Source organism: Neovison vison, chromosome 14 (genome assembly GCF_020171115.1).
Source record: "Neovison vison isolate M4711 chromosome 14, ASM_NN_V1, whole genome shotgun sequence".
In the NCBI taxonomy this organism is placed as follows: Eukaryota; Metazoa; Chordata; class Mammalia; order Carnivora; family Mustelidae; genus Neogale; species Neogale vison.
Window position 1 is genome coordinate 13,340,060 of NC_058104.1, and position 72,089 is coordinate 13,412,148.

Sequence of the window (72,089 nt, forward strand, 5' to 3'; positions counted from 1 at the left end):
TGAGGAGTGTAATCTGAGGACAGCTTCCAGCTTCAATGTTTGGCTGAGGCCACAGTCTTCCCGGAGGGTCCCCAGTCAAGAACTGAGCTTGGAGGGGGCACCAGGGCCTGGTTAGTTGAGTCCCAATGCAGGACTTCTCCCTGGGCAACCCGCACCGGAGCTCCCCATTCAACTGGCCGAGGCCTTCCAGGAGCTGCACCACTGTCTCAAGCTCTTCCCACCTTGATTTCCTCCTCCCCCCTCTTGTGGCACGTGCGTCAAGCCTGCGTCGTCGTCTGACATCTTCCCTTGCCCTGCATACTGGTCCGAAAGCTTCCCTGGCTGCCCCGATCGATCTCTCATGAGTAAAGCTCTCATACTTCCAACGACCTCTTGGCATCTGTCTCCTGGAAAGCCTGAACTGGTGCACCATCAGGATAATGATCAGGACACGGAGATGCCCGGAGTCTCAATGACCTGCCTTAGGTTGCAACACAAGGTGGTCTAGAAGAGACAGAATTTATGCCTTGACAGAGAGGCATCAATCTGAAGCCCAACACGGTCGTGTCTGTTCGTGGATGAGTTATCGGAGATTCCAGACAAGTATGGTGGACGCAGGACCTGCCGTGGTCTGGGTTGGCTGGACGTGAGGACTGGAAACGTTCGGACCAGTGCCAGACATCAGCGAGCAAGCAGAAGGGCTAGTCTGTCACCCTGGGAACAGAGAGTCAACAAGGTGGCAGGAAATAGCTAGGACTTACAGACAACCGTAAAAGGAAGGTCTTGAAAATCCAAATCCTGAATGACAACCTGGGAAGGAGGGACTGGAAAGAGAAAACGCAGAACGGGGACCGGCCACGGGCATGTTCCTAAGGAGGTCTACTGACCGAGGGCTTCTTGTTCCGTCCCTGCCTCTGACTTCGCAGAGCAAACCAGACAGATGGGATCTGAGAAAAGCCAATTTCCTTCTGTGCCTCTGTCCCCTCCAGTTGGAGCAGCAGGGTTCAAAAACACAGCGCAGCTATAGCGGAGCAGACATTTCTTGGTCATTTTCCAAGCCGATGGGGCTTTCAGAGCAGTGGAATCATTTATAGGCTCGTGTCCCATGCGGAGCAGAAAACGGGTGAGCATTGAAAGGAACACCTCCCATTGCATCTGAAAAGTTGCCCAACATTCTGGAGTGTGGGGTAGGAGGCCCCTTTCACCATCAAGAAGAAAAAAATCCAAAGAGCCCTCTCTTCCAAAATAGTAGCATTGACACTTTTTTGCCATTATTTGAGGAAGTAGACAAGAACTGCTCGGATGCTATAAGTGAGACAATTTTTTTTAAGATTTTATTTATTTATTTGAGAGGCACAGAGAGAGAAAGACAGCATGAATGGGAAGGATGGGTGAGGGAGAGAATTCTCAAGCAGACTCCCTGCTGAGCACGGAGCCTGACGTGGGGCTTGATCCCAGGACCCTGAGATCATGACCTGAGCCAAAGGTGGATGTTTAACCGACTGAGCCGCTCAGGTACCCCTCAAAGAGGCTATTTAAAGCACAGAGGAGCCTGTACTTCGCTCAGGCAGAAATCAGGATACCGAGGGGACAGAATCCAGACCATAGATCTGTCGGTCAGTGAGTCAATCAGCGACTATCAGACGATGAGAACCCGATCCCTCCGTGGTCAAAAAACCCAATGGGCGTCACTCTGAATTTAACAGCAACACCCATGAAAAAGCAATGACTGGCAGACCCACTGCAATGCTGGACTATGCCCACCAAATGCCAAATAGTAAGTTACCAAAAAACTTGGACAAATGGGTATTGAGCACCGCGGAGAAAAAAATAATTGTATCCAGCCAGAGCCATCTGTGGATGGGGACACAGTAAATCCCAACCATCCTGTGCTTTAATTCTGAGCGCAGGGTACTGATTAACTGCCAATTTCTCAAACTCCTTAAAGTCTGTTTTTAAACTCAAAAGGTCTGACATTTCAAAACATAAATACCGCGGGTTTGCTGACTGTGGTCTGGTAAGCCCGCCGGGCAACAATTCCTGACACATCAGCAAATCCCCACAAAAGGAACCAAAGGGATGTCTTTCTGGCTAAATGACTCCACTTCCACACGCTCGCCCATAAACCCCCCTCTCCAGGGGGACACCATCTCCTGTGTCAGAACTCACAGCAGTGGGGGCATCCTGCCTGGGTCATTCTGTTTTCATCTGCCCCTTGTGTCCTGGGATCTGAGTATGGGGCAGAGATCCTGGACCCAGCAGGAAAGGAGTCAAGCTTCTCTTATAGCAAGTTGTCATGAAGGGAAGTGCTCTCTCTTACCTGGGCCACACGGAGAGGTCTTCTGGGATTACAATGAAAAGGGTTTTTATGTTTGTTTGTTTGAAGATTGATATATTTATTATAGAGGGGTGGGGGGAAGGGGCAGAAGGAGAGGGAGAGAGAGACTCAGGCAAAGTCCACGCAGAGTGCGGAGTCCGACGTGGGGTCTCAAACTCACGATGCGGAGATCATGACCTGAGTTGAATTCGGGAGTCAGACACTCAACCAACTGCCCTACCTAGGTGGCTGCCCCTCCTTTTTTTAAGATCTATTTACAATGAAAAGGTTTAATCCAGGGTGGAAATACTTCCCTTTGGCTGTAAGGCTTCCAGACGTACCCTCAAAGAGACACACAAATTCAAGCGACCATAACTTTATAGAAATATGGTGGCCGGTGATAGGGATCAGGAAAGCATCGGACATTTACTGAGCACTTACTAACTCTCAAATTCCTTGCATGCTCTCTCAGCTGTAGGCAGCCCAGAAAACAGAGCCCAGACCGAGAGCACAAGAGCAGGACTTGGGTGGGGGGCTCGATACCGAGGGGGTGGGGCATCCCAGACATGAGGCAGGAAGGGGGCCACACCTCTGCTGTTTGCGTCTAACCTCCAACCACACTTGGAGTAAGTCAAACTCACTGTGATCTTTCCAACCACGACCTCTGAGCTGTGCGTTGTTCACTAACCCAATAGTTCTGCCCCCCGTCACACTGCCCCTTCTCAGTCTAGGGACGTTTCCATCCTTTAGGGACTCTGTCCTCTGCTTCCCTGGCCTGCCTCCATTCATTCTTTCTCTGCGCTTCCAAAACCTCGGGGAGAGAAAACATGAATTATCATCCGTGGCATGGTCACTCCACTAGAAAGGGGCTCCTTGAAGGTAAGGACCATGAATAAGTCATCTTACTAATCCTGGACGTGACAGCCATGAAAACGTGGCTTAGTTAAGAGGAGCTGAATGACTAGAGGATCGTCACGATTCCAGACGAAGGAAAAAGTCTCCTCTGACATTCTGCGTTTTTTAAAAGACGGATGTATTTATTTTAGGAAGTGAGGGAGTGGCAGAAGCCTAGGTAGAATTTCAAGCAGACTCTGTGCTAATCATGAAGCCCAACGACGGGCTCGATCCCACAACCCTGAGATCATGACCTGAGTGGAAACCAAGGGTCCAATATTCAACTGACTGAGCCAGCTAGGTGCCTCTCCTCCAACATTCTTCAGACTCTGAAGCACTACATAATTATATGCTAATCAAAGCCTAAATTAACGAACAAGGCCATATTAAGGAGTTCATAGTATTTATACCCAGCCTCTCCAGGGCATGAAACGAGGCAGCTCGACAGCTATCTAATTCGCCAATATTACTGCACCTTGATATTCTTTTTTCTTACCTTTGCTGCCATCCTAGTCTCAGCAACTCATCCCCATAAACTCCTTTGAAAACTCTAGAATTCACTGACATTGAACAACCAGGGAGTGGCTATATTTAAGACCCATTAAACAGAAATAGCCCATCGTTGAATTGTTGAATGGGTTTTAGTTCAAGTCTTATTGGGGGGTCTACCTTGTCTGGGGCAGTCTGTACACAGTCAGGCCTCTGGCACGACTGCTGGATGCAGGGATATCCCCCCCCACCCCAGCCGAGCAGCTGAACCGTTAAGTTCATGGAACTTCAAGGCCAAACACTGGTTTCCATTCTGGTGACGTAGGTTCCAAAATTTTAACACAGGTGGGATTCGAGATGAGCTTTCCTTACATTTGCCTAAGTTTTCCACTTAGAGCAAGGACTGTGCTATTCTGATTATAAATTGCACTACAGACACAGTGGAAGTTAGGACACTGTTGATCTCCTACAGTCACAGAGAGAATCGGTCACTAATTTTACCACATATGATACTATTTTACAAAGAGAAAAACAGTTATTAGTAAAATGAAGGAAAATGGAATTTCAAAGCATCCTTTTTCTTTTTACGCCAGAAGCAAGAGCCAACGTTTTTTAGGTCTAAGTGAGAAAGCAAACCAGAGCAGGAATATAAAGTAAATCGGACCTGAATCAGACAAATGTGCATGCCTCCGCGATCGCACACGTGTTCGGTGTGGGCCACGCGTGTGGCTCGAGGGTTTTCAGCAGCCACTGAGGAAAGGGAGTCCCTAAGCAACTCCATGGTCCTGACCTCAGACAGGAACAGACCAGTTACTCTGAGAGGGACGACGTTTCCTGACTCTGGCCCACAAACTTCTCCTCGAGCTCGAACAGGAGGGCTGCTTTCTGCTTGGTGGTAAGTCCGGTCTTCGGGCGGCTGAGGCTGACTGTCCGAGGTCTTAGCACCACGCTTCGGTTTGTGGACCCTGGGACATGTCCACCCCAGGGCAGAGCTGCCCCAGGTCCGCCTTCTCCATCATTGCTACCCCTCCCTGTGCCCTGGTGGTCCTTCTGCGGACGACTGGTCCTGCCTTACTGCCTCTCCTGCCCAGTCCTCCCAATATAAGCCCACATTTGGCTACTCTCCCAGCTCCACAGCATGGACTTGGCTCCCCCCACACCACTGAGCACTTTCCCTTTGTGGTGGCTCACCTGCAAGCTGGTCAGCCAGGCTTCAAAGCCCCTGTGCACCTGGCCCCACTCGCACTGTCTCCTATCTTTCTCAATGGTCACCTTTTGGTGAAATCAGAGAGATCCCACAGCAGCTGCCCAGGGTAAATGGGGAGCCACCTAGAGCAGGGTCCCTCAAAGCTGATGTCTTAGTCGGTGCCATCCCTCAAGCTGCTTGTTATTGGCCCATATATAGAAGAGGACGGCAAGCTTGTCAAAGCTGATGAGGGAGGAGGCTGGCTGAGGAGGGAGCAGGAGCTGGCGCCTTGCACCCCCTCTCCACCCACTCCCCTTAGTAATATGTATGACATTCCTCAGGCACCCCGACTGCCCTAAAAGAAGAACAAATGGTTATACTGCAGATCACAGTCCTATAACGCAGGAGTCTCCCTTTGTTTGCAGATGTCCTTGAGATTTACAAACAAAGAAGTTACCTTATCAATAGCCCAATTTCCAAGGACACATAACTCAGTTCCTCAAGCCCTAATGCCACCCTCCCCTCCCTGAGAAACCAAAGGAGGCGGAGGTAAAAAGAAAAGTAAATAAAGTTGAATTTCTTCTAAACCCAAATCTCACTAACTAGGACACTTGAGAGGAAAAATGTGAAGCTTTATCTCTAGATCTCCAAGATAGTGTCGAGAATCATTCCCAAGCATATGGCCCATTGATACACATCTAAAAGGTCTCACAAGAAGATTTTTATTACTAGTAATAAATAACCTTTCTCCCAGCAATAGCTGGCCCCTCAAGGTCCTGCAGACCTTGCTTCCAAAATTCCTTAGAGACTAACATCACCCCCCTTTGTCCTCACTTACCCAACTCCTGTGTATATAACCAGACACTCCTCACAGGCTCGGGGCAGCCGCATCTCTGCCTGCCCACGGGTCCTGTCCCCGTGCCCTAATAAACCACCTTTTTGCACCAGAGACGTCTTAAGAATTCTTTCTTTAGCCGTCAGCTCCGAACCTCACCCCACTGAACCTCACCTAGGTTCTAGAACTTCATCAAAGCTTTGACAGTTTTGTCAGGGGAGCATAGGAGCACTGGCCTCGCTCATCGTGCAAGGCAGAGACTAGTTCAGGTGCGGCTGACTCAAGGTGAGCTGCCCACCAGTATCACGCAGGAGGACCACTTATCCCCGCCTGATGGTTTGCAAATCTTTATAAGGCTGCTCCTCCACATTGGTTTGGAGGAACTATCTAGAGCCCTGGAAACCACAGCCTCTTGTCTAAGTGTAGCGGCACCAGGAGGGGCTGCGTTCTTACTACTCACCAGGCTCTGTGCTAAACAAATTGGGCATGTTGTCTCATGTAATCACAGCCACTCCGGGAGGTAAGTGCTATTGTCATCCTCCTTTCATGATTAACACAAAGGAGTCCCTGAGTCGTCCTGCGGCTCACTGTGGGTCTCACAGGTGGCAGGGGCAACCCAGGGATTCAGACCCAAATCTGTCCAAATCTGAAAACCGTGTATTTACTACGGCCGCCAGAGTAGCAGAACAATGTCTGCAGGACTTCTGGAATCAGCAGGAAACCTCAGGCTGTTTTCCCTAATGAGGACCAGGGACTGGGTAGCTTTCTCCCCTACCTTAGCTCCTTCAGCTCAGAGCTTGTTACTCCTGATTTTAAAACAATTGTTCCCATGGAAACACCCCGGCTTCTCTTAGCAACCAGGGCTATCTTTCCCAATTGTAACCAAGTTGGTTCAAATACAAAATTGCTTTCTGAAAGAGTTTTCAGAGGCAAAACCAAATTGACCGACTGACCAGAGCTTAACTTTTTACACAGCTGAAGGAAATCATAGCCCCATCTGGAAACCGCTGGAAAGCAGTTCCGCCAGCCTGAACAATGGGTGAGAAAAGGAAACACCCACGTTTGCGGCCCAGGGTACCATTTCAAACCTAAAAACCAATAATAGGTGAACTTGAAAAAGTGGATTTTTCCTCTGATTGACAAAAGGCTCACAAATGGAGAGTATTTAAGGCTTTATAGACCGTATTAGTTCTCTACTGCTGCTGTGACAAATTATCACCAATTCAGGGGCTTAAAAAGGAGACAAATGTAATATCTCACAATTCTGTCCATCAGAAGCCTGACATGGGGGCTCACCGGGCTAAGCTCAAGATGTTGGCAAGGCACGCTGCTTTCTGTAAGCTCCCGGTGGGGCGGGGGAGGTTCCTTTTCTTGTCTTTTCAAGCTTCTACGAGCTGCCTGCGTCCCTTGCCTGAAGGTCCCCTTCTTCCTCAAAGCCAGCAACATGGAGCAGAGTCCTTCTCTTGACAGCTCTTCCAATTCTCTCTTCTACTTTTAAGGACACCGTTCACGAGGGGCCCTCCGCTCATCCAGGATAATCTCCTTATTAACAACCTTAATTCCATCTGTACCCTTAATTCCTCTCTGACATGTTAACTAACAAACCCACAGGTCCCAGAGATTAGGATGGGGGCATCTCTAGGGAGCCATGGTGCTCTCTAGCAGGGCAGACAGAGCAGCCTAGGCAGGCAGGTGTTCCTGAGGAGGAAGAGAAGTGGGGGTGGGGGGAGCACTTCGGCTCTGACTCCTCCTCCTTGTGTCCAGAAGCACATACAGCCTCTCCTGGCCCTCAGCCTCATGGACCCCTCTGGCCTTCTTGGATATCCTGGCAGTTGGCTGAAGTACGTCCTCATGTAGGGGGAAAATGTGACCCGCAGTCTTTTCCCTCATCTCTGCCCCAAGTAGCAATCAGTAGCCCCTGGAACAGGGCGAGCCCACAAGAAGGTGGGGTCCGGCCTTAAGGAGACGGGCCCAGACAACTAGCCCCGTGTTGGGGCAAGGGCAAGGTGGGCTGCCAGGGGAGGAGGGTCCGGGAGGGGAGCAGCTGGGGCTCCGAGCGGCTGACAGGTTAACGAGAGACAGCTGGGAAGGATCCTGAGCGGGCCGACGGGGTACGCACCGGCCCCGCCACACGGCCGGGGTTACCCCACGAAGACAATTCTGGAGCAGGACGGCAAACACGCCCCCAGCGCGATCAGTAAGAACAAATGGAAGGACTGAACTTACCGGGAAGAAATGGCCTCCAGGCTGGCCGAAATGGCCGAGGAACGCGCCCGGTCCTAGGGTGACGGCTTGGAGGAACAGCAGGAGGGAAGCCTCGCGCCCCAGCCGGAGAGGGAAGAAGTGCCCGCCGGAAAGCGAACCCAGAACTGCAGACACACTCGTCCGGGAGCCGAAGAGCTATGAGGCGCTCTCAGAGTCAGGGCTTTGGAAGAGGGGGCAGGTCTTGGGGTCTGGGGCTGGACGGGCAAGGCTCGGCAAGGAGAGGCGGGGAGGCAACGAGGGGTGGGGAGTTACCCTCTGTGCCCCTGCGGCAGTGACTTCACCTCCCGGACCTCGGCTTCCCTGTCTGAGAGCACAGAGCTCTCGGTTATACGTGTGCATATAGCCACCCTCCCCCCGCCACTGATCAACTCACCGCTTGCTTGCTTTTCTGTCACCGCTCGGCCCCACCCCTCCCCTGGTGAAGCCTCCCCCCCCCCCCCCCCCAGGAAAGCGGCTGCCTGCGGAAGAGCGGCGGTGCCAGCACGGCCCAACAGGCGCTAACTGGTAAGGGTCGCTTCCGCATACCAAGGTCGGAGACGTGCAGCTCAGCACGTACACTCTGCTGTACGCCACCTGAACGGCGACTGGCCAAAATGTGTGCTGACCTTACTGTAACGCTCTAAAATTACTGGCTAGAAAAGCGCGGGCTCGGCTGTGACGGACTGTAAGATTCTAGAATAAGGCACACCCGGAACAGATCGGGGCTCTCTTAGACACTGACCCAAACCTCGCGGATCGCGCGGTCCAGTGTCCCTGGGAGCCCGGGCATGCTCGAATAAAACCCTCTTGCTTCTGCATCCCGTGGAAGTCTGGTGTCTGATTCTTGGGTGGTGAGGACCGGAGGTCTTTCAGAGGCAAGCCCGGCGTGGGGGTCCCCGTGCGCAGGCTCTGTGCTCCTGTTTGTCTCTGTCTGTTTTTGTTCTTTCGTGGTAAGAATTTAACAGAAGATCTGCCCTCGTCACGGATCGGTAAGTGTCCGATCCAGTGCTGTTGCTGTACGCACAGCGGTGCAGCCCAGAACTCCAGAATGTTCTCTTAGAACGCACTCATCAGGCGGAACGGGTGACCTAGGGGCTGGGTGATTGCCGATGGCCGAGTTTTTGTTGGTCAGTGCGCTGCTTCTAGCTCTTTCCTGCACCACAGCTGTGGTTCTCAGTATACCTGTTTTCCCGGAATGAGTGGGAAGGAGGCAGGTGTGGCAGGGAGACTCATTCGGGAACAGGAAGAGCCCAGGTAAGGGGTCTGACCAGGCTTATGTGGGGGCAGCTGTAGCCTCTGGTGATCACAGCTCAAGGTCAAGCTGCAAAGTGGTCCTAAAGGCCGTCCAAAATCCCCTAGATGGTCCCCAGATGCGTGAGATCAAAAGAGCCTCACCAGACCATTTGCAGCTCGCCTAGAGATATTCTGGAATGTGTGGTTTTCTACAGAGAGTCAGAGGCCCGGACTGGGTGCCACTCGGAGCACATGTTCTCACTTGTAAGGTGAGGATGACAGTCCCCTTCCTCAAAAGGGCAGGACTGAGGATTCACTCTCTGGGACAGACATAGTAAGTGCTCCCAAAGTATTAACTAATTATTCCCAAGCACGCGTGGTTGTCTTTTTAAGTCGTTTGATTTCAAAATGCGTTTCTGTTGCTTTTAACAGTGGAACTTTTTTTCCCCCCAAAAGAACACCTTATAGGGTAAAAACGGGCAGGCCTGGTTGATCTGGGGCTTCAAGGCTCAAGCTCTCCTCCCTCCCCGCAGGGCACATGCCATTGATTCTGCAATTGAACTCCATCCACCTGCAGCTCAGAAAGAACAGTCTTTAAAATCTCATTCCGGGGGCGCCTGGGTGGTTCAGTGGGTTAAAGCTTCTGCCTTCAGCTCAGGTCATGATCTTAGGGTCCTGGGATCGAGCCCTGGGTCAGGCTCTCTGCTCGGCAGAGATTCTACTTCTCCCTCTCCCACTCCCCCTGCTTGTTCGATCTCTCTCTCTCTCTCTCTCTCTCTCAAGCAAAATCTTAAGAAAAACAAAATCTTGTTTTGGAGGCAAAATGAAAACCTATCTCCTAAAACTTTACTGAAATCTTCTAAACATTTTTTTAAATCATCCAACAGCTTAAAATAAATACATTCTGAGTAAATTCTTTGAAATTGTCCTTTGACAAGTTGACTATAGGGTGAATTAGACCAATTTTCTGTCTGTTGGCAGATTGGTTTTTTGAAAACTGGAACTCAAAACTGAAACCCAGGCGCCAGATTTCTGGTCCAATCTACTTTCTTCTACATAATATTTCTCAGTACTTGGTGAAAAACATACTCAGTATGTCCTTATTAGTATGGTTAACTTTGGCTTCTTTTCTCTATTTTTGGCAACTTTGTTTTTGCAAAACGCCTTCTCTCAATTTTTTCCCCACTTGCTTTCTTTAAAAAAAAAAAATGCCGTGTATTTAAGATGTTAATGGACTCATTTTAATTTGCACATATTCTTGTTAATAATGAAATCTACTTAATATGAGTTAAAACTAAAAGCCTGTCAGGGTAATTCACAAATATTGAGAAACTCTGTAGCAATTCTAGGAGGATTCCCTGTTAATATTCTTAAGGACTTCCAGTGGGTATACTAAGTAGGGCTTGGTATTAGCAGAAATAGCAAACAAATTAAAATTGGACTCTCGGTAACAATTGGGAAAAATGAATATGCAGACCCTTCTGCGTGCGACTGAATCTGGTTGCACGGGTGCCTCCTACACATTTCAGAAGAACATATTTACAGAATAACCATCATGCTAAGTATCACTTAAGTCTGGCAGGGAGTCACCTGACCTCACTGTATTTCTTTCAGGAATGCACAAGAGAATGGCATCAATCAAATTTAAAATAATTCAATCCTCACGTGGCATCCGGGTTAGCAACAATCTCTATATGTGGCATCTAGCAAATTTTCATGCGAGCAGTGTCATTTACAAGGAACGCACATTTTATTAAAATTCCAGCCTTGGAGACACCTTCAAACCCATTCTCTAGCCTTGGAGACGATCCTGAGGATCCATGAGAAATGTCAAAATGATCCCCGACTTCCACAGTGGATTACAACTTCAAGAACAGTGCCTATCACCGCAAGGATAAATCTCTCTTCAGGCCTAATCTCTTCGCGAATTCCATTTATATTAGAAGAAAAACACTTTGCTATGTATTCATACATTAAAAAAACAAGGATTTCAAGTGGAGCTTTCATACATTATCCCGCTTAATCTTCACAACAATCTTCTGCAGTCGGTATATAATCGTCACTCAGAAGAGGAACTGCCTGAAGTTCAGAGAGGCTAAATGACATTCCCAACCTCACATGGCTCATGAGAAGTAGCTAGGCATTAAATTTAAGTCTCCGGGCTCTGAGTCAATCAATAATCAATAAGAAAGCAACGAACATGCGTCACCAGTTATATACAGAGACCCTTCTCTTTTTTCTCTTTTTTCTCTTTTTTTTTTTTCCCCAGCTCTACATCAATGTAATTGACAGGTAACATTGTGTAGGTTTAGGCAATACAACATAATGGCTTTATATATGTGTATATTGCAAAAAGATTACCATAAGCTTAATGAATATATCTATCACCTCAATGTTGTTATTTTTATTTTTTAAGATATTTATTTAGTTATTTAAGATTTTATCTATTTATTTGATGGGGGTGGGGGAAGCAAGCTCCCTGTTGAGCAGAGAGCCTGATGCGGGGCTTGATACCATGACCCTGAGACCATGACCTGAGCCAAAGGCAGGGGCTTAAACCACTGAGCCACCCATGCACCCCTATTTATTTATTTATTTATTTATTTATTTATTTATGGTAGAGAGAGCAACAGAGAGAGAGAGAGAGCACAAGCAGGGGTCAGAGGAAGAAGGAGAAGGAGAAGCAGACTCCCTACTGAGCAGGGAGTCCGATGCAAGGCTCCATCCCAGGACCCTGAGATCATGACCTGAGCTGAAGGCAGACCTTAATGGGCTGAGCCTCCCAGGCCCTTGTCTCCGGAGTTTTAGTTAACAATTGTTTTGTGTGTGCAGTGAGAACTCTTACAAGTACTCTCTTAGCAACTTGCAGTGATACACTGTATCATTAACAATAATCACTGAGCTCCCAGTTACCTCCCCGGAACTAACTCATCTGTAACTGGAATTTTGAACCCTTGGACCACATTCATCCATTTCCCCTCACCCTGGGCAACCAACAGTCTGTTCTCTGTTTCTATGAGTTTGGCTTTTTTGTATTTCACAGGTACGCGAGATCATACGGTATTTGTCCTTCTTGGATTTATTTCTTTCAGCCTAATGCCCTCACGCTTCATCCACACTGACACAAATAGCAGGAATTCCTTCTTTCTTGTGGTTTTCATAGTCTGTTATACACATATACCACCCTTTCTTCACCCACTTGTCCATGGACACTTAGTTTCCGTATCTGGGTTGTTGTGAACAGCCCGTCATGCACACTGGACTGCTGATATCTCCTGGAGATGGTGATTCCATTTCCTTCAGATGTACACCCAGCAGGAGAATGGCTCGATCATACAGGAGATCTATTTGTAATTTCTGAGGCACCTAGTATTGTTTTCCACAGTGGTTGCACCAACTACACTCCTACCAATGGTGCACAAGGGTTCCCTTTCTCCACATCCTCACCAACACTCGTTTCCCTTGTTTTGTTTTCGTTCTTGATAATAGCCATCCCAGCAGGTGTGAGCGGATAGTTCATTCTGGCTTTGATTTGCATTTCCCTGAGGACTAGTGGGGTTGAGTATCTTTTCATGTACCCGATGGCCATTTAAATACCTTCTCTGGAAAAAAGTACATTCTGGTACATGGACCCTTCTTGCCTGGCATGTATGTGGGGAAGTGGCCACCGTGCAGACAGCCATGAACACTGACCCATCATCTCTCGCCTGGATGGTTTCAATAACTTCCTCATGTATCTCCCTGCCCCAAACCTCAATGCTCCATTCACCCCAAGGTGCCGTAGCAATCCATGAAATGCCTCATTTTCATGCTGCACCCTTACACAGCTCCCAATTGTCCGTAAGAAGAAAGTTCAGTCTTCTCACCGGGTCTCACAGAAATTTCACCATCTGTCCCCAGCAACTGATGAACCCCTCATTTCCTCCAACTGAGATGTTCTTCCTCTTCTGGGTTTAGTAAAATGATCCCAGACTGACTCAAAGTTCTCTTTATGAAGCCTTTCTAAGATACCCCATCCATGACTTCAGGCAGAATTTGTCCTGCCCTGACATCTGTTATCAGCTGTCCCACTGTTTCATGACTAGGTCTGCTGCCCATCCCTCCAACACCCTGAGCTTTCAAATAAATTGATAATTAATCCATTCTTCGTGTGCGTGTGTGTGTGTGTGTGTGTGTGTGATCTCTCGCTACTAACCCATACCCCACTTCTTGCTTGCTTACTGCGCTACAGCAGGGTCAACAAGCTACCACCCACACCAACTCTAACGCCTATATTTAGAGCATTTTGCTGGAACGCAGGGGTGTTTAACCATGTACATATTGTCTGTGGATGCTTTGCACTATAAGGACAGAGACTGACAAGCCTGTAAAACTGAAAAATCTTTATGATTTAATCCTACAGAGCAAAGTTTCACTGATCCCCATGCTGGAAATTAGGTCAAAAGTTAAAGTCAACCTGTACATCTCAACTGAGTGGGGACACAAACTCTGGGGGATGTTGGGGACAGGAGCCCCAGCACAAGTTCTGGGATGGGCTTTCTCTTGTAGATGGGACAAATCCATTCCCCTATATGGACCTCAGTTTCCCTATCTGTAAGATAATAAAGGTAGATTAGATCAATGATTTTTAAATGAGAAGCCTTCTCCTAGAAGTTGTCTACAGTACGCCCTGTGTGTGAAGCTGATAAAGACAAAGTTATTCAGATAAGGGCTGGGGTTAAAAGCCAGAGTCCTAACCCAGCCTCCTCTTGCCACACCGGGGTTCCTGAAGGGGTCTCATAGTCCCCTGACAACCCCAAGTATAAAGGCCACTCTCTGAGTCCCTTCTACAGTTGCTGTCTGTGATTCTGAGTCTAAGGCACCACAAAAGTCTCCAAGATTCAAAACCCAACTCCGCCTTTCAGAACTTTCTCCCTCACCAAACCGTGGCTGAGGAAGATTGGAAAGGAAATAAATAAATGAACAAACAAGCAAACATCATCAGACATTTCCTAAAGGGTACTCTCCTGCCTTCTGGAATGCACTGGCACTTTCTGTGATCTGTCTCGGGCATTTGAAAACACAAAAGCAGAGTGTCAGCTTTGGGGAGATGTACAACATGAGGGACTGTCACTCTAGTGACGGAGGACTCTTGGGAACAGTGCTGCTTCAAAAGGCATCTGGCGGGGAATGACACGGTGAGTTATCTGTTGCCTGAATGGGGATGATTTTGAGTGGCTGTCAAGTGCATCGGAACTACATCCCAGGGTATTTTGGTCCCTAGGTAGGGAGCTTCCAAGAAAGAGAGCTGGTCAAAGGTCCTTACAGCCCAGAGCTCTGGAGATGGTCAGGATATCTGCACGGTCTTCCCTCAGACGCTCCATGTGCCTGAGACAAGTTCTCTGGGGCTTGGGCTTCCTTCTCTGTGGAATGAGGAGGTTGCACCAGACGGTAACAGTGTGTCAGGCTTTGCATACAATAACTCAATTAATGCTCAGAAACCCTCTCTCTCTGTAAGATAATCCATTTTATGAAAAATGTAGGGAATTGAGTCTTAGAGAAGTGGAGTGCCACCCAACATCACCCAGCTGGCCAGCAGGACACCTAGACTTCAGACTCACTGTGAGAAACATTTCATCAAGACGGGCAAGGTATGGCTCTGCAGTCAAACAGCTTCTGTGTGGATCCTGCCTTTGCCCCTGACGGGGTATGACTCTAGTCCATTGAAATACTTTCATTTCAAGTTCTTCCGCAGTAAAGTGACTCTGACAGCCCTGTCAGCCTCACAGAGTTGTTCAGAGGATGAGATGAGGTAATTTTCATAAAACACCTGGGACATACCAAGTCATAATGGATGGTAGCTATTACCGTCTTCTGGCTAATTCCAAAAATCTGTATTATGAAGCAATCTGCAGGATCTGAGCTTGTCTCCCTATCTCAGAGCAATGACAGGATCCTTCGCAACGTCACCGATGACCTACATCAGGTCAGGGCCCAAGGGAAGGGTCAGTTCTCTCTCCTCAGCCCCTCCCTCAGCTCTCAGCAGCATCTGACAGTGCTGAACACCCCTCCTTGTTATATCTTCCTCTCTAGGCTTTGGGACGTCACCTTTTCCTGGTTCCCCTACTACCTGGGAGGTCACTCCTTCTCGGCTTCCTTTGGCAGGCCCTCCTCCTTTCTCAGACTCCTACAGGTAGCACATCCCCGAGGCCCTATTCTCACACCCTTCTCTTCCTACCAACACCTTTTCCTTAGGGTGTAACAGTTCTTCCTGCAGCTTCGAATGGAAGGCCAGCCCGCATTTCTCTCTCTGTCTGCACCGAGCCTCCGGGCTCCGGCTGTCCTCACGCTTCCACACGGACGTCTCAACAGCATCTCGAATGGACAATCCTAAACAGAGATGTGTTTCCCGTCTGCTCCCACCAGCCCGTGTCACGAAAGGGCACTGCCGTTGTGTGTCACCCACAATGGTGTGTCGGGCCACACACCTGACATCATCTGGATTCCTCTCCTTCTCTCAAATCCTGCATCAGGTTCATCAACAACGTCCTTCAGCTGCACCTCCAAAACATGTATGATCGAACCTGACATTTTTCACCACGCTCCGCAGCTGTAAGCCTGGTCCAAACCACGACGCCCTGCCTCCTGGGTACCCGTAACGGCCTCCTCCTAAACCAAGGCAGGCTTCTTGTTGAGCATTTGAATGCAATTTAATTTGCTCCTCTGAAGTGACCAGACTTTAACCTGAAGTTTCTCTAAAAACCGTGCCCTCGAGAGCGCTCAACCTCATAGTTAAGTGGTGCCACTTTATTGTCCTATATTGAGAACAGGACAGGTAGGACTGAAGTCGATTTGATCACTTTTGCAAACCGGAGGAGAACCTGAGCCCAGCTGTCCTCACTCTGCCTCCAGTATGCGATCCTAATCAAGGGATAACATGCTCAGCTCTTCCTGCATCTGCAGGCGCCTGTGCCTTCCCACATGATGCATTCAGAACAACGGGCGGCGCTGGAAGGTCTGGCCCGGGGAAAAGGAGTGAATCGGAATCAGTCAAAGATGATGAGAGGCCAGAGAAGTGGGCCCCGTGTGTCAAGCAAGGCTAACAAGAGAACGTGTCCAGGAGCGTATGGCCAACTCGGTTCTGCAAGAGATGAACAGAAAAGCCACGGGGTCCAATTCCAGAGTCTGGGAGAACAGGAACTCCCGACTTCTAGAGGGCACTCAGCCTGTGGAACACTTACTCAACAGGGATTTTTAGGATTTGCTATGAATCCTTTCAAATCTCAGTGTCGGACCATGGTTTGGATATCTCGTCCAGCCAAAAGAACCCTAAGCTTCAAGCCCCATCTAGGATTAGTGGTATCTCATTTTGAGACCTCTAGATGGTTGGTGAAGGTAGCCTATGAATGGTTTATTTTATTTTATTTTTAAAATTATTATTATCATCATCATCATCATTATTATTATTAAGGTAGGTGCCACCCCCAGTGTAGGGCCTAACACAGGGCTTGATCTCATGAACCCTGAGATCAAGACCTGAGCTGAGATCAAGAGTTGGGCGCTTAACCAACTGAGCCACCCAAGTGCCCCTGAATGATTTTTTTTTAAGATTTTATTTATTTGAGAGAGAGAGAGAGAGGACAGAAGTGGAAGGAGGGACAGAGGGAGAGGGAGAGAGAAAACCTCAAGCAGGCTCCCTGCTGAGCAGGGAAGCCAACTTGGGACTCGATCCCAGGACCCTGAGATCATGACCCAACCCAAAGTCAGACACTTAACCGACTGAGCCACCAAGACCCCCCTGAATGATTTTTTAAAATACATATTACCAAAAGGCTTAGCCAAACCCATACAATGACTGTGGCAAAACCTACTGGCTTTAAATTTCTGCACTTTTGCCTGAAAGTACGTCAATTTAATTACACTCACACTGGGATCCGTTCCTCTGTTTCTGAGATTACAACGAAGGAAAAGACGGATCTGTATTTATGTTAAAGTATAATTTTCAGAATTTTAAAATCATAACTCATGCAAATATAAAATGAACACTTGTCAAAGATTTTATTCTACTCATTAATTACTGAGGGAACAAGTGAGATGTTGAGACTGGTTCAAATAGCATCGAAGGCACCACGTCTTTATGGGCAATTAATTAAACGGTTATTAGGATAAAATTTCTGGACTAGACACAAACCCTTGAACATCCATCCATGAAGGCGACAAGCTATAAACTTTGGAGTTATCTGTTCCATTGGACAGGAATCATTTGTATCTCTACTGGACAAAAATCTATAAAAGTTAACATGTAACTTCAGTAAATCTAAACTTTAATCAATATTGAGGAACAGATCGAACAAGATAAACCCCTCTAAATGTGTGTGGGTCTGTGCTCCTGTAGGACATTGAAAGGACACATCACCCTCTTTTTGATGTTATTTCCAAGTTTTGGATAACTCAGCAGTCTCTCTACCATTGTCCCAGTATCAAAAATAATTCCCCGAAAGGCTGCTCTCGGTATGTTTGGCCCGACTGCTCACAGATGTGCAGAAAAGGCGTTTATTACTGATGCCTGACTCCTTAAATTTGCTTGGCAAATCTAGACTCCTTCAGTAGGGAGCAACTTCTGTGTGGAGATTTCCAATAAAAAAACACTTGACTGGGTTTTTGAAAACCTCTGTTAATTTGCTCGTTTATCCTAAGCCTAAGGAAAAAAAGTACAAGGCACTGTCTCAACCAGACTTTACCCAGTGGGGCATGCACCTGTATTTTGGGGTGAATTGCTCTCTTCTTGAGACCTCCAGAATCTGTGACGATCCCCTGCCCCCAGGAGGTGGCCTTCCTTCCCTACTGTGACATGGAGACTCTAAGCCCGATACCCCACTGGTTTCCTTGGGAGGGACTTGTACACATTCGCATTCGCTTCACTTAGCAGGTCAGTAATTGTATTAGCAGGGTTCTGTAGATACAGAACCAATAGATTAGATAGATAGATAGATAGATGATAGACAGATTGATTGATTGACTGATTCTAGGAATTGGTTCATGTAATCATGGAGATAAGGAAGTTCCGTGATCACGCGATCTGAATCCAGAAGTTCAAAAAAGCTGGTGGTGTCATTTAAGTCTGAATGTGAGGGGGAGTCTATGGTTAAATCCCAGAGCCGGGCTGAAAGCGGGTGTCCCAGCTCCCGTGGGCAGACTGGGAACAAAAGGAGGATGAATTCTTCCTTCCTCTGCCTTTTCTTTGACTCGGGCTCTCAGCAGAACGGGGGTGTGGCTCACACCAGGGAAGGAGATCTAGTTGACTGTGTCTACCCAGAAACACCCTCACAGACACACCCAGATATAGTGCTTAGCCTAAGTACCCCATGGGACAACCCTAAAATAAGCATGGCAGTAATTTTCCTTAATCGTGGGTTTGTCACACGTAATTAAAAGAGAATCCTTCTCAGGGCGTCTGGGTGGGTCAGAAGGTTAAGAGTCTGCCTTTGGCTCAGGTCATGATCTCGGGGTCCTGGGATCGAGTCCTGTGTCGGGCTCCCTGCTCGGTGGGGAGCCCGCTTCTCCCTCTCCCTCTGCTGCTCCCCCTGCTTGGGCTCTGTCTCACTTGTGCTCTCTCTCTGTCAAATAAATCAAATCTTAAAAAAAATTAAAAAATGAAAGAGAATCTTCCTCAAATCTGACATCTAGTTACGGCCTCGATTGTACACTTGATCTGTCCAATTACAGTCTGGTAAACAAGAGGACAGATTCTTATGAATTCGTGCAAAAACTATGTGGTCGTAAAAAAAAAATAAGACTCAGTAAAAGCATTTATTTCTGAACTCTGAGGAATCAGGCACGAGTAAGAGACCATTAAAAGTTTCCCTTGGGTTTAAAAATAGTCTACCAAATCGAGGGTTAGTGAAGAAAATAGGAGAAAAGGTTTTCTCACGTTTTCATCTATGCCCACAAAATATGCAAGATATAGAACATTAAAGCAACGTCAACAGTATTACAAACACACTACCCCAATTAAATTTCCCTCATCAGTCCGTGTGGCCCCATATGATTCATTCTCATTCTGCTGGCCGTGCGTGAGCAACCGGGTCTCACCCAGCAGACTTCTTTAAAGAGTCCTTGAAATTCCGACTTGCTCTACTGATACAATCTGAAAGCTGTTTTGGTGACATCCACTCAGAGACCGGTACCCAAAGCTATTCTTAGACCTATTGATAGTTGTGCATTTGGTACAATCCCTTTCCTGGAGGCTCTGTGGCTGACCTTTGCTGTTGAAGACACAAAAGCTAGGCTGTACGACCTTCGGGCAAGCATCAGAAGAAGAAGGCAGGAGGTTCTCTGATTATGAAACTGAATGACCATGGTTAATTCATTACAGTAATCAATAATATCAGAATGGAGAAGAAAATTCTCTGCTAGGGTAGAGTGCATAACTATCTCATCAGACTTTGACTGCTGTTTCCCCCGAGGGTAAGAACATGGTACGGAGAGCAAGGGTATCGACCAGGCTCCAGGGTATTCCTGTAAAGTGTACAGCCTCTGAAATATTTGAATTGATAAGACTTTCAGCTATGGACTCTTAACCTAGGGAAGGCTGGACATCTTTTGATCTGACAATTTTTCCCAGGCAGCTCTTAGGATCATCTTGAACAGATCAAAAGCTATAGGGTAAAGCAAGACAAAAAACACCCTAATTATTTCTAGCATCTGTTTTTAGAAGGTGAACTCACACACTTTTATGATTTCCAGGGGACCTCTTGAAAATCTAAAATATTATTTCTTGTTTAAAGAAATATCCTGGGAATGTCATTTTATTTATCTCAATTAAGGGTTCAAACGTGGGCCAGACTCAGGCCAAATCAAAGATGCAGTGACTTGATTAAGGTAGGTTCATGGGAGCCCCAGGGAAACAATTTGGCTACCTATTTAATCAAGGTGACAATATGATATTTGTATATATTTAAAGGCACGGTGATTGTAGGTAACCCAAGCTTATGTATGGTGAAGACATTCTGTTCTTTTTTGTTGTTAGTTTTTATAAATAATCAAAGATAAGGTAACGTCATCAACACAAAGGCCAGCAAATTATTCCAGTGGGACCCAGCATCTTGACTATCTAGACAGATAAGGGCTGTAAAACCGATTTATTATTTTCACAGAGAGAATGCCAAATAGAAGTCTGAGTTAGTATAGCAGTAGCAGAAGAACCTTCATGAGGTTTTTTTTGTTTTCTTTTACATAATCTTCTGAATAAGCCCATCAAAATTGAGCATACTTTGCCAAAATTTCAACACATTTTTGTATCCTCTTTTCAGACTCTGGTATGATAAAACCCAGACAAATAAAATCCATTGCGTTCCTATCCTCTACATCTTGCTGCACACACTCGCTAAGCTCTTGTATTCTGGAACAAACTGCCATTTCAGGACAGACCAACAACGGTCTGTTTTTCTCAAGAAAACAAAGCCTAATCCCATCACGTCGCACACAGAGGTCAACTTCCCCATTGCTAATGCTCCCTGTACGGTTTCGAGCCCCGGTTCTGTTTTCTGAGGTGTAACTTGCGTAGTCAGAGTCACCGTTTCTTCGTGGACAGCCCTGTAGTTCCAACACAGGATATGCACTTGGTGGGGTAACCACCACCACGGTCAAGACATACAACAGTTCTTTACACAGACCCCCAAGTCCCCTCACACCCTGTTCCAATTAGCCCTTCATCATGGCACTCGCAGCCCCCGGCAGCCCCTGATGTGTTTTCTGCCCCTCTGGTTCTGCTTATTCTAGAATGTTCTATAAATGGAAATCTTACAAGCCGGCCTGCAGCCTTGGAGCTTCACCTCCCTCATTCAGTGCAATGCCCTTCCCTACGCGCATGGGGTTGGGTGTCTCCATAGTTCGTTCCTCTCCACCGCCAAGCCGTATTCTACTGTAGAGATGTGCAACTGTATATCCCTTCATGGACTGAAAGACACTTGGATTTTTCCCTCGTTGAGCAATTACGAGTAAAGGCTCAAGAAACATCCACGTACAAATGTTCATGTAAACCTAAGTTTTGCAGTTACACAGGTATGTCTGGGAATGAGGCTGCTGGGTCTTACGGTCAGTCGATGTTTAATTGCAAAATACTTCTGGTGTGACTGTACTATTTTTCATTCTTACCACAACATAGAAGGGTTCCAGTTGCTTCACACCTGCACCAGCACGTGATATTATCAGGTTTCCGTTGTTTTTCCTCAGTTGGTTCCCATTACGGTTGTTGGTGGTATTTCAGCTGTGCTAATAATTACACAGTGGTATCTTGGACGGATTCAATTTGCATATCCCTAGAGACTAATGATGACGAGCATCTTTTCATATGCATATCTGCTTTCCATACATCTTCATTAGTAAAATGTCCGTTCGATGCTTTTGACCATTTTCTATTTGGGCTGTTTCTTTCCCATTTTGTTGAGTTTAGAGAGTTCTTATATATTCTAGATGCAAGTCTTTTACCAGATATGTGTTTGGCAGACGTTTTCTGCTAATACGTGCCTGGCATTTTCGTTCTTTTTATAGTGCCTTCCGAAAGCAAACGTGTTTACTTCCGACCAAGTGTGCCTTACCCTTTTTGTTCTTGTGGGATTCATAGTTGACAGGCGTCACATCTAAGAATTATTGCCTCGCTCAAGATCACAAAGATTTCCTCCCACGTTTTCTTCTAGAAGTTTTATAGTTTGCGCTTCAGACAAGGTATAGACTGGGAGTCATTCTTCTACATGCAGATGTCCAGTCATTACAACGTTTGTTGCAAAGATGATAATTTCTTTAGTATTGCCTTTCCACTTTCATCAGCCTCAATTAACCACAAAAGTAAAGGTCTGCCAATTCTCTATTCTATTTCATTGATCTATGTGTCTATACTTTTGCCAAACTGCCCTGTTTTGATTAACATAGATTTTTAAATTTTTAAAAAAGATTTTATTATTTATTTGCGAGAACGAGAGACTGAGCACTGAGGGAGAAGCAGACTCCCCGCTGAGCAGGGAGCCCAATGCTCGACTCGATCCCAGGACCCTGGGATCATGAGCTGAGCTGAAGGCACATGTTTAACCCACTGAGCCACCCAGACGCCCCTGATTAGTGTACTGTGAGTCCTCCAACTTTGTTACTTTTAAAATATAATTTGGCTTTTCTATATTCTTTGCCTTTCTCTGTTAATTTTAGAATCAGCTCGACAACTTCTACACTAATCCTTCTGGGTTTGATTCAGTTGGGAAGAAGTGACATCTCGACAATACTGAGTCTTCTCATCCATTAGCATCTATCTATTTCTTCTTTTATTCTATTCGATCGTTGTACTACAATTCCAGCAAACAGATGTTTAACTTCACTTGTTAGATTTATACCCATGTATTTCCTAGTTTCAGGAGCCAATGTAAATGGTAGTGCTTTTTCAATTTAATTTCAAATGTTCCTTACTAATACCTATGAAAGTGCAGCAGACTGTTATATATTGACCTTGTGACCTCCATCCTTGCTAAACTCATTTATTAGTCTTAGGAGCATCTTTGGATCCTCCATGTAGGCAACCTTGCCATTTGAGAGTGAAGACATTTATTTCTAATCGATAGGTCTTTTATTTCTTCTTGTTGATTTTTTCTTGCGCTAACACCCTCAGGAAGATGTTGAGGGGGAAGGGTTAGAACCGCCACCGTCAATATGAATCATAGCTCTTAATCAAAATACCTCACTTTCACCAAAATAATTTCACAGACAAAACTGGAAGGAAGATAATCAAAAAGTCACTGTTTAATCAAACTACCTCATTTTCACCAAAATAATCTCACAGACAAAACTGGAAGAAAAGTAATCAAAAAGTCACTATTGTGCATAATCATTATGGTAAACTATCACAGTTCACAAAAAGATATAACAGAACTATCTATACCTACATGCGTCTTTGCTCCTTCTTCCTGTGATAAAAATGAGCAAGTTTCCCATGCCATTCTTTAGCATGTAAAAATAATAAGCCAAGTATATAACTTTAAAATTATGCTTAGAAATTCATGTTTCAATTATTCATCCTTCCTTACAAATTATGTAGGTAAACGACAATTATCAATGAACTCAGTGTAATATAATTCAGGGTTTCCAGTTACCTGATGACATTATAAAGTTATGTCCAAGCTGACATACTACAAAGCGGAAATACTGTGATGGAAACATTTGTGAAAATTATTGTTTCGAGTTCGTGAAACAAAATTTACATTTTTCAGAATCTTAAATGTCATGTAGGCGTAGGGTTAGATTATTTGATCCGTAAACCAGTATTAAAGGGCTAGGAAGTTCATGAGAATGTTTAGCAAAATCTTCATACTAACAAAATTGAGGAAAGGACGTTTACTTATTTCTTATTTTTAAACCAAAATTACTAAGCCAGTCTAATTTTTTTGAAGATTTATCTTAACTATGTAAAGTTAGATTCCTATATTAAAGCATTTATGAAGGGCGCCTGGGTGGCTCAGTAGGTTGAGCCTCTGCTTTCAGCTCAGCTCATGATCTCAGAGTCCTGGGATCGAGCCCCACATCGGGCTCTCTGCTCAGCGGGGAGCCTGCTTCCTCCTCTCTCTGCCTGCCTCTCTGCCTGCTTGTGATCTCTCTGTCAAATAAATAAATAAAATCTTTAAGAAAAATAAAATAAAGCATTTATGAGCTAACATTGCCATTTATTTATATATTGGGGGGCAGCGAGTACAGAGGGAGAGTGACAGGGAGAGGCCCTCACCATTTGGAACATTTTTAAAAATCTAGTACTTGAAAGTGAGGTTTCTTTATTTTCTGTAAATTTGGAAAATGGGAAATTTACATAAGATTTATCAATTTCGGAAAACGAGTTGGATCGCAACTCCTTGATTTTAAGATGTAACAATTAATCTAGAAGTAAGAAAACCTTTCATACTTGAACAATGAGATACTGAAGCCTGTTCTGAACCACAGACATGTAGACCTCCAGACGCAGAGAGAGCACGTGTGGCCTCATCCAACCTCATCCAATGTCATCTAACCTCCGGCGAAAAATAATCCCAGAAATACAAAAGTCAACTAGTTCGGAGGTGCCTGGTTCTTTCCATCAGTTAAGCGACAAACTCTTAATCTCAGCTCAGGTCACCATCTCGGGCTGGTGAGATCCAGCCCCACGTCAGGCTTCACCCTCAGCAGGGCGTCTGCCTGAGTTTTTCTCCCTCTCTCTCTCCCTCTCCCCCTGCCCACCCCCACTCATGCTCTCCCTCTCAAATAGATAAATTAGTTTTTTAAAATGCATTGGCCCAGATTTCAACTCTTCCTTCTAAGAAGCTTGGAATTCTTAATTTACTTGTGCTCACAAATGACCAAATGTTTTTTTTTTTTTAAAGGCTATCAAATGAGGATGTCTGTCTCACCTCCAGAGACTAGATACCCCTCGTCTCCTTGCAAGAGATCGCTAAATGGACCACACAACCAAATTCCCAGCCATGGCGCGCACCAAACGAGAATCTAAACAGAAAGACAGCATCTGTAGGTAGGAAAAAAAGAAGAAATCTAGAGAAACCGAAAGCAAGCCAAGTGAGAGTTCTCTCGTCAGTTGGGATTCATTCTGGAAGCGAGCCTCGACGAGCCTGGGCTCCCGCGGCCCTTGAGAAGCACGTCTCGGGCAACCCAATGTAATCGCCTCTGTCAGGCCAGCCCTCGCAGGCATCTCCGTACGGCAACTCACAGGAAGCATGATTTTCTAGAAGAGAAAACTTTGACTCTTGTGTAAATATAAAATGAACACGTGTCAAAGGTTTGACTCCATTCATTAATTAATGAAGAAACCAGTAACACATGAAGATTCGCTCGGAGAACACGGCGAGGGCTGGATATTTAACCAAAGAAATGTTAGGGTATGATTTCTGGGTTAGACACAAAACCATTTAAAGTTCAACAAGGTAATAAACTGTTAACATTTGGGGTCATCGGTTCAATCAGATAGAAATTATTTGTATCTCTGCAGGACAGAAGCCTCCAGGTTAACATGTCTGGATCTTGAACCGGTCGTAGGCAGAGTGCTGAACAAAATACCGTGTCCGTCTCTGGTGGGTCTGGGGCCCTGCGTGACATCTGAAGGACATGCCACTCGCCTATTGGCCTTGTTTCCAGGTTCTGAGTTATTTTTCTCAACACTAAATAAAAACTGTGCTACTTGGGAGATAAAAGCCCATGCCATTGTGTCCTTGGAGAACGAAAATAGGAAAATTGATTGCTTCTGACTGATGAAGCAGTCCAAGACCACAAAGCGACTGCAGATCAGGACCCAGGCTAGAACCCAAGCCTTCAGCTCCCAGCATGCTACAGACATGGTATCCTAAGGTCGACTGGTTCTTTAAGACCATTTCAAAACAGGTCAATAAAATGAGGGAAATAAATACACAGGGCTACCTCATAGGCACCCACTAGAGGAAACGGATTGGCACAGAAAGATCAAAGAGAGGGTATTTCTTTCTGAATGGGAGAAAACACAAAGTTTGAAGTCGATGGCAGTAAAATGCCCTCTCTTTGTCTCTCAGTCTCTCTCTCTCTCTTCTGTGTATGGACGCCCCCTTCCAAAGAAACCATAGGCCCCAACCTAAGTGCCTGACCTGACCAATGACTCAGGAAAGCCACCAGTTGGGGACACACTTGGGTCAGAAAGTGAGACTCATGGGGGCACCTGGGTGGCTCCGTGGGTTGAGCCTCTGCCTTCGGCTCAGGTCATGATCTCAGGGTCCTGGGATCGAGTCCCGCATCGGGCTCTCTGCTCAGCAGGGAGCCTGCTTCCCTCTCTCCCTCTGTGATCTCTCTCACTTTCACTCTCTCAAATCAATAAATCTTAAAAAAAAGAAAGAAAGAAAGAAAAGAAAAGAATAAAGAACAAAACAGCGATTGGCAGGGAGCTGTGATACTATTCATTCAGGTTTCCGCACTCCTAGTACAGTGTCTTTCAAGCTGCTGGAATATACATTATTAACCTTTACATAGCAAAATCAGACATAAGGACAGGTAACTGTATGCAATGACCGTACCCCTAGTGACTTATTATTACAAAGTGAACGTCCCTCTAACTGCCGTCCAGGTTAAGAAGTAGAACTCAGCCAGTCACCCCAGCCCAGGGACCTCCCTCCTTCCTCCAGAAGGGACCATGCTGGACTGCATTTTAAGTTGCGTAGAGTTGAAAACACTAGTGGACATGCAATAGAGTTGAAGTACGGTAATCAAGGACTTCTGTTCTAGGGGTGCCTGGGTGGCTCAGTTGGTCAAGCAACTGTCTTTGGTTCAGGTCATGATCCTGGGATCGAGTCCCGCATCGGGTTCCCAGCTCCATGGGGAGTCTGCTTCTCCCTCGAAACTTCTCCACTTTCACACTCTCTCTCTCAATAAATAAAATCTTTAAAAATATATATATTTTAAAAGAAAGAGCTTCTGTTCTCTATAACTTTTGTGTGAATGTGTCTGTGTAGGTATTTGTAGTGGACCACAGTTTCTCATTGAGGGTCACATTCCCAGAAGGCTGATGGCCATGTCATCGGTAATGCTTACTGGATTACCGGAGGGGAAGAGAAAACTCCGGGATTTTGTTAGTGTGCCCCAAGCAGGGGTGGGCACAGACTCAAAATCAGGTGCTTCACATTTTATAAAAGCTACAGAACTTACTTTTTCACCTATCAGAGTATTTTAGAAAACACCAAATATTTTTTAAAGAAGATAAAATATCTGTCCATATTTAGCCAAAAAAAAAAAAAAAAAAAGGAATACGGAAGATGATAAAGAAAGCAATTAATCCACACTTAAAACTAATTGCCTCACCCAGTGGGTCTTTAAATTATTCATCAATGCTATTTAAAAATAATTTCAGTTTATGAAGAAAAGCCTTTATGGATTTCGTTTTAAAACTAAAAAGAAAGGGTTCCCCCCCCCTTTATTTTTATTTGCCAACGGCTTGCAGCTCTGGAAACCAACCCATTTTTAAACCGGTTTCATCTCCTCATTATCCCCTCCCCAGTCAAACCGACTTTAACATTTATCATAGCATCCCTTCCCGAGGTTCCCTGAAATAGATTCCGAACTCAGCAGACAGGACAGGGGCAGTGTTCTAGAAGAGTACAGAAGCTGTACGCAATAAAGGAAAAATAGGGAGAGCACCTGGATGATTCAGTGGGTTAAGCAACTGACGCTTGATTTCAGCTCAGGTCATGATCTCAGGGTCGTGAGATCGAGCTCTGCCTTGGGCTCCGAGCTGTGCCTGCCGCCTGCTGGGGGTTCGCTCCCTCTCCCTCTACCCCTCCCCACACTTAAAAAAAAAAAAAAAAAAAGGAAAGGAAAAGGTAAAAAGAAAAAGGTTTTCAGAGAGCAAGGCAGGAAACTGCCACCGTGATAAGTTTCTGGCCATAAAGTTCATGGTGGGCCCTCCACCTCCTTCCAAACGGCTTGGGTTTCCCATCACGTTTGCTGGCAGGGGCTCCCACATGCTCTCTCTTCTCTCTTCATTCACTGTCCGCCTCCTGTTCCTTCATTTCCCTGCTTCTCTGGTTCCTTCCAAGAACACTCAGGACTGCGACCGGGAAACGGCAGAACCAGAAAGGACTTTGTCCAGCGAGGTGGCTTATAAACCATATCCACTGTCACCCCCAGGAGTCCCTCGGGCGTCCGAGAGCTCCCGGGTGTGAAAGGGCTGCTGAGCTGGTAAGGCAAAACAGAACTTGAAAGGGATGCTCGTGGTGTACACTGGAACACAAGGCCCGGACAGGGAAAGCCCCCTGCCCGAGGCAGGACGGCGAGGTGCACATCTGGGAGCAGACCCGGCCTCCCGACTCTGGGTCTAGTATCTGTGGGGCCAGGGGCAGCAAAAGGAGCTGAGACTCGGGGCCAGAATGACCTGGATCCCAGTCTGAGCTCAGCCACTTTCTACTTACTGGTCCTTGGTGTCACATCTTCCTGCAACACATCAAAGCCTGTATCTTTTTTTTATTTTTATTTTTCGGTTCGGAAGTAAAAACACCAGCCTTGCGTAAGGAGCCAAGCTATTGCACCTGAAAACACCTTGTATATATGATCACACACACACACACACACACACACACACACCCCTACTGCTCTCAGGACGACACACAGACCCAGAGACGGTGTGGTGGGCAGCCATATCCGTGCTCCCCTACACACGCTCTAACAGTGTAGAGACATCCAGAGCTCCCCTCCTCACTGGTCACCTCTTCCTTCCTGACCTCGTTAAAACCAAACATACACACTGGGGGTATGAAAGCAAAATAATCAGAACATGGGCGGGGCGCCTGGGTGGCTCAGTGGGTTAAGGACCCTGAGATCTCAGGGTCCTGGGATCGAGTCCCGCATCCGGCTCTCTGCTCAGCAGGGAGCCTGCTTCTCTCTCTCTCTCTCTCTCTCTGCCTGCCTCTCTGTCTACCTGTGATCTCTGTCTGTCAAATGAACAAATAAAATCTTAAAAAAAAAAAAAAAGAACATGGGCTTTTCTGACAGTCATGGTAAGTATCCACTTATAGTAGTTGAGGTAAATAACAGATTATTGGAGAGACCAGAGAAAAGATGGAATCAGTTAATTAAATGAATGGCTTGAGTGACACCTGAGACCCATGGTCCCTTCCTAGAGCGACAATATCCTGATTTTTCTTGGTCCTTCTTTCTGTGGCCAATTCTCCCAGTCACAGCCAACTGGGGACAATGGGACTGACCCTACCCCCAGCTTCATAGCTGGGTTCTCAGTAACTGAAGCCAGTGGGAATATTCCATTCCTCTGGCCACACCACTCGGTTCTCAGATGAAGCAGAACGTGGTGAGGGCCCAGAAAAAAAAGAGAGATGTTAGCAGGACCTACTGGGAACCCCATGTTGGGGGCAGAGACCACTTAAAATAAAATAAAACTTTAAAAATCTTTGACATGTTGTTCATCATTGACTTTTGCATTAACTATTACTTACTTACCTAGAACATTACAATATTTTGTTTCTCGACTACTGAGTGTTTTGGTGTCCATTTAAGTCTTGCATCTGAGGGGAGAGCCTCAATGCCTTCGGCCTAGTCCGAGCCCCGGGGAGATGTGGGGCTCACGGCTGCCACAGTCATTTTATTTTACTTGATAAGAGACTTGTGAGCAGCCAAAGCTGCCCTTCCTGGCTGAGGTCAACTTTCCGAACAGCAGCTTTCATGGTAGAGGAATATTTTAGTGCATAATGTATTGGGCCCTTTTATATGTTAGGTGCTGTCCTAAATAACCCATATGGTATTTTTTTTAATTCTTGTCCCCCCCTCAAAATGGTGTTGGGTCCTTTGTTATCCATATTTTACAGGAAAGGAAGCCAAACACGGACGAGGAAAAGCAGCATGTACAGGGACACAGGACAAATGGCTGAGGGCGGTTCCTGGCCAGATCCGTGAGTACCGAAGCCTGGGTTCTTCACGACCACACCAGGATGGCCTCAAGATTTTAGCTATTATAGCTGGAAAGAAACACCCACTTACATATTAGGTCCTCGATACTTATTTCAGGAGGGGCGCCTGGGTAGCTCAGTCAGTTAAGTGTCTGCCTTCAGCTCCAGTCATGATCCCGGGGTTCTGGGATCGAGTCCCGCATTGGGCGCCCTGCTCTGCGGGGAGCCTGCTTCTCCCTCTGCCTGCTGCTCCCTCTGCTTGTGCTCTGTCTCTCTTTCTGGCAAATAAGTAAAATCTTAAAAAAAAAAATACACACTTGAGGAATGAATGAATCAAGAAGTTGAAAAGTGAAATGCTAGCCATTTTGATATCCACTCATTTAATTTAATTGACCTCCATCTGTAAATAGAGCATGAAATATAGCCTCTCCTGGTTCAGTTTGGGTTAATAAAGTCTCTTCTGTGAAGGGACACGATTCTCAGGAGTCGCACATCCACAACAAATTTGGATACGAATGGGTGGGAAAGCACACACGGACGGAATCGTGGCTACGGAACCTTAAAAAAAAAAATTTCATGGCAAATTTGGTCTCTTACTTCGAGGGTTTGGGAGGGAATCAAACCAGGCCAGGGATATTTAAAATGTTTTGTAAACTATAAAGCACATAAACAACTGATTATTAATAGGATTTCTTGGTGGATTTTCTTCACGGAAGGACTTAACCATTCCCAAAGCTTAAATTGAACGCTAAATTTATCTGACTCTGAGACTGAGAGCAATCACTTGATGAGTGGGCTTGTGAGACAAAATCAATAGAATCTTAGGAAATACATTTATCTGACAAAGGTGAATATCACCGTAGAGAGTTCCAGGTTTTTAGCATTCTTAACCAAAGCAATACATAAACAAACTCCTCCCAAAGTAAAGATGGAAATATAATTATTCAGTCTGTCCATGTTAGATTTGCCCAGAAATTGAAATATTGTTAGCAAACATGGATTTAAATTTTGTGCTCCAATGAATTGGGAGATCTCTTAGTTTATTGTTTTCATTTCTCGGCATCCTACCACGGGGAAATTATGCAAACTCGCACCGTACACAAAAAGAATACTGATAATTATGGAATTTGCCGCTTAGCTTGAGGATAATTTTATGAATCGCTTTCAATCCACTGGCACAAGAGCCCGGGTCTGTGTGCCCGGCTGCTGTCCTTAAGACCCACGGTCCAGCGCGTGTGCGAAGTGTGCATGAAATGGTACAAACGCCAAGCCAACTGTTCAGTTCAGCAACTAAAAATCAATTCAGGCGGTTTTCTCCAAAGCGCTGGTTGTTTCACAGACGTCAGTCATCCTGAAGTCCAAGACTGGAAACCCAGAGTTTAGTTCCAAGCCCACATGCCCATCAGAAACCCTTGGAGAGCTTCATGGATGGAAAACCCGAGTCCCACCCCAGAGCCATTGGATGAATATCAGAGCCCAGGGAATCTGTCTTTACTTTTTTAATTTTTTTTAAATTTTTATTAACATATAATGTATTATTAGCCCCAGGGGTACAGGTCTGTGAATCTCCAGGTTTACATACTTCACAGCAGTCACCAAGGCACATACTGTCCCCAATGTCCATAACCCCGCCACCCAGCAATCGGTCTTTAAATGCGCCCAGTGGGAGATTCCTTGGCGCACTGTCAGTTGGAGACCACGTCCACGTCCGTGACCCACGGAGGCCAGAAGGGACAAAAATACTCCACCCTCTGTTGAAGCTGCATGAACCACTTTCATTTTGTCAGATGTGTTTACTTACTCGTTTGTGTATGTGTTTTTACCGAGCCTGTCAGATCTCGCACCTGCTGTCATCTCAGGGAGCTCTAAGCCCACAGGCTTTGCTTCGGTCTCGAAAAGTCTGCGCTGCTTAGACCCTGAAAGGACGGCGTTGGTCACGGAGTCTTAGAGGGCATCTGTTTCAGAAGTCCCACCTGCCTTCTCCGTCGTAGTTCTTTCCCATGAGGCTCAAAGTCTTCTCCCGGTTGTGAAGAAGGACCGACCCTTCCACTCCATGAAGGCCGAGAAGTCACTCTACTCAATGCCTCTTTTTACTCGATCATCCCAAACATCGAAAGGGGATGGCGTGTCGCAGAAAATTATCTTTCAATCTTGTGCTTGCCACATGGCAGACCAGCGAATCCTACTGACCCCAGTTTCCTTGTCTGCAAAATGGGGTTTAATAGCAGGCTTATCCTCTATTACACGTCATCTGTTGGGATTATGAGGATTAGAGGAGCTAATTCACGTAAAAAGCACGTACGTAATAAGCGGTCTCTACGACTGTTGTTATGACATTATGATGTTTCCCAGACCTCTGGGCACTAGAGTTTTCTCTTACAAACAGCCGAATCTACCAATTTCTTGCCGAAAGCGTGAGGATAACCCCAGCTCTCCTTCACCCCCGGAAGTGTCAAATAAAATGATTATTTTATTTAAGATTGGCAAGGTCATACTCCCAAAATGCTTCTCCCTATTCAGACAACATGTGGAATATCACAATTATTTCTGGACGTCCACTTTAAAGACACTGACGAACCAAAGTGGCTTGGAAATGTGCCTGGGCAGGTGTTGGAAAGCAGGACCACGTCATACAGGAAATCGCTTCTAGAAACCCACATTCTCAGCTAGGAAAAGAAAAGCCACCGGGATAGTAGGACAGTTGTCTGCAAGTGTCTACACAACAGCTCCAGAGAAGTAGAATGGGATCCACGGAGGGGTCCTCAAGTAGTGGAATTAGCTGAGAGCACAGAACTGAGCCAGGAGGGCTCCCCAGCCCTGACAATCTAAGGCAACTGGGATCCAGGATTCTCCTTGAACAGAGCCCTCGGCTTCTGTTCGGTCTAACAAGAAATGAGTGTTCTGTTGAAACAGTCAGAGTAATGCCCTTTCTGAATGCTCTAATAGACCTGGGGTCCTTGCTGGGAATAGATCGCCTGCGAATGACAAAAGAACCCTTGTAATTCACATGAGAAAAGCAACCCCAAAGACAATGATAGACAAGTAGCAAAGGCCAGCCACCCTGTGGAAGGATCAAAGGGGACCCAGAGCTCTTAACCTTGACTCTCAAGATTACCGGTAAAGCAGGGAGAAAATCTGCATACAAAGAGCCTTGCCACTCCACAAACCCTTGGCCCATGGGCCTGAAAACCAGTCCAGGGCAAAGCAGGGGCTTTCCTTAGTGTGGAAAGCAGACCGTTGTTCCACAGGACCAAAATCCCCTAAATCTGGAAGGGAACAGGGAAGCTACTTTTTATTAAAGTTAATTTTTGTGATTATAAAGTATGACGCAGTCAATTGAGAACTCTGATATCTCTTCAGGGTAGTCCATAAAAATATTGCAATTTCGGTTTTGTGTGATGACGATCATGGCACCGCATTAAAACACATCTTTTCTGGGAAAGTCAGAGTCTCACGGATTTTCTTACGCATACTACAAAAATAAAGGCATTAGCCAGTCTATATCATATACACGAACCCTTACTGCAAACAAACACCATGCCTCTGGGACTCGTATTCTATTCCCCAAGCATCCGTAAGAGTACTGCAGCCTGCATATTGTCCCTGCAGAATTCACACACTGAAACCTAACCAGCCGGGTGGGTGGTATTTGCACGTGGGACCTTTGGGTGGTACTTGGGTCACAAGGGTGCAGCCCTCATGAACGGTTTGGTGTCCTCATAAAAGATGCCCCAGAGATCTTCCTCCCCTTTCCACCATCTGAGCGTGCGACAGGACGTCTGAGTAAGACCAGGAGGAGAGCCCTCACGGAACCAGGCCTTGATCTTGGACTTCTGACCTCCAGAGCTGTGAGAAGTAGGTCTCTATTGCTTATCAGCTACTCAGTTGGGGGTCTTTGTCCGAGCAGCCCAGAGACAGACTAAATCAACGGGAGAACCATTTAAAGAGGGAGACAGCCAGGCTCGGAGGACTTGCCCCCTTTGTTCTCGGTCATGCAATGAAAATGGTGGAGTTGGCACCAAAACTCAAACCACCTTCTCCTCCTGGTACACTGCAGACCGAAATAGCCTAAGGCCATGACGGGGGCTAACTCAAGGCCACGGAATAAACTGGAGCGGGGGCAAGGAGGGGGGATGCCCTGTTAAGAGCCAAGATTAGAAAGAGTGGACCCAACGCCAGAAATGCCAAAATTAATGTGTTCCATGATGTTCCAGATATTCCAAAGGGCCCTCTCATGCCAAGCGGAGGCTTGGCCTTGGCAAAGTTAACTTGAGCTTCCAAATCTTATTTCAAAAATCTCACGGGTCACCAGGAAGGCCCACAGCACGGTACAAATTAGATCTCCACATGGCAAGATGGCGCCACCACTCTTCCCAACCCCAAGAAGACGTGACTGACACCATGGAAGACATCCTCTGAGTTGTGCAACATGGTAGCCCGATGGTGCCCTTGGAGTGTCCACGGAAATCTAAGCTCGTGAACAAACCCAACTCACCAGCAAGCACCCGTATCCTGACGTGACCCTGATGCTCTCTCTGTGCAACATCAGATATGCCTTGGCACCTATGATGGGTAAAATATTCTGTGTCTTCATGGGGAAAACAAGACTCTCCATATAAGCCGAAGGCAGATATGAAAAATAGGAATAAGGAGAAAGTGAAACGCTGTGTGGGATCCATTCCAGGGTAAAATGAAGTTGCCTGAACCCGCCAAGTACTCTATCAAGAATCAAGAGAAAATTTCTGAAACTGCTCAGCGAGTGTTCCAGCAAGAATTTATTTTAATTGCTTTATAAATTGCTTTAATCCTATATTTGGGGAATCATTAGGGGCCTAAACGGGTCACTTAAAATTTTCACTTATGCTTAACTAAATTTTATGGAGAAAATTACACGTTTTAATAGTATTCCTAGAATTGGGGACTTGCAAAGGTCTCACGACGTGTCCTAAAATAGCAAAGGTCCGTGACTCAATATCACTTAATTCCCACAATAGTCATGTGAGGTAAGGGTAATTATTCTCTTTTTACAGATGAAGCAACTGACCTCGGAGAATCTGAATTATCTGCCAACCAAGCGATTCAAAGGAAGGATCCTGCCTCCTCTATCTCTTCATCTCGAGGGGCTAGCACATGGCAGACACCTGGCCTGTTATTTCGAGGATTCCCAAAGCGTGGCCCCCAGACCTGCAGCAGCTTCACCTGGGGACTGGTGAGAAATGCAAGTTGCCAGGCCCTGGCCCCCAGACCTCCAGATTCTGACACACAGAGCACAGGGCCCAGCAACCTATGCTTTCACTTTCCTTCCAGAAGATTCTGATGCACACAGAATGGTGTGAGAAGCCTTGTCTCAATGGTGGACAGAGCTGCGTGCAGCTGGGAAGGGCTGATCCAGGTTCCTCAGAGCACTGAGACCAAAGTCAAAGGGAAGAGCCATAGTGAGACACTCAGGTCCAAAGTTTCAAAGAACTTGGAAAGTAGCGTCCCAGCTATGGACAGACCTTTGATGGAATCTCCCCCCTTGTCCTGTTTCTTAAAGGAACCCCGTGCCCTCAGACCCCAGTTGGGCAGGATCGGCCCATGGCTGCAGTACCACGCCTCACAGCTCTGCCCGCAACGGGCATAGGATCCAGGGCCCTCCCCTGCCGCGAATACAATTAGTCAAATTTCCATTGCCCCCTCTCCCTCCCAAATCCCTTACCATGAGAGCCACATGAGGAAAGAAGATTTCATCTTGCACAAAACAAGATTTATCTGCGTTCTTTTGACAACAATACACTGAAAGGCCAAATGATTTTTCCACATTTGGTAGCACTTAGAAGGCTTTTCATCAGCGCGAGAATAAAGAGGAGAACTATTTTCCTCATTTCTCTTTACGGCAGCGATACGGAGGAAAGAAAACAGTGTAAATCTATAAATTACAAAGACGCATTTGACTTGAGACCAGCACCAAAGTTTCAGTCGTTTATCTAGAATCACAGCTTGTCGGCGAGGAAAAAGGCCCGAGAGATCATCTGGTCGGTGCAAGGTGATTTGCGGTGCCTCTCAGATAGAGCTTTTTAAAGAGCTGTACTTGGATTTTAATAGACATCGGGAAAATATACACAGCCTTCTTACCTAACCCATCATTTCATGGCTATCACTGCTTGCGGAGAAGTGAACATTATTATTAGGTGAGATCTGAAGTAGGATGATTTAAAAAGAAAAAAAAAAGGTCAGGACATAAGCAATAGCCCCAGTGTTGTTCAGGTCTGGCAAAAATTGTGAAAGTGATGTCCAGAGTTTGGCGATTTGCTGATCATGCCTAATGGGGTCCTAGCAGGAAAGAGAATTTACCCCACCCCGGATGGGTCAGTGCAGAGCCTTCGACGAAATAGTGTCTTGGGAAATTGTGGTCAGGGTTAAGAGGACCAAAGCCATAGTGAGGCAAGGGACAAGGGAAGGACACTGGTGTGGCTGCAGAAGAAATGGCTTGACAAGAGCCAAGACAGACCCCTGGAAGCAGCAGCGAGACGAGAGCTCAAGCCTTCCTCCCACTCCAATCTCCCTCCGCTACTTCCCATGGGCCAAACCCAACCGCAAAGCTGGAGGCCAAAGCACTCAGGTGGTCTCAAGGATCGAGGCCGGCCTCCAAGGCACAGGTGATGCAAAGGATGGGCCCTGTGGCTGGAAAGGCAAAGGCTTAGAACAGGGACACATGAGCAGTCCACCTGCCCTCTTCACTCCTGCAGAGCTAGCCAACCAGCAGGCACTTCCGGATTCAGGACCAGCGCCGGGGTCAGTGGTTTAGGGGCTGGGGGAATTGGGGCCGGGGTGGGGGCTGCACAGAGATTCACTTGCGTGGTAGAAGGACAACCAGAAATATCTGTAGGTCTCAGAAAAGTTACTTCAGTGCTTTGCACCTCAGTGTCTTTATCTGACAAGTGGGAAGATGATCTCCACTTGGTGGGTTTGTTGGGAAGACAATAGAAGACCCACGGCATTGCGGCAACACAAAAGATGGATGATAAAACGTAGCAACTGTCATGCCGAATGGGAGAAGCCAGACACAAATGGTCACACGTTGTCTGATGCCATATATATGAAATATCCAGAATAAAGAGCCATATAAAATTAAGCCATTAATATGGGTTGAACTGGGCCCCTACTCCATTCATTTACATTCAAAATTATATTAATGGCTCCTTTTGTATGGTTACAATGAGTAATGGTTATGATCATTATTATGAAAATGTGGTCAGTGGTTCCTTATCTCAGAATCAGGTATAGCAATAAAAACACCTGTTAAAAATTCATTTCTTCCTGGGCCCCGAAAAACCACTCCTTTGATTGTCATAGAGAAGGCATACTCATCCCAAGCATCTTCAAAAGTTCCTAGAGCTACAGATTATGAAGGCTTCATGGGGTCAACAAGAAGGTAATTAAAATGCTTGCTGAGTATACGGACTGTTACCCTGAAAGGAGAACTCGATACACTATAGCATGTTCTAGAAAGCATATGCAGATGCAGGTCACCTTCTGTGCTGACCTGACACAGTTACCAATGCAGTGAATTTAATGTCTGTCAACTCCTAACTGAAAGCATCTTGATAACCCTTTAATTAAATAATTAAATAAATAATAATTAAAGCTGGGAGTTTCCTGCTCTGCCCTATGCTGGCCTCATCTCCGCCCTGTGCCGGCCAAATTCTGCTGAGCTCTTGGTTCACGGTCCCGCATGTTCTCCCAGCCAGGATCAAATCCACACTGGGACCAGGTAAGACTCTGGTTATCAGTCAAGGTTAAGGCTGAAGTAAGAGAGAAGAGGGGCAAGGTTCCGTCACACCAACCCCCACCCGATGCCCCACATGACAGCCCCACCTCTCAGAAAATAATCTGGAGACCCTGAACCCCTTTCTTCCCAGACTCTCTTCCCTCCCCAACTTACTTACTCTTAGCTCATCCTTTTCATTCCACTTTCTACTTTTCCACCTTTATTCGTGACCCATTGCTGTTTAACGAACCACCAAAATTGAGTGGCTGGGAACAGCAATCATTTTCTGCTCACGGTTCTGCAATTTGGGCTGAGATCAGGGAAAAGCTTCTGTGCTGACCTCAATGGGGCTCACACAAGCATCCCTGGTCGTGGTCACGGTCATGCAAGAGCTCATCTGAAGCCAGATGGCCTCACACACACGCCTAGGGCTTCTGGGGGCTGGCTGTAGGCTGGGGACATTCAGTTCATTTCCATGTGGCTTCCCCAACAGGAAAGCTCAAGTTTCTTACACGATAGCAGCCACTTTCTACAAGGGTGAGCCTGGTATTTGCAGAAGTCCCACCAGCTAAGGAAGTCACGTGGCCAAACCCACAGTCAGTGTGGGAGGGCAACACACAGGACGTGTGTACCAGAAGTCATGATTCACGGGGGACCACTGATATTACAATTTCTTTCACCATTTCACTAAAGATCTTATAAAATTAAACATCCTCTTACCATATGATCCAGCATCACACTCCAAATCAGCCAAATTCTGATCTCTTCTTGCTTTATTCCCACAACGGCTGTCAGAACCGGCTTACAGCTCATGTTCTTACACATATGAGAACAGGGAAGGGGTCGCCCTCTTGCCTCCGTGTCCACTCCCAACCAACATTCAAGGGACAGATCATGACTCCAGCTCTAGACCTTTGCCATTTGGTGTTTGAAGTCCATCTCCTACCTGGTTCTAGCATGTGAGGTTCAGGCACTTCATGAAGGAGGGGTCCTCGACATTGGGGTTCCAAGGTCGGTCTTGGCAGAATGTTCCGACGATGATTTGAGCAGCTGGGATGAGTGAGAGTTCTCTCTCTCTCTCTCTTTGGTTTTTTAGGATTTGAAAAATGGGTGCATTTTCTGGGGAAAAAAAAATAATGAAATGCTAACTTCAGATGAACAAGCAAAATGTATTCCTTAAAAAGTTAAACATAGAGACACCCGTAGGGCTCAGCCACTCCACTCTCGGGTGTATGCCCCAAAGATGGAAAACTTACATCCACACGGGAATTTCTACATGTGTGCTAACGGCAGCATTATTCCTAATAGTCAAAAGGTGGAAACAGCCCCAATGTCCATCACATCATGAACAGAAAACAAACTGTGGTATAGCTATACAATGGACCATTAATTGGCTCTAAGAAAGAAAGGAAACATACTGATTCATCCTACAGCACGGACAGCCCTTGGAAACACCATACTGAGAAAAAGAGGCCAGACACAACAGACGTACGTCATCGGAGATGTCCGGAGGAGGCAAAGCCACAGAGGCAGACAACAGAGTAGTGGTTGCAGGGGCTGGGGGAGTGTGGCTAGAGAGGGACTGCTCATGGGCTCAAGTTTTCTTTTGGGGCGACGGAAATGTTCTAGAATTAGATAGTGGTGATGGTTGCACAACTTTGTGACCATACGCCCACTCCCCAAAAACAGATTACATACTGTGAAATGGTGAATTTTATGGTATGTGACTTATATGTCAATTTATTTTATTTTTAACTTAACTTCAATGAGTCAACATGAAGGACACACTTAGCTTCAGAAGTCAGGTTTGATCATTTACCAGTTGCGTAGAACACCCAGTGCTCATGCCATCACGTGGCCTCCTTAATGCCCATCTCCCAGTTAAGAAACCAGCAACAAGTTTCTCATCTCTGAATTAATACACTGAGCCCATTTTCAAATCAGAACGTGTTTGAAATGGTGTCAAGGTAAGAACACAGCATACAGTAATGTAGCGGATCAATAAAACGGTGGGTCAAAGCAGGGAGCCTCGAGCGCTTATCATTTCTTTTTGTTCTTGGAAGAAAGAGAGAGACAGAGCACATGAGCAGAGGGGTGGGAAGCAGAGAGAGAGAGAGCTCTTGAGCCGGCTCCATGGCCAATGCAGAGCCCGACACGGGGACCGATCTCATGACCCTGAGATCATGAACCGAGCTGAAATCAAGTGTTGGACCCTCAACCAACTGAGCCGCCCAGCCACTCCCGGAGCTTATAATTTCTTCTTTACATCTTACCACTTCTGTAACGATCATTAGCACACTTTGAGAGCTGACTATCTTTCTAGGACTGTTCCAAGAACCTCACATATTTAAACATACTGAATTCTCACAACGACCTGGTTAGTTCTAGTATTATTATCTTTATTTTATAGATGAGAGAACTAGAGTCCGGGAGAGTTACGGGTCTCAAATCCCTGAGCCAGGCCATATCAGTGGGTCAAGGAAGTCTGATTCCAAAACCTCGGTCTTCCGTCCACCACCCTCAACTGTCCTCCAGTGCCACAAATGCTGTGAAGATCATGGCGTGCCTTCAAATTTAGTGCTGAAATTGGATCCTGGGCTAAAGTCAGATTCAATAAGTATTGATCTACCACCTCACGGATTTTCATGTTTTTCACAAACACTGCCTGAGAAAAGGAGTGTATTCATTGTTTGAATAAAAGCAAGAGTACACCTTATTTTGCCCCATGCTTTATAGTTTTCAAAACATCTCCACAGATAATATTTGATCTTTGCAAAATTCCTCAAAGTAGAGAAAAGAGAAATGATTTTCCCATATTTCACATGTTAACACGGAGTTTCCAGAAAGTTGAGATGGAATTTGAACTGAGGTCTCCTTGCTTTTCACCTTCTACCTGCTGTCTACCGACTGAGTTGTTTAGGGATGATATCGTCACCGTAGTTTGGCCAATTTGGCAAGTGCTGTTTTGTTATCCCTGGTAGAAAAGTCAGCATGCCATCCCCTGCTTCGAACTAGGACCTCTCTTCCTTCCTTCTTTTTCCTTCCTTCCTTCCTTCCTTCCTCCCTCCCTTTCTTTCCCGTTCTTTCTTTTCCTTCCTTCCTTCCTCCTTTCCATAAACTTTTTTTCTTTTTTTTTTTAAGATTTTATTTATTTATTTGACAGACAGAGATCACAAGTAGGCAGAGAGGCAGGCAGAGAGAGAGGGGGAAGCAGGCTCCCTGCTGAGCAGAGAGCCCAATGTGGGGCTCGATCCCAGGACCCTGAGATCACGACCTGAGCCGAAGGCAGAGGCTTAACCCACTGAGCCACCCAGGTGCATTTTTTTTTTTAAGATTTTATCCTCCTTTCCAAAAAATTTCTAGCAAAAGCGTGTTCCAACAGGAGTGTTCCTAAGCTAACCATCATTATTTCCAACACCGAATCAGAATAGTCCAGTGACCGGTTTTGCACGCCACCACATCTACAGTGAAGGTAGGGAAACGATCCCTGATTCTCCTCGGTATCAATGCTCTTCATCTACTTGGAGGTTGGGGTGGCCGCGGGGCAAATATCTAGCCTGCGTCCCTGTCTCCAGAATGAGGGCAGGGGAACCTCCCTCTGCCTCGCTCAGAATTACAGGAAGGAAGGACGACTTTGATCTCTCGCAGCCTTCCCATCCCGAAGATCATAGTTCCCTTTGTGTTTTCACGACCAGGAAATCCCTCTTCAAATCCCAGTAAATCCTTCCTTCTCTTCTCTAAGCCGTCATCGTGTTCTGTTTTCCAGAAGGAGAGTGAGCAGCTGGGTTCTGGAGAACAAGAAACCCCTGAAATCTGTCCACCCCAGCAGGCTCTGGGATTCCAACTCTTTCGGAGTCGGACGTCTGAGTGTGAATGACCTTCCCGCACCTCCCATGTGGATGCAGACGGGTGCAAAGCCGAGCTCGCTCGGTGTCACAGGAAGAGAAGCAGAAAACGGGCCACGGGCTCCCCAGAGGGTGTAACATCACCCCAGATTCTCACATGTTTTCGCTGCCATTTCTCACCCGACCCCAGCACGCAGCCCTCGGCCCCCACCCCGACTCCCCTCCCTCAGACACAGGTGGGGGCAAAGACACACTCACAAACACAAACAGAAACTGGGGATTTGCCCCCGGCACGCCCTCTCTCAGCTCCCCCCACCCCATCCTACCCACCCAGGTCCGTTTCTTTTCTCTTGGCCGTGGACCCTTCCCTCCTCCCTCCGTCCAAGACTAAAGACCCCTCTCCGCAGCCTGACGTCTCATCCACTCCCTCGTCCGGAGCTGGGGTTTCCCAGGACGATTCCGCGCAACCAGCGCCTATCCCACAGCCCGCTGTACTCCTCCGGTGGTGGGGAGCAGCAGAGTCCGCGTGACCCGTGGCTGACAAGAAGAGCCAGGGACCAGTAAATGCAAAAAGCAAACGTTCCGTACACGTGTGGTACGAACCCAACCCCCCACCCCCACTAAGGACGCAAAAGACAACCTTAAGAGTTGGATCCCGGTCTTTTCACAAAATCCACCATGGGTAGGAAGACGTTGAGCCAGAATGAGGTCATAAATACGGCCATCCTAATATAAATATGTTGTAAAAGATCTATGATCAAATTATATAATAAATCCAATGACCTAATAAATGTAGATCGTAAACATAAAAAACTCGATTATAAAAAACCAGTCCAGCTAACGAGAGGTAGTTCTGGCCCCCGGCCACTTTATTACTGGGGAGCTGGGTTCGCTGGAGGACTTGAGTCCGCATAACCCCGGTCCCCACGCGCTTCTCACGGACCCTAAACATCTTCACTCCACTCTTCCTCCTGCAAACGGATCGCGATGGTGCACGCCCCGGTCCCAGGCTTCACACCTTCATCACCTGGTCCCCTCCCCCTGCCCCCCACCATATGCGTCTAGATTAGAGACCAGTAAGATGACTTGTAATGAGGGGTTTTGACCATTCACAGAACAGAGGGGCCGAAACCCTATAATCCCATCCACAATGCCCTCAGTCTGGGTGGGGGGAACCTCCCCAGAGAGCCACCAAACCTTTATACATCACCAGCTCAGGCAAATTACTGTTTTGCAATTACGTTCACTCAGGAAAATGGAATCATTACTGCAAAGAGCAGCTACCCAGCGAAGGGCTGGAAGTGAGCTTTCAGCCAGATGGCGGGCAATTCCCAGCGATGTCAACGGAAAATTGCCCTGAGTACCTGCGAGGCAAGACTCCTCCCCGGGACGGGCTCTGTGGTTTTGCTGCCATAAAGGGAGGCGGGGAAAAGCGTAGAACTAAACATGGCCGTAGAAAGCCAACATATCCAGGCAAACATAGATTCTGGTAGGTTGTGCTGACCAATCCCATACAGGTCGTGAGGCTTATTCTTCCGTTTGGTCCGGTTTTTAGGAAAACGGGGGAATAGCGCATCTTTTGCAAAAAAGTGTCATTGTTACATTTCTTTTTTGCACACTGAGATTCCGCTCATAGCCAGGAGACCCCGAAGGAGAGTATCTGTTCCGAGTTAGCGAGTCTACACGCCCAGGGTGCTCACAATCAAGTGGAAGGAAGGCACAGGCTCTAGAAGGACAAGGTCTGCCGCTGTGAGGTCTGGGTTACAGGTTCCTGGTGAAACGGAGAAGTAACCCACTGACAGCAATAAACACAGAGGGTCCTCAGGTCCTTAGGAGGGCGAGGAAGTGACATTGAGTCACTGGACAGCACCGAACAGTCCCAGAGCATGTGACAGCTTGGGCTGGAGCCTCTCGAGATTACTGCTGAGAACACACAAACCCCCCCAAAACCAATTCACCATTCCTGGGTCAAGACAACCCCGGCTTTCCTTTGTTGGCATGAAATAAAGCTCTTACCTGCCGGGCTGGTTTTATAAAGGCTGGGCTTGGATTATAAATTCAAAGAGGAAAGACCCAGCATGTTGCAGGTAGTTCCTCCCATGGGGAACGTGTGTGCGTGCGTGTGTGTGCGTGTGTGTGTGTATGACGGTGTGTGACAGGATAATCTCACAATAACAAAGACAGTCGCTAACACTTACAGAGTCCTCCCTGCCAGGCACTGAGTGAAGTGCTCTGTGCCCGTCATCATACTGCACGCCCTTCAAGCACCCCATGGGGATTTCTGCCCCCCACCCCGGCTTCCCTGGCTGGTAGGTGCCCCTGTTACCCCCATCTTACAGATAAGGAAAGTGAAGTTGAATCACGTAGAGAAGGGGGTGTAAAGGGAGAGCATCAGCCAGGAAGGAACGGGATTGGGCAGCGAGAGTAAGGAAAGGTCGCTGAGTGGGGGCATCTGGCTAAAGTGTGCGGGGGAGGGGACAAGCCCCAAGGTCAGTGAAGACAGAGGAGGGTAGGCAAGTAACACAGACCCCAGCAGGAAGGCAGGGCCAGGAGCTGAGCTATTGGTGGAGGAGAGAAGCAGCGGGGGGGTCCGGTCAGCGAGCTCTAATCGCAGGTGCAGAAAGACACGAACTGAGCAACGACCCGGCCATAGTTACCGCCGCGTGGGATTCTTAGGGCAATGGTAATGCATGAGCCCCGGGCCAGAGGATCAGAAAGGGCCTGCGTTCCGCTCACGTTGCTGGGAATCGCTAGAATCATTCATTCAGGGCACATTCAAGCTCAGGCTGTCTGCTCACATAACTCAGCTGCCTCCCGGGGCTGGATAACCAACCGCTGCGTGGCTTGTGGGTTCTTGATAAGCCTCCGGTGTAGACCATTCGGGGTATGAACCAGGGTCCCAGAGCCGGAGCACACCCCACGATAACGAGGGAAGACCATGTCCATGCTGGGAAAAACCATCCCGGTGAGTGACCTGAGCCGGCAGGGGCGAGGGTACCCAGCACTGAAGGCCAGGACGGGGGCCAAACCACGGAATGCAGAGGAGGGGGAAGGAGGCATGCCCGGTGGTGCCCGCGTCCCGGAAGCAGACAGGCTGTAGTTCAGCGGACTGAAAGGAAGCAAAAGCCCTGGCCCTCAGGTGGCCCGTGGCATCCCCGGAGGGCCTCGGCCAAGCTGCCCCTGGACCTGAGCTGTGGACCACGTGCTCTCCAGAAACGGCACCAGGAAGGGAGCAGCTCTGCGTCACGCTGGAAACACTGTCCCAGACGCTGGCACTGTAGGTAACTGCCCGGAGCCTCTCCCGAACTCCTTCCCCTGGGGACCACCAAGCTCCAACTGCGTACCTCCGACCCTCGCTTTCACGACCACTTACTCTGTGGTGACGTCAACCCCAGGGCCCTCCTGAGTCCAGTGCTCCTTTCTAATTCACCCCCAGATGCCTTCCTGGGGTCAGACGCTCCGAGACAGGCCCCAAGATCTAGAGCACCGCGTTATCGTTAGAACCTTCCTCCCGGCCACGTGTCCCCAGACGCTCACCGGAGACGCAGGACCGATGCCCCTTGTTAAGCCATCAGGGTTCATGAATGGCTCCCTTCCAAACTTCCTTGCCAATTTAGGAAGACGCTTCCTCCAGGCTCCTTCGGACTTCCCTGTTTCCACTTTCTCTCTCTGGTAAACAGGAGAGGTAGAGTTCCAACGACATTTTTGTGCCACTGCAAATAAGAAAAACGCTTTGGTTAACTTTTCTGCGGATGAGGATGTAAAACTGCTCTCAGTAAGGGAGCAGAGAGGGTTTCCAGCGGCGGCAGCCGGAAAGGTGATAAGTAAATGGAAAAGCTCTGTGTCAACAGCTGCCCTTCGCAGCCCACAACTTCTTCACCGGGCGCCTCTGAAGCCGGCTCTCCGGCGAGCATTTGTTTCCTTGCAAGAACAGAATGTTTGAAAACCAAAATTAAACAAAGATTCTGACCGTATGGTTAAACATAGTTTGTGATAATAGACGAGAGCGCTGGGTTTAGAATAAGGAGGAGGAGGCCTGCCGCCGCCACGGGCATGCCGGGGGGAATGAGAAATCTCTGGTCGTGGAGACGGCTTCGGGTTTCGACGGTGGACACCAGCGGTAAGTTCATGACCAAGTTTTAAATCATCCGCCCACTTCTCAAATGCACTTGCCGCTCCAACCGCCCTTCCCCTCGTCATGCCTGGGTGTGTCAAAAGGCTCTTCAGAATCTGGCCGGGCTCAGGATCTTCACTCCAAATGGAAACCTGTAATTCCACCAGAGACCTGTCTGCCTCTGGCCCTGCCTCCCTGTTGCCTTGTTTCAACCCAGCAGCCAGAACGATCCTTTGAAAGTGAGACGGCTCGAGTCACTCTGCGCTCAGAATCCTCCAAAGGGTCCCTTTACCCTTCAATGCAAAATCCAAAGTCCTGACTAAGACTTCCAAGACCCCCAGTCCACGCCCGCCTCCTTACCTCTGATCCTGTCTCTCCCTCTCTCTCCCTCTCCTCCCCTTCCTCCTCCCCCCTTTCTTCTTCTCTCTGTCTCTGTCCCTCTCCTACACCTGCTCCGTGCGCATCCTTAAAACAAGCTCACCCCACACTCTGCGTTTACGACCCCTCCCTAGAGAATGACTCTTCTCCACCCCGTTTCAGCATCATCTCTACCTTCCCCGCATTAAGATCCCGACACAAATATCCCCTCAGCAGGGACTCTGTCTAGCTCCTATAACAACCCAACTTAAACCAGCACCCGTGTCCCCTCCCCTCCCCAGATACCCACACGCACACCATTCTTGATCTCTTTCACCTTGCTTTCTTCCATGCCATCTACCTAACACTGCATTCTTCTGTTGTCTGCTTATCCTCTGGGTCCCCCAACCATGAGGGCAAGGCTTGGTCTATTTGTCTATTTCTCTGTCTCTTTCCGTCACTGCTCAGTCCCTAGCAACTAAACCGAGTATGCAGAACATGGTTGGTGCTACAGAATTTTTGTTGAATCATTCATGCATATGCCTGCCACATTAAAGTTGCTTGAAAAATTCAAGTTCTGGCTTACCTGTTCCAACTCGGATTGATCCGAGGCCTCAGAGTCGTCCGACAACGGCTCAGGAGACAGGGCACAGGATTCTAGTCAACAGTCAGCCAGTAGCTCATGGCATAAATTTCAGAACCCTCTCTAGCTGTTGCTCTAAGACTGGCCACTTTCTATTTTGTGGATTTACCCAACTATCCTCCTTAGACAGTGAGCTCCCTGGTGGCAGAAGGTCTATTTTTTCATATACAACATGCATTGGGTAAAGTGTTACTATGCATCAGGTACTAGGTCAGACATTCCTGATATAGAAATAAGATGTAATGGTGATTTAGGGTGGCTTCACATCTTTGGGCAGGCTGGTCCACACCCATAAAGTTGTGCAGTGCACAACATGCACAATGGTACATAACAGTCCTGTAATCGCGATCAGTTAAGGACTAATTCCAATTGATCATACTTTCCAATGCCTCTCATATCCTTTTGAAGCACTGTCAGTGACCTATTTTATTCTAATTAAATAATCTCCCCACATTATTGTTTTATACTTGTGTGACAGCCATGAAAATGTGCCTTGCAAGGAATGTAACTGACCAAGGACCCTGGCTGCTTGAATGCTCTGAAATCCATTGCCAAATCTGTGCTCCCCACCAAAGACTAAAGGTAGCCATGCCACCGGGAAGGTGAGGTGATGGGTAAATATTCAGGCCTATTCCTGGGAGATACATACTCCTCCAATGGCCAACTGTGCCTCGAGGAGTTCTTGGTAGCTTTCCTGAACCTTCCTAAGACCATACAGCAGTCCGGGACACAGTCATCCCACCCTCCCTCCCTCCCTCTTCTGCTCCTCATGGCCTGATGGCTCCCCCAGGCTTCTGCAGCTGCCTCCCCAGAAACTCACAGTTGTTTCTACTCTAAAATCCTCAAGCACGTGACCCTGTCTCCACTTCTGCTTCCTGGAGGGCCTGGGCCAACGCACCTCTCTGGACTTCCCAGCTCTCGTTTCAATTCCCTATCTGTCCCCCAAACAGAGAGAGCCTCCCAAAAAGAAAATTAGATCATGTTTCTCCCTTATTCCAAACTCTTGGCTGGCTATTCGTCACTCACAGGAGAAAAGCTAACCCGCCAAGTGTGACATGTAAGCACATGAGAGCCCTCGTGCACGAGCCTTTGCTGACTCTTCCAGCCCCTCCCAACCTTGCATTTTATGCTTCGGCAGCTCCGAAATACTACAGTTCCCAAAAGGGCCATGCTTCCCTAGGCTGCTTTACTTTCAGCAAGTTTTCCCTCTGCCTGAAGAGCCACCCGATCCCAACCTTCCATGCCCCACCCCTGCAAACACACACACACACACACACACACACACACAGAAAGAGAGAGGTATGAGCCTTATGGAGCCCTCCACATGCCTGTCAAGCTGACTCGGATCCTGAGCTCTAAAATCTGGAGAAGCTTCCTTCCTAGAGCCCCAGCCAGCATAGCATTTATGGGCTTCCTTCTCACTTTTCAGGGGAGACCCTCAAAGGCAGAAACTAGGAGGGGACCCCAGTGGGCTCAGCCCCCCTTTTCCAGGGGCTGCTCTATCATCCCGACCCATGGATGACTTCCCCGGGGCCCCAGACACCTTGTTCCATGTAACCTGGCCCCCCTCATCACGGCTGAGGGAACCAGATGTGGGTATGTCATCTTTGAGCCAGTTAGCTTCCTTCCCAGGAGCTTGGCTTTTGAACCAAGAGAAAGTCAGACTCTCTTTGAGTGGCTAGATCTGCAGGATCAACTCCACCACTTGTGAGAAATGGGGCAGGACAGCCAGCACATGGAAAGAAGCAGAGAGGGAAGGTGGTTCTAAGCCCTTCCTCCTGCCACCTTTCCCCTTGCTATGGTGACACAACCTGACTGCCTTCTAAGAAACTTCTCTTTGCTATTAAGCTAGTTTGAAGAAGACCAGTCATCTTTCTCACCTGTACGTCCAAAGTGCCTGGCACTCAATAAATGTTTGGAAAGGAACAAACACACACACGGATGAATCAGTGAGTGGGTGGGTGGGTAGAAAGTTCGTAGTGGAGGGCAACACTGCCTGTCCTTGAGAGAACAGGACAATCCAATGGGGAGCCTGGGTGGCTCAGTCGGTTAAGTGTCTGCCTTCAGTTCAGATCATGACCCCAGGGTCCTGGGATCGAGCCCCGCATCGGGCTCCCTGCTCAGCAGGAAGCCTGCTTCTCCCTCTCCCACTCCCCCTGCTTGTGCTCCCTCTCTCACTGTCCCTCTCTCTCTCTCTCTATGAAATCTTTAAAAAAAAAAAATAACAGGACAACCCAAGAGACGTATGAAGACAGCTCTCCATGACCAGGCATCACCTTGGTTAAAAGACCCAGAGAGAGATTCGGGATAAATGCCCCAACGTTAGCGTCACACACTGGTGCAGAAGGACCAGAGAGGGAATTCGTAACTTCCAACCCCGCTGGGATGTCCTGGACTCAGTCACGCTGCCGGCATGCAGGCGTTTCCTCTACTGCCCCAACCCAGCAAGCCTGGCAGTCCATGCAGAGCTTTGCAAAGAAGCCGGTCTTGCCTGTCTAGTGACGTTTCACACTTGTCCCAGGGCCTGTGCCTTCAAATTCAGTGACATGGTCCTTTTGGGGACGAGTGCCTTCGTGGGCCGGAGTGCACCTGTCCCTGAAGTCGGAGTTCTCATCGCGGCCCCTGGCAGTGGGCGGTGCTCGTTCCTCCACCCAGGGCCACACTCCTAAGGGGTGGTCCCTCCCCCCACACACACACCAGCTCTCGAAAGTGGGCCCCAGGGGCAGGGTGTCTGTCCCGCTCCCTTGTGCACATTACGTCGGGTCCTACCTGCCCAGTCCTAGGCAGACCCAGGCTCTCAGTAGGTGCTCAGTAAGGACAACCGAGCAGCTCCCGTCAGCCTCGGTTCCCTGTCGGGAGCGCGAACGCAGTTGGATCGGAGGCTTTCTGATGCTTTTCCCATTCCGAATGTCTCTGAGTTTTCTCACTCACGGCCCAGTTTGGGGCCGTAGCTTTGGGGCATTCCCGGGGTCGCCCAATCAAGCCTGTGCCCAAATCAAAACCTGCCAAGGAAACAAGCATCCCAGGAGGACGAAAGGAGCATCACTGGGGACAGTGACAGTGATGGCAACGTTCTTTTGTGGAGAGAATGGTCATTAGCTGGTGTCCCAGGGTCCCCCGAGGACCTCCGCTGCTAATTAGGAAAGACGGGGCAAGAAGCGTCCTGGTCCCCAGGGCTCTCTCTTCATAATTTCTCATGACTCCTACCTCCTTCTTCGTGGTTGCTACTCTAGCCCGTTAGTGCAGGCTGCCCTCCTTATCGCTGATGGATGGGAATGAGGGGGGACAAAGGCAGCGAGAGGAGCCAGCAAGCCTGGGTCCCCAGGCAACGCCTCGAGGGCCATCTCCCAAACGTGAGCCCGTATCACTGGAAATCTGCCAGCAGAATCTGGACACTTGGGGTCCTGAGCTTGACCCACCTTCCTCCCCTCGGTGTGTGTGAGGGGGCTCTGCTCTGGCATGTGTAACTAGACGCCAGATTATAAACAAGCAATTAGGGGAACAATGAGCACTTTCATGGACACAGGAAATTGTGCTGAAAGCACCTGGCTCTGCTGAAGAGGGCCACAGAGGAGCAAATTCCTTTTTCTTTCTTTCTTTCTTTTTTTTTTTTTTTCCAAGGGGTGGTGCAGAGGGAGAGAAAGGGAATTTTAAGCAGGCTCCAAGCCCAGTGCAGAGCCTGGGGTGCAGGTGGGAGGAGGAGGGGGGATCTCCGGACCCTGAGATCATGACCTGAGCCAAAATCAAGTCAGACGCTTAACCGACTCAGCCACCGGAAATTTCTGATCAGGGCAGGACAGCCCGTCTGAGCCCCTGACCGAGACCAGCCCCAGCCCACGCCTCCCTCGGCTGGCCCACGGCACACCCCAGCTTCCTTTGGCTCCCTGCAGCCTTTGCAAACTGAGGTCCCAGGACCTGGGTAATGACAGCGTAATGGCCATCTCCATCCCCACCCTGAGATAATGCTCCGCCTTTCTCCCCACCCCAACCCCCAGACTGCCGAGGCTGGCCACTCTGGGCTCCAACCTTGGCCCTCCGGCTCCCTTGAGTTAAACCGACAGGAAGCACCCAAAGGAGGCTGCCGGGCTAGAGCAGTGATGTCCAGGTGTGTGGCCCTCCCAGCGCCTTCTGGGCTGGCGCGGGGGGGGGGGGGGTGCTGGTCCCTCGACCCAGGGCCACACTCCCAGGGGGGTGCTTCCTCCTGCAGCACCAGCTCTCGCCGGGTTCTAGAAGCCTTCTCCCGAACCTTCAGGCCGGGGTGATGACAACCTCCTGCAAGCCCTCCCCAGGGCACTTGCCTACCTCCCCCCGGTGTCTGTAACCCAGCCCACATCTGTGTAAATAGCCCTGTCACTGGAATTTCTTCAGCTTCTCCTTCCGAGTGTGCCATCTGTTTCCTGCCGGGACCCTGACTGAGACAGATGTTTACATAAATACTTTGAGACTCACGGATTTAGATCAATCCCAGAGTTATTTCCCTAGTGGGTACGATATTTTACAGAGGGTCTCGTTTGTAAACTTAAGAATTTTACAAATGAATATCTAAGAAACCCTTTTTTAGTATCTCTTTCCCCCCTAGGAGGCTTTCAGGAAGCTTAAAATCCCCTGAAATTCCATCTGCCTGGATTTCTGGGATGGACTCGCTGCTCAAAATTAGTTAGCAACTGCAAATACCCCAAAGACCTCGGGTAGGGATGTCTCACTCAGACATCCGGAGCCCATTATCGCTGGGCACTGACCTGCCTCACTGGCTTCTCTCCCTCTCCTCAACCACATCTCTACAACCACAGCCCCCAGAATACTGCCTCTCCCTTTGGTTTCTTCTGGTTCCTTCCGCTGCCCTATTCGGTCCCCTCCAAGCACCATCCACCTGCCTCTCTCCTGTTTTTGCCTGATGCTCTCTTCTTCCTGGCTTTCAGCCCATCTCCTGTTCTGTCCCTACTTCGAGTTTCCAACGCGTTTTTATTTTTAAAGCAATACTCAGTAAAATAGACTTTCTTGCAGGGCGGGGGGGTGCGGTGTAGAGATCTATGAATTTTTAAAAGATTTTTATTTATTTCTTTGAGAGAGAGTGAGCAAGTAAGAGAGCACAAGCAGGGGCAGAGGGAGAGGGAGAAGCAGACTCCCAGGCTGAGCAGGGAGCCCAATGCGGGGCTCGATCCCAGGACCCTGGGATCATGACCTGAGCCGAAGGCAGATGCTTAACCGACTGAGCCACACAGGCGCCCCTGAATTTTAATCCATGTATGGATTCATACAACCACCACCACAAATGGGACACAAACAGTTTTGTCTGTCACAAAAAACCCTCACGCTAGCCCATGAGAGTCATATGTGTATAAAAAGGAGTTTGTGCATATTCATAGGTACATATATAAAGAAAGAGCTCTATTGTAAGGAATTGAGTCATGGAATTATGGGGGCTGGCAAGTCCCCAGATCTGTAGAGTGAGTCAGCTAGCTGGAGACCCAGGACAGCCCGATGGCATAGTTCCAGTCCAAAAGCCAGCAAGCTCAGGAAAGAGCTGATGTTTTGGTTTGCATCCAAAGGCAAAAAAACAAAACAAAACAAAACAAAAACTTATGTCCTAGTTGGAAAGCCTACAGGCAGAAGGAATTCTCTGTTACTCAGGGAGGATCAGACTTTTTGTTAGATTCGGTCCTTCAACTGATTGGATGAGGCCCACCCATATGGAGAGGGACACTTTGCTTTACCTAGTCTACCAATTTAAATGTTAATCTCATCCAAAAATATCCTCCCAGATACTCCCAGAATAATGCTGAACCAAATATATGGGTTCCCTGTGGCCCAGTCAAGTTGCACATAAAACTAACCATCAAGATCATACAAATGGAATCGTATAATATTTGAGACTGACTTCTTTCATTCGGCATAATGCATTTGAGATCCATTCAAGTTGTGTGTATTAACAGTTCATCCCCTTTTACTGCACAGTAGTATTTATTGTGGACATGGCATGGTTTATCCATTTACACATGGAAACACACTTGTATAGGTTCTGGTTTGGGGCAATTATGAGCAGAGCTACCACAAACATTCATGTACAGGTTTTTGGATGACTATAAGCTTTCATTTCTTTAGGGCAATCTGGGAGTGAGATTGTTGGGTCACATGATGAGTGTATACGTAACCTCATAAGGAACTGCCGAAGTGTTTTTCAGAAACGCTCTGCCATCTCCCATTCCTACAGGATCGTGTGAGAATTCCAGATGTTTCCCAACAGGGACTGGTATCACCACTTATTTTTGAAAACTAGCCCTTCTGGGGACTCTGGGTGGCTCAGGTTGTTGAACATCCAACTCCCGACTGCAGCTCAGGTCATGGTCTTGAGGTCATAGGATTCAGCCCCAATTGAGGCAACTTTTTAATTGAGTGTTTTGATTCTTTCTCCTTAATTCCTCTTCTTCAAAATTGTTTCAGTTACTAGGAGCCCTTTGTTTTTCCATGTAATTTAGAAGAAGCTTGTCTATATCTACCAAAAAAAAAAAAAAAAAAAAGTCTTGCTTGGGTCTTTATTGGAATTTCAGATCTTGCTTCCTCTGCCTGTGTCAAACCCAGCTGTTAGTTTCAGGAGGGTTCTCATCGATGCCGTAGGATTTCCTGTGTAGAAAATCATGTCATCTGTGAATAGAGACCGTTTCATTTATTTATTTCCAGTCTATTTACCTTTCACTTCTTTTTCTTACCTTATTGCACTGTCTGGAACTTCCAGGATGGTGGGAGATTGTTGCAAGTGGACAGCCTTGCCTTCTTCTTGATCTTGCAGAGAAAACATTTAATCTTTCACTGTGAAGTACGATGTTCTATACTTCTTCATAGCAACCCTTTATCAGTTTAAGGAAGCTCTCCTCTGTTCTTAGTTTGCTGGGAAATTTTGTAATAAATAGAAGTTTTATTTTGTCAAATGCTTTTTCTGCATTAACGGATACTGATCATGCAGTTTTTTCTTTTTATTACATTGATGGATTTTGAATGGTGAACCAGCTCTGTACTCATAGAGAAACTCCACTTGCTGACAGTGTACTTTCCCCTGTATAAATTGCTGAGCATGATTTGCTCACATTTTAGGAGGGTTTTTTACTTCTATACTCATGAAGGATATTGGTTTGCAGTTTTCTTTTTTAATACCAAGTTTGGTTGGTTTTGTACAAAGGTAATCCTGGCTTCATAAAATGATTTGGCAGGTGTTCCCGCTCCTATTTCTAGAAGAGCTTATATAGAATGGATAGTATTTCTTTAGAGTTTTGTTGGTATTAACTGGTGAAACCACCTAGTCCTCAAGATTTCTTTTTCAGGATTTTTTTTAACTATAAATTCAATTTCTTGAATAATTAAAATTCAATTTACCACTTAGGTCTTGGGTGAGTTTTGGTAGTTTGTGATTTGTTGAGGAATTGGTCCTTTTCTTCCAAGTTGTAGTATTTATGGGTATAGAGTTGTTCGTGCTCTGTCTTCATTATCCTTTTAGTTAATAGCTCCTCTTCCTTTCCTGATGTTGGTCATTTGTGTCTTCTCGATTTTCTTCTTTGTCAGTCTTGCTAGACCCACAACATTGGGTGGTTCTCCTGTCACTTTTTGATGTTTCTTTCTCCCTTCTTTGCACTGCAGCTGGGTTATCCCCAAATACATTTTATGTGTTCCCACCACCCCAAGATTCTTCCCAACATCTAGGACAGAGCCCCACACACTGTTGAATGGATGAGAAGATTTTTTTCTTTCAGATAAGAGAATCACCCACAGCCCTGTGTACAGGTCTCACGAGTACAGCTCTGACTCCAAGCCGGATTTTGATGACACGTTTGCTGCTGTCACGTTTACCTAGTGAGAAGAAGTAGCACCTGGGACTGGCTCCTAGGGAGAGCCCATCACCTCTGCCTGTCTGCTCATTCACACCTTGTCCTCTAAGCACAAGGAGTTCTCAAGTGCATTGGTCAAGCACAGAGACATTTGTTGGGTCATTAGGCTAGAGATATAGGTTTTCCCTCTCTTTTTTCCTTGCTTTTCAGTTTTTGTCCCTTATTTCTATATGCCTGAGAGGAAAGGGGATTATATTCAGTTCCTAGTTAGGAATCACCCACCTAGAGAAGATTTCTGAGGTTCTCTGTCTTCTGGGCTCTTTCTCCCAATCAGTCTCTCTCTTGCTCTCCCTCCCCCTCTCCCTCTCTCTCTGTATGAAAGGAGGATCGAGAGGGTTTCACTCTAGGAAGGATGAGCGGTCCACTCTGCTCTCAGCATGAGGACAAACACTCCATTCTTCCCTCCAGTGATCTGCTAGGGATTCCTTAAATTGGCCCATCTTGATTTGTCAGAGAGACAGAATACAGAGGGCCCAAACTTGAGTGGTGTGCACTTAGAAGAAAGGGGGTATAAGAGGCTGTCCAGCCCCTATTGACTCTCTGTCTTGAGTCTGCCCCAGGCCAAAAAGAAAGACTCCACGTAATCTAGTCTAGTTCACCCGGAGGTCACCCTGTGATTTGGATCAAAATCCGCTGGGTGTCCAAGAGTATGACTTTTGCCTGATGAGTCATAGAGTAGGATTGGGCGAGGCCGTGGCAGGAAATGTTTGGGGGATTCAGGTGCTGAGCCCTAACCATCATTCAAGGCTTACACAGGCCTTTGGTGCACTGATGACCAAGAGGCCACCAAGAAGACCCCGTGGCCTCCCCAGAGGGGCATGATCCGGGTCACTCCACAGACAGAAACAGGCCCTTTGGCTTAACTACCGATCAGGTCTCTGTAGCTAGAGAACAATTTGGCTATGAACGTTTGGGGGCTTCCAGAAGTTTACTCCATTGACTGAGCAGGCTTTCTGCTCACTGAGCCTATAAATATTGATTTCTGGATAATGTCTAATTCTCCTAAGAGCACTAGCTTTTTGTCAAGGTCCTGGGTCTCCCAACTCTGTTGCCATCATTCTCCTCCCCGGCGTGGACCCAGCCCTAAACCGGTTTATCCAATCAAACCACCAACAGCGCAGAGGACCTCCGATCACATCCACCAACAGAGTTGTGAAATGCCCAACCAAGTTCCACGGCGTAATCTCAAATCCCTTATCTTAAATTCTACTCAGCTTTTCTGAAGTGTGGGGGGGAAATTATAGTTAAAAAGGGAAGAAGCACTCTTAGAAATCATCCCCACAGTGTCCTTTTCAAAGGCTTGATCGAGATTTATTAAGTTTTAATTACACGTGAAGCACATAACCACACATTCCGGTGCATACAAAACGGGTATGAAGCATGGGCAAACCTGAGAGCACTCGCTGTGGGGCGGACAGTCAGACCAAGGCTTAAAATCCAGATCTCTCACTTCCTTACCTGCTGTGTGACTTAGGCTGGAGATTTGTGAACAAAGTACTGGAAAAATCTAAGGCTCAAAGATCAAGGAAGCTGGGGTGGAAACTCCCTCCCGGTGTTTTGTGTGGAAGAAGATACAATAACAGGAGAGAGCAATTGGCACAGGGTGGGCTCGTGGCGGGTCCTTGGTCAAAACCGCTGATCAGGTGGCGAAACGGGCAAACCTACCATCTTGCTGGAAAACAAAGGAAAATAGAAAGAAAGCCTTGAGAAAATAACCTTAAATTCTGCACCGGCTGTGACCGCATCACGTGGAGGTTTCTAGGGGGATCCCTGCGTAATGTCTGTAAGTATCAAATCACGGTGTCGTGTCCCCGGAATGGGCATTATAGCATCGGCCAAGGGCACTTTGATTTAAAAATTTTTTAAAAAGCATCACTTGGGGAGCACATTGGACCAAGAAACACTCTGGGGAGAAGGAAGACATCAGGTGGGTCTGGAAAAGGGGCACGATTCGGGTCCGCCGCGAGCGCGCAGCAAGGGGCGTCCCCACCGAGGATGACAATCCCGACAAAACAGGAAGGGGGCGAGCCGCCGCCAACACCCATCTGCGAGCCTTCGGGTGCCTTCGCCAGTGGAACCAAACCAAACTACAACAGTGTGTGAAGCCCTAAGCACGACCTGGCCTCCGGCTCTCCCCTTGACAGAGCTCCTTGCCTCGTCACACCCGAAATGACACTCGCTCAGGACTGCCAGCCTCGGCCTCTGTCCCAGGACCTCCCCAGCATTCCTCGCAGAGGAAGGAGGCTCTGCAGACAGTCAGCGGGCGTCCCCACGCACAGCATCCTTCTGGACCGCGAGCCTTCTTGTACCTCAGTCGCTTGCGGTCTCTGATGGAAGGATTGCTTCCTCCTACTTGGAAAGGGCAGGCCGCAGGGTCCAGGAAGTCCTCCCGCACTCACACGCTGCTGTCCCGGCTTGCCTGCCTGCCTGCCCCGGTGCCTCTCAGCAAGCTGCTGGCAGGACGAGGGGAGAGATGCTGAACAGATCCTTGGTGAATTCTAGTCCTCCAGCTGGGCGATCTGTTTTCTTCTAGAAAGGGAAGCAGAGCAGGTTCCGCATCTTCAAGAGCTCATCCTCAGCGTCCCGTATCAGATAGCATGCTAGGTACTCTGGGGGCTGCGTGTGGGCTACCTCCCTTGATCCTGGCAAGGGCTCCAGGTAAATGTATTGGTCATTTATAGGTAGTGAAACAGACGCCGCTTAGGGGGCTGAGATCACAACGCCAGGAGAGGGTCAAAGCAGAATTTGGAGGTAGGCTTGTCGGGGTCAAAATCCTGCTCCAACATGCCAAGTGGGGTCCGAGAAAGAGGAGGCTACGCTGTAGAGACCCCCGTCCACCCACGTCCACGGAACTTGGGGTGGTGATCCATGAGATACGAAGGGCAAATAAATAAATAAAAATTACATACAGATGCAAATGCAAAGAAGTGTGGAGGGCGAGGATTCGATACACACAAGAGGTGTGGGGAAGGGCTGTGAGACATCATTACTTAACATCATTAGGCTTCATTATTGACGCTTCACAGCCCTAAATTTTATATTTATTTGTGGGTTTATTTTAAAATGCGGTCTCTTTTTGATATGAAAGTCATGCTGACAAAACAAGATTGATTAAAGTTTCTAATTATCTGTCATCACAGCATGACCAGTGGCAAATGGAATGCATTTTCTTGTTTTTTCCAGCAGGGAAAAAAAAAAATAGGGAGCTCTCTGATGCAAGACACAAAGCTCTTCTGGTTCACTCAAGTGCTCAGTAAAACTCTGCATGGCAGGACACTTCAATGAGAGGGTGACATCGCATTGTCTCCCAGGAAAGCTGATTTTTTTTATTGGAAAGACCGTCAGCCGGAGGCCAAAAGTAAGGGCTACAGAGTAAGGCTGATTCTCTTCCTGTCTTTAAATCTGGTACCAGGGATAACTGGGTTCTACCTGCCCTTCCTGTGGTAGCCATTCATCCCAGGAGCGTTACCTGCTGTAGCAAATAAACTCTTACATTGTCAGTGGCTTCCCACGAAGGAAATGCAGTTCTCACTCAAGCAGGCGTTCCCGATGGGTCCGCAGCCTTCTACAAGGTGACATGGGGATCCAGGCTCCTTCTAGCTTGGGCCTGTCTCATCCTATCAGGCTCAGAGTCCCCTACAATCCGATCAGTGGGTGGGGAAAGACACAACCCCTTTTGGACCTCTTCAGGCCATAGACGGTGCTTTACACATAGTCCGCGGCCAGATGTTGTGATACCCGTGGGGACGGGGCGGCCACTTCCCAGTCTAACCCTCATCCCTGGGAGAGCAGACGGTGGTGGCAGTGAGTCGTCTTGCCACTGCTGTTCCTCTGGGCCACCAATATTGGCGTACCCACTTCGCACCCCCTTCCCTCCACACGTGCAAATAGCCATCCCCTCCTCGGCTCTCGTCCTCGACCGCATCTGGGGCAAACCACAGGAATGAAGAACGGCCCCTTCCATGCAGTTTTGACAAAGTTTCTCACGGCATGGTAAGCCATGCGGAAAAAATAAACTTATCTACCCTCCACACATTCAGTATCCGCAGCGGTGATAAAGCAGGAACCAGAGAAGCATTGATAATAATAATAATAAGAACAACAACAACAATAATAATAATGGAACAAAACCCTCCCATCCCTGTCTACTGAAAGAAACCCAGCACATACCAGTAGCAACGTGTTTGCTAATTTTTTTTTTTCCACCAGAGCTACAGCCTTAGAAGCCCTCAGCTTGCCTTCCAAGTTTACTCCATGCAGCATGTTTCCAGCATCCTTCGCATATCCTGCACCTGCACCTGTCCGGTCTCTAATACCAGCACCCTTCAAGCTCACCGACCCCCACACGAAGCCAACAGCATGTATTTACGGCTTCTTCTGATGGAGGCACCCCTCTTCAGGGGGACCCTGGAAGTGGGAATGTTTCTGCAGGAAAATAACCTCCATGCTTTCACACTTTGCAGAATTCTGAAAATGACCCAAAATGGTATTAGAAGGAAGTCATTCCAGAAATGCGACGTGCATTTGGCCGGCTATATTTAAAGAGTTTTGTACAATGGTATTATTAACTTCTTAGAAACCAAGCAGCTGTAAAGCTGGATTCATTCTTTCAATGAATGGTTTGGTCATTTTATCGGCATTCAAGGACCGACCAGAAACAAATGCGATCAGCTTGGTAACACGTCCCTAGGCTCCTCGTGTCTATGTAGCCTCTTCCCAGTGGTCTTAGTAATAATCTGTATTTGCATCTGAGCTCTGCTTCTCTTTACAAAGCATCTTCAGAGACGCTAATACCTTCTTCTAACTTTCTTCGCTGTTAGACTATTTCCGAAAACCTAAACCCACTTCCAAAGGTATCTGTTACCAAACCTGGTCAGTACAATGGATGGTCAGGTGGTCCCGCGGGGTCAAAGGTATGGGGTATATTTCAGGAGGGGCAGAGAAATAATCTGTGTATAAGAATCACAGTTCTATCAAAACAAGCATCCCCGAGTGGGAACGTGGGGATATGTACACTCATCATCTCTCATTTTGTAGAGAAAAATAAAAAATAAAAAAAAAGAAGGTTTGAAGAATGCTGTAGCACATCCTGCTACCGGTGGCAGGGTTAGCCCACCCCTCCACCCTTGTTCAGAGTCACCAATGCTCATGACCTTGGGGTTCTGTTCCCCACAGGTATCTTTATACTTCTTTATACTTCTACACTGTATGTAGTGAAATGATACATAGTGTTATTTTGTAGATGGTTGAGTCTTAAACAAATGATGTATTAAAGTCATTCCTGTACAAGTTTTTTTGTTCACTGTATCTTAGATTTGTAAGAATTATCCATGTTGCTTGATACAGCTCTACTGCATCTTCCACTTCCATTTGGTGGTTCGCTATATGAATATGCTCGCATTTAGTTATCTAACCCCCTGCTGTTGGACATTTACTCTGTTTCTAGCTCGTCCTAATTGCACACACACTGGCGATGGTCATTTTTATATATGCCTTGTAGCTCATTGACGTGCTTTAAGATTTTCCCAGCTATTTTGCTTGTCAACCCAGATCAGGAAACAATACTCCCGGACAAGAGTTCTCAAAGTGTGGTCCCTGGGCCAGCATGCATTCATACCACCTGGGCACCTGCCAGAGATGCAAGGGGCAGGGAATAGTATTCTTTATCTTGACAAGCTTTCCAGTTTCAACATGATTCTGACGCTTGCTAACATTTCTAAGTACTACTGTTCTAACTTAGTGCAATGATACTCCTTGTTTTCTGCATCTTGTAACCCAAATGAAAATATCCAAAATGTTTCTGCAACGGCCCCAACTTTGAAGCAGAAACCCCCATGGACTGCTTCAGAGTAGTAGATGCATGTTAATGAAATATGCTGAGGTCTAACAAAGAGCTTTGCGAATCATGAGGCGTAATCCAAATTAGTAATAGTCAATGTGGTAAATGGTTTCAGAACATTGTTGCGTTACTTTATAAGTTGCGACTCACGTATCTATAGACCACAGCCAGAGAACACGGAAATACAAAAGCAGAAAGTCATTTCAGTCAAGTGTAAGTGTTTTTAAAAAAAACACTCAAGAGCGTCTGAGGCATTAAATATATTTCTGAATGAGTTTCGGTATCATCACCCATATGGCGTGGAATTGTTTCCTCTGTATTTCAATGTGTGCTCCTGCTTGTGTTTTGGCTGGCTGGGCTACTTAAAATTCCATGCTCTCGAAACAAACAAACAAACAAAAAGTCCTATCTCTGGATTTGCTTGGTGAGGCATGGCAGCTTTCTGGAGTGAGACGGAGGAGTGAGACCCGGCTGAGAATCACCCCTCTGCCAGACACTGGGGGAAACAGCCAGGGTAGCGGCAGGAGGTCAGCAAGTGAGCCAGGGGCCCAGCGCCCAGCGGGCTTGGCATTTTCTCATCATGATTCAGAAAAGCGGTGGCGGCATGGGTCTGGGGTGTAATCAGATATTTCCAGGTGAATAAACATGGTTTTTGTCATATAAATAGAACATAGAGAAATCAAAAAAAATCCCAATAGCTTTTATCTGTGGCAGGGTGTGGTCAGAGGGCAGGAAGGGAAGCTTCAGAGTCAGGAATCATCCCATTCTTACCAAGGGACTGGGGTTTCCCAAAGGACTAAGGACCAGAAGCTCATGTGGGAGCTCAAGTCTTAAGATAAGGCAGAGCAGAAACCAAGCACAGGGACTCCATCAGCAAAAGAGAGGTGATGCGACCATGGTTTCAGGTGGGCACCAGGTCGGGCAGCCCCAAGACATCCTTCTAAGGACAAGGGCTGCCCAAAGAATAACTCAAAGGCAAGTCCTTGGATGGAGAGATGGACCATGTAAATATACCCAGTGTCAATCAGGTTTGACTCAAGAACACGGACAGGTGAAGTGTGGGTAAGCCTGTGTGGGAACATCAGGGAGCCCAGATAGAAGGGGATGGGGAAGGCAGACTCTGGGGAAAATAAGGAGGGAGTCAACAGAAAGAAGGGAGAAGAAGAAATAAGTCAAATGTTTCATCTACTGGCGTATGCCTCACTTTTCCCAAAAGATTTGTTAATAGAATGGTCCAATCCCCTCCTTTGAGGGAATAACACGAGTAGAAAAGGGGCCTAGCTGACCTCCGAAACTCGGGGGAGCCCCAGGGGGAGCCCCAGGGGGAGCCTACCGGAACCAGAGAACGGCAAGTCCTACCACGCCGGGGCTCTACAGGCCAGAGCCGAGAGCGCAACTTAGCAGGCACTGAGTACTGATCGAGTAGAGAAGACGGGTCAGAAAGACAAGCTTGGAGATAGTCCCAGATAAACTCCAGCCACCAGGGCCACCAAGCACAATGTGAGAGAGAGCTGGGTTCACGCAATGGAGCCGGACGGGATGGACAGTATCCTCCTGAGACAGTCAGTGGCAAAGAACTGTCTTGGGGATAAAAATCCTGAGTTCAGAAAAACGAAGAGACTGCAGTTCTTGTAAAAAGCCCTCTGCCTTCTGCCCTGCCCACCACCTGTAGACAGGCTTCCGCTCTCAAGCAATCCAGACAGGTATTGGACCCAGAAAATCAGATACGCCCGAGGTTTGACAAGCCTGGAGAGGCTAGGGCTTCCTTCACTGCGTCCTGAATAAAATGGTTTAAGTCGCAAAGCCAGCTCTCGCTCATTTGCATAGCAAATGTATGCAAAACCACCAGTGACCAGAGGTAGATTTTATTACCCAGCCCGAAACCACTGTCCACTCGGACAACACCAGCCTCTCTCGGCGGCTCTGTGTTTGTTGAACTGAACTGAACCCACATTTGAAGCCAAATGTTTGCTGAGAACTTTCTGAGGGCCAGGCCTTGCGCCAGAAGGAGAACAAAGGTGAATTAGACCCAGTTCTCTCGTCTGGAGGAGGCAAGCACTGAGTAGGAGAGACCATGTGTCCGTAGATCACGCCAGACTTACGTCATGAAGCTGGTGAACATTTATGTCAAGTCTGGAGTCTTCCTCCCTCCCTAAAATGAGCCTCTGATTCTATAGTGATTTCACTCACGGTTAGACAGACATCTGAAAACAGGGTCACCACAAAAGATAAATTTATTATTATGTTGTAGCCTTCAATACCGCTATTGGCTTAAAAATAAAACCAGTCATTAAGCTGGGTACATTGTGGACTGGATTTAGTTAGTGAGATGCTAAGTGGACACTTGAACAGCCATACTTTATCTGGAGCCCTAGGCTAGCTACTTTGTATTATTTTTCTCCAATCTTTTCTATCACTCATACCCACAGATCATCAGCATGGGCCCAGAAATGAGAAGACTTTGTTCGGTAATTTTTTAAAGAAGAGGCGGGGGGTAAGTCCTGGGTGGCTCAGTGGGTTAAAGCCTCTGCCTTAAGCTCAGGTCATGATCTTAGGGTCCTGGGGTCGAGCCCCACATCAGGCTCTCTGCTTGGCAGGGAGTCTGCTTCCCTTCCTCTCTCTCTGCCTGCCTCTCTGCCTACTCATGATCTCTGTCTGTCAAATAAATAAAATCTTTTTAAAAAAAGATTCTGTTTTGTTGATTGACAACATTCTCTTTGGCGCCATTCTCTAAAAGCACACTTAAATCCAACACTAGCTTTGTTTTCTACTAAGCCGAGTGGGTGTCCAGTAACTGGCATCAACATGCTTCCCACTTACATATCCTGGGTCCCCTGTGGATGAGAAAAGAAGCGGTGGCAAGAATCCACAATGTGTCTAAGGCCATTGGAGGGGAAGCCATCCCATAACATCTGCTATCATTTTACTTATTACTGAATAAGTACATTTAACACCAGAGGGAGGTCTGTGGAGAAACGACAAGCACCCTCTGATTGAATTTCTGTGCCTCCAAAGGTGGAATTACAGTCGGCTTCCCCTCTGGCTCTGAGGAGTCATGTGTCATATATGCACAGGGCCTGCCCCTGGCAAGTCTGGCTGTGCTCCAGATATGGAAGGCAGAGCCTACTGTGGACCCTGGACCCATTTCTGGGGGTTCCTGTAACAAATTATCACATCTGAGTCTCTCAAAACAACAGAAGTGTATTTTCTCACAGTTGTGGAGACCAGAAGTCCAAAATGGGCACCCCCTGAGCCAAAATCAAGGTGATCTGATGCCTGGGGAGGCTCTGGAAGGGAATCCATTCCTTGCGTCCTCCAACTTCTGGTGGGCTGCCAGCGTCCGCTGGCTCGGGGCCACATCGTTCCCCCTCTGCTCCTATCTCTCCCTCAGTGTTTACTAACTCTCCCGCAGCCCCTCTCCTGTAGGGATGGTTATGACAGCATTTTGGGGGGGGGGACCTACCCAGCAAATCCAGGATAATCTCAAATTCCTTAATTGAATCACGGCAAAGACTCACTTTCCAAATAAGGTCACACGGTTTCCGGGGATTCGGCCTGATCCCGGTGGGAGCCATCATCCTGCCTCCCTCCCCAGGCCTCCCGTGGGGTTTGGATGACATTGGTACTTCAAAGGAAATTAACCCACACTCGGCTTCTTCCTTTTCCCTCCCTGCTTCTGCCCTTCCATACTCAGCTTCCCCCGGGAGCATGTGGTCCACCAAATACTCCCTGGTCCAGTCGATTCCTGGGCTGGCTAGGGAAGAGGAGGCGGGTTACACTTGGGCTGCCTCGTTGGAAACCACCACACTCACTGACCTTTGTTAGAACAGCAAGAGGGAGCCAATACACCTGGAGAAGAACTCACACTGGAGTCTGTCCCTCCTTGAGGCACTGACTAGGGGCAGCCATGGAAGAACGTCAACCCTGGGCACTATCTGGTCTGGCACATCTGGGTGAAGCTCCAGTAGCCTGAGGCTCTTCAGGAGATGAAGGCTGCAGGTGCGAATAGTCAGGAGGGAAGCACAACCTGGACAAAGCCTCCCAGAGCCAGAAAAGGGAATCTGGCCAGAGCACTGGCTTCATGGGCTACAGACGCCATTGGTTCCTCCTCAGAGACTCAGCTCTGCCTCAATGTCTGACTCCAGGAAGCTTGGCTCTTCGAGACCCGGCATGCACGTCCCGAGGCACCAGAACCCTCATGTCCGTGGTCTGGGTTCTTTGTGACACGGCACTCATCTCTCGAGAGCCAAACTCTCACCACATTTAAGACTACCCGACTTCAGGGCCAGAAATTGGTTGGGCTGGTGCCTGCATTGGTTTTCTAGGGCTGCCGTGCCAAGGTGCCATCAACGGAGGAGCTTAAACAACATAAATTTGTGGTCTCATAGTTCTGGAGGCAAGAAGTCCAAGGGCAAGCTGTCAATAGGGTTGGCTCCTTCTGAGGGCTGGGAAGAAGGATGGATCTATTCCCTGCTTCGCCACCAGCCTCTTCTGGGGGTGAGTTGGTCATCTTTGCATGCCTTGTGTTGTGGGGTTTTGCCTTCATCTGGTGTGTGTGTGGCCAAGTTTTTCCTCTTTTGTTAAAACACAGTTCATATCGGATTATGGATTCCCCTCTACTCAAGTACAACCTCACCTTAACTCCATTTGCAACAACCTTCTCCCTAAATAAGGTCCTATTCCAAGATACGGAGGGCCAGGACTTCCATATGAGCTTGCGAAGAACATCACTGAACCCAGAGCAGTGTCCAAAGGCCTACTGCCTTCTTACAGATTTCTCCGCAGCTAACCGCCTGCCTCGATTTCTGTCTACCACCAGCATCCAGGCATGTTCTCCCCATCTTCCTGGCACTTGGTCTTGGGGAAGATAGACACAGACGGCTTTCTTGACTTACCACCAACTGACTATCATCTTCCCCTTACCTCACCTATCGGCCTAGAACTTTTCTTAGCACTTGCAATCATCATGCTGAGATGGTGTAGGCAATCAACCAACAGGCTTTGAGCTGTTACTTGGTTCATTACCATCCAACAGGTGGGAATGTATTTCCAGAAGCTGACCTACTCAGGCAAGTACACATTTTTAAGCCACATTCAGCCACATCTTGAGACATGACATTATCAAGCAGTGAAATATCAGAGAAATGACTGCGAATCCATAATTCTATCATGAGTCCATAATGTTCCCACACCATTGGCCTGGGTGACATGTGGCAAAGGAAGAGAAGCACAGAGATTTCTGATAAGTCAGTAAAGCTGGTGAGTGGGCACAGTCCCCCAACTACTACCACAAATTCCGTTAAGAAAAACAGACGCTGGGTGAGCCTGGGTGCCTCAGTTGTCTGAGTCTTGACTTCAGCTCAGGTCATGATGTCAGAGTCATGAGATTGAGTCCTGCATCAGGCTCCCACTCAGCAGGTAGTCTGCTTGAGATTCTCTCTCTCTCTCTCCCTCTGCCCCTACCCCCATCCCTACTCACACACACTCTCTCCCTCTAAAAATAAATAAATAAATAATAAATAAATAACAATAAATAAAAGCTTCTACCCACTATGGCCTTTCCTTTCTGTCATGCACAATTCTGTGTGTTCATATGGCTAGGTTTCTGGTGCCCAGCAATGGGCTCAAACACCTGTTTAGATGTTGCCTAAAGGTATGTTTTGATGTGATTAACATTTAAATCATTAGACTTGGAGAAAAGCAGATTACCCTCTACAATGTAGGTCGGCCTCATCCAGTTGGTTGAAGTCTTTCACAGCAAAGAATGAGTTTCCCCCAAAGGAGAAGGGATTCTGCCTCAAGATGGTAACATGGAAATTCTGCCTCAGTTCCCAGCCTGCTACCCTGACGAGTTTGGACTCAAGCCTGCAACATCAACTCTAAATCAAGTGTCCAGACTGTTGAACTGCCCTACAGATTTTGGATTTGCCAGTCCCCATGACTGCATGAGCTAATTTGCATAGATAGGTAAATAGATAGATAGATAGATAGACAGACAATTGATAGGTAGGTGACAGATAGATGGATGGATGGGTGATAGACTGCGCACTCAATTGGTCTCCTCTGGGTCAGACTCTCCTCTAGGGTTACTGAGTTCTGACACAGCTAATTCAAGACGGAGAATAGCAATGCGCCATGAGGAACATTGAGGAACCCACAGTGTCAGGCCTTCTGTGGGTGGCTGTTCAACCGTCAGGGGACTTACTTCTTAAGGAGCTTAAATAGGCCTCTCCTGAAATAGATGTCCTGAAGCAGGTCCCTGGGGGACCCGGGGATAGACTTCTGGGTACCACCACCCCTGGGGAAGGTGCTCAGAGGAAAATCCCAGGGGATCTTTACTCCCTTATTCAGAGGACTGGCTGAGCCACAGGGACTTGGAAGTCCGGTGAGCAAGAACACCCAGGAACCAGGCAAATCATGGTTGTAAGAGGAAAGAGAAGCCACTTGGGCTCACACGGGACAAGAGAAAACATCCCACTGTTGACAGGTGTGTCCCCGTGAACTTTCTTGCATTCCTTCTTCTCCCCTCTGCCGGAGATGGAGTCTGAAACACTCAGCTCCGGAAGCCTGTGGCTTGGTCTCCCTAATGCCCTGACCATACCCTCATTTCCGCCCCCTCCTCCTCCAAAACTAGATGTTTATTTGATTAGGACCTGCCTGGGCCATCGGGTACTCCTGGTTTCAGGAGCTTGATTAGGACCTGCCTGGGCCATCGGGTATTCCTGGTTTTAGGAGCTTGATTAGGACCTGCCTGGGCCATCGGGTATTCCTGGTTTCAGGAGCTTGAGTCTCAAAAAGAGCCCATGACAAGTGGCTCCAGAACCTCAGGAGGGTCCCCCAGGACACTTGGGACTTGCTCAAACGTCAAGAAACACTGAGAAGTCAAGAACCATTCACTATAGGGGCTCACAAGATAGGGAAATCCGGGCGGGCTCAGGAGTCAAGAAATCTAGGTCCTGCTTTGAAGAAAGGCTCCAGTGGGGTTGGTTGAGAAATGTGGTAAAGGACACATCTGAAGGACACCAACAGCAGCCTGTGGAGGAAGGACAGGTCAGGGAGAAGACCCAATGGGTAGACAACAGCATGCAAGGCAGGAAGTGGTTGGAAACAAATATGGAGACAAGCCAGGGCTGTGTCTCGCTTTTAAGCCATGCATGAGTCTCCCATCATTCTGACCTCTTATCCTGAGCCTCTCCTTAGACCCAATTCCGATCAGGCTCAGAGTGACCCTGCTGACCACCCCCAGGTGCAGCCTCACCATGCGGCCTGGTCACGTTGTCCCTGCTCCAACCCCAGCAGCTCTTAATGAAAAGTCCCTGTTTTCACACAGTTAGCTGGCATCAGCATGCCTTCCAAGGGCCCCTTCTGGTTGGATTCAGGAGGACCAGACTTTCCTGATCCAACCACGAGTGGAGAGAGGGCCTCTGGGACATGACCGTCCCCCATATTGGCTGACGTCTCCTCTGGACTTTTTCTTCTGACTTGCCGCCGTCATTACAGCTCATGTTCAAAATGCTCATTCTTTGCAGTTTTAATAGAGATGCAAATCCCAATTATAAAAAGAACTTAAAAAAAAAAAAAGGCACAGGGATGCCTGCATGTCTGTCTGGTAAGCTTCAGCCTTCCGCTCAGGTCACGAGCCTGGAGTCCTGTCAGGTCACGAGCCTGGAGTCCTGTAATGGTGCCCGGTGGGGCTCCCTGCTTAGCGGGGGAGTCTGCTTCTCCCTCTCCCTCTGCTGCTCCCCCTGCTTGTGCTCTCTCTCTAATAAATAAAATCTTAAAAAATAAAGGCACATGCATGCACACACACATACACAGAGTCTGCGAAATGCCTGTTTGTAAAATGAAGCCACCTCCCCCAAGCTGTGAATCCTACTGTCCCCAGGAAGTGGTGCCCCTTTGCTGTGATGGTATGACAGGGTCCGTGAATCAGGCGGCTACCGGCATGTTGAGAACGCGTAGCCTTGCAGGGTGAATTAAATGGTCATTTCCGCCTGTCACTAATTTCCCCTGCCGGGTGAGCAACAGCTCTATTAATTGGGAAGGGCCTTGACTGGTGGGGTTTCTCTCTCTGCAGGTGCAGGTGCGCCCACAGTGGCGCACGGAGCGCGACAGGGCGGCCGGGCCAGCCAGGGCACTGCCAGCGGCTGGCATGGGTCAGCGAATCTGATCACACTGCTGCTCGGTCCAGAGTGTCTAGCTCTAGGTTTTTTGGGGAGGTTTTTTGGTGTTTCCCCCCTCCCTAAAGAGTGCTGTGATCACTCTATGCCAAAGCACTCAAGGATAACTCATCGTGTGAGGCAGCCCTCGCGTTCGCCCGTTGTCTGACAGTTTGGGGCACACTCCGTATTCTGGAGCGGCGCGATGTAATGCAACACAATTTGAAATACTGTAAAGCAATAACCAGGGTAACACAGTTTGACATCTTGAATCTCAGAGGAGACACACACACACCGGCCACGCTGTATTCCCACTTCCCCGGGACCCGCTCCTCGCTCTCACTGGACTGTGTAAAGCATCATCTGTTTTTAAAGGCGATCCCAGGCGCGAGGGGTTGGCACGGGAAGTTCCTCGTGCTGGTAAAGAACAGTCGGTGGCCCAGCCTGCGTCCGTCGAGGCTGTCCGGGGAGGGGGGACACGCTGCACCGGCACACCCACACCCACGGCAGCGTGTCGTCACCCCCCCACACGACACGGAGTCATCAGCGTGAGCTCGTGCCACGTGATGAGACGGTCCTGGCGCCCGAGTCGGGGCCGTGAGGCTCCCTGCACGACCCAGCCGTCCAACCAAACCACGGGCGCTGACACCAGCTTAGGCACCAGCTCTGCCTAAGACTTTACAAGGACCTCTCGGGCGTGTGGACGGGAAATCACACAGGTTGTGACGGGACCTACCAGTTTAGAGCAAGCGTGGTTTAAAGCTTGGAGGATACCCGCGATCAAAGAGCAGCCTTGCTTTGCCGGTTGATTTTTTTTTTTTTTTTTTTTGTTCTTCGCCTGAGCCAAAAGCAAGGGTTTGGGGGCCAAGTGGGGAGTGGCTGTCTTAGCCTCGGCAGTCCCATGTTCCAAAAAGCCGCAGAAACCTGCTGCCTCAGCACGGGGGCCCAGATTTGGCACAGAGTCCGTTCCAAGGAAAGGAAGAAATTCTTCAAAACAAAGGAGCTCCCCATCATCCCTTCTCCTTCTTAAACAACTACCCGGGCCATCTTTCTCCCTGCGAATGTTTTGAAACAACAGTTCCTGCGTGCTGAATCTGTTTTCTCTCCTCCTGGGCTCAGGCCAACCCCCTGTGATCCCACCATCCAGCCAGCCATGTCAGCGTCTTTCTATCCCTCTCCTGCACTTGACCGCTGAGCTGCGGCCCCTGAGAGGTGACCCACCTGGTCCTTCTTAATGTGGCCCCCTCCCATGGCCTGCCTCTCTGTTCCCTCCTTCCTGCCTCTCCTACTGCTTTTTCTAGGCCTCTGAGGGGTTGGTAGGGTGGATGTTCCTTCTCTCCCAAGGCTCTATGCTTGGTCCTTTTCTCCTACTGCTCCATGGTCTCTGCAAAGGTAAGTGTGTGTGTTTCCCTGAGGACACCAGGGGCACATTTGCACCAGTGATTCCCACATCCTTACCTCAAGCACACACCTCATGCCCAGTTTCTAGGCTTGGGGTTCTGGGTGCCCGCTGGGCCTCAGCTAGCTCGCTGGTCTTTCTCTGCTTCTAACTCATGCGAATGGTGGAGGCCACCAGTGCTCCCCTGGGGCTTGTTCAAGGTCTTTTCATCTCTCCTGGTCTAGTGCAGAGGACTTCTGTGCATTCCTTGAGCGTGCCAAGTCCTTCCCCAGATCCTGACTCTTGAACGTTGAGTTCCCTCCTCCTAAAATGTTTCTTCCCCAAAGGAACATTGTCACAGCCTGTCCTCAAATATCACCTTCTAAGAAAGGCCTTCCCTGCTCAGAGAGGCTCCACAGCTTCCCAGGCTTGTTCTATCTCATTGCTTTCCAAATTCAGTGATTATTTTATCTAGTTACTTCTTGTCCATCTCCATCGTTCCGTTGCTAGAACATGGAAGGCAAGTGTCTCATCTGTCTAATAGATTTATTAGATTTATTTATGATTTATTCCTGGCACCTACGGAGAACCAGTAAATACTCAGTAAATATTATTGGATGAGTGATCACTGATGACTCCCTGAATTTTATATTCAGCACCAACCTCTTCTTTGAGCTCCAAATCCACAGGCCCAGGGGCCTACTTGACATCGTCTCGTGAGATCTCACGGATACCAAACACAGCACGTCTAAACCCATAGTCTTTTTTTTTTTTTTTCCGGTTCCTTCCACTTCATCACAGGAAATAAATGGTGCCAGTTACTAGCTGCTCGGCCAGAAGTCCAGGAGTTGTTGAATTCCTCCCTCTTTCCACACCCGCCCACATCAACTTCACCATGACATCCTGGGAGTACCATCTCCAGGATACACTCCAGACCTCTCCAGCTCCACTGTACGCTTCCGCCCTGATGAACCCACTGTCAGCCCCAAAAGGGAATTACTTTCCAACCACTGTCCTTGAATGCACTTTCCCTCCACATAACACACAGACTTTTCTCTTAGATTTTCAACCTGTGATGCCACGTCCATGCTTAAATACCTGTATTTATCTCTCTCGTAATATCCTACATACTCCAGCAAGCCGCGTCCCTGGTCTTCTTTCCTAGTCTCACCCCATGTTTTCTGCCAACTCTACACCCACCACACCGGTTTCCTTTTACTTCCTGGGACCCTCAGAGCCTTTTACAAATGCCAGTCCCTCTCCCTGGAAGGCATTGCTCTCTCATCCCAAGGGCTGGCTCTCTCTGTCCTTGAGAGTCTGGCATAAATGTCACCTTCTTGGTTCACTAAGTTGGTTCGTCCCCAACTGCCCTTATTCTGTTTCCTTCCTTGTGGCCCCACATGGCTCTCTTCTCCGCTGGACGATAAGGTCCCCAATCACCGTTCCCAAGGCTGTTTTGTCTACAATGTCCACCCAGCTCCTGGCATAACTTACAGGATTTGTTAAATATTTACTGAACCAGTAGAAAGAAGAAAGTTTGGAAGACAAAAAGGAAGGAGAGGAGGGAGGGAAGGAAGAGAGGGAGGGAGGGAGGGAGGGAGAGAGGGAGGGAAGAAGAGTAGAGAGAGACGGGAGAGAGGAGGTCTTACTTTCAGACCACGTAAGAAATTTCTTTTCCCATCCTCCTACCCCCACCAGGCATCCCAAATCCCCTGTCTCATGGTCACCATTCACCACGGTGTCCAATTTCAATGTCTCAGGATTGTTTTTATTTCTTCTTTCACCTTCTCTACCTGGGAGACTACCAGAAGTTATTATCTCTACGTCTACAATGTATCTCAGATCCTGCTTGCCCCATCCTCCAACCCCACTGTTTAGGAACTTGGATACGGTCTTTGTGATGTCTCCTCTGGATGCTGCACGAGCTTCCTGGCTGGTGCCTCCTTCAGACCTGCTCTCCTGCCAGCATGCACATTCTGAAATAGAGGTGTGATGTCACTTCTCTTACGAATTTTCAAAGCCCGCTCCCCGCCACCCCACCACAGACGGAAGAATTCTCTGTCATGGCTTTCGGGACTCTTGAAATTCTGGCTACATCCTCTATTTCCTGTCTAATCTTGCAGGGGCGGAGACTCTCCCAGTCCCCATGATCACTATACCTGGCCACCCCCAGCTTTATGCATGCTTCCCACCTTCCTGTGACCAAGTCTTCAGTCTAGAATACAGTTTCAACCCCTTTTCCACTGCCAAGGGCCCAACTCATACCCCAGCCGGGTCATCGTTCCATAAATTAAGGAAATGTCACCTTCCCATATGTTAAGCAAAAGCTAAGCGTGTTTACAGAAGCTCTAAAACCATGATTGGACTTCTTCTATGTCTTATAGCACATGAGCAACCAAGTCTACACTGGGCACTTACAATAGGCACAGAATTTCTATATTGAGTCTTTACACATACGGTGTAAAATAGAAACTACTAACGTCTTTACTTTTGCAAAGTGAGAAACCAAACTTAAATGAATGAATTGCTTTTCCTAGGT